The sequence below is a fragment of the Chelonia mydas genome, chromosome 1 (assembly GCF_015237465.2).
Source record: "Chelonia mydas isolate rCheMyd1 chromosome 1, rCheMyd1.pri.v2, whole genome shotgun sequence".
Taxonomy (NCBI): Eukaryota; Metazoa; Chordata; order Testudines; family Cheloniidae; genus Chelonia; species Chelonia mydas.
In genome coordinates, this window is record NC_057849.1 from 55,963,808 (window position 1) to 56,035,896 (window position 72,089).

General features: G+C 43.3%; 1 protein-coding gene and 1 long non-coding RNA gene across 2 annotated transcripts; one reads left to right on the forward strand and one right to left on the reverse strand.

Moving 5' to 3' along the window:
• Positions 1-24,919: 24,919 nt before the first annotated feature.
• Positions 24,920-33,706, forward strand: DLEU7 (deleted in lymphocytic leukemia 7). Its single transcript, XM_007072356.3, has 2 exons — positions 24,920-25,408; positions 32,771-33,706. The coding sequence occupies exons 1-2, from the start codon at positions 24,920-24,922 to the stop codon at positions 32,975-32,977; spliced, it is 696 nt and encodes a 231-aa protein (XP_007072418.1). The 3' UTR covers positions 32,978-33,706.
• Positions 25,015-47,473, reverse strand: LOC122463381. The gene is made up of 3 exons (XR_006286667.1): positions 47,087-47,473; positions 25,288-25,402; positions 25,015-25,178 (listed from the first exon to the last, which is right to left on the reverse strand). It is a non-coding gene; the product is annotated as an uncharacterized LOC122463381 (long non-coding RNA).
• Between the last annotated feature and the right edge of the window lie 24,616 nt (positions 47,474-72,089).

The following is a 72,089-nucleotide window of genomic DNA, read 5'->3' on the forward strand; positions in this document are numbered from 1 at the left end:
TGAGATAAGTCTACAAAGACATGTGCTCTATATAGGGCTCAGAACCTCTATATGGGAAATCCAGAGTAAAGCAGGACCCCAAACAGAACCCCAGTCTCTTGGACATCATCCCCAGGTCCCTTTGTTGTTTGGGGTCCTTACCTACTTAGGTTGCATACCCATCAGCTCAGGGTGACCAACTTCCTACAGCGCATATCTTACGCAATTGATATGCCCCTTCACAAATACTGCTACATTAAGAAGCTATTATCAGTCAGAAAATCAGAACGAACAAAATTGCCAAATAATGCAACACTACACACTATATGGCTACAGGCAAGCAAAATTATAATGATAAATTATGTAAATGAATTCTACCAGCTGCCAAGCTTTCCCCTTTCTCTTACAGAGAGAAGCAGAGAGTTCTGTTCTTCTAAACTTTCTATCCCCTCTAACTTTTACTGCAATCAAGCGTCATTCATTGCCTCAGAGGAGTGAGGGAAATAGCTCCTTCAAGAAGGGACTGTTAATTTCATTGTAATAGATCCAGAGAGCCCATCAGAACTGTAAAGGTGTGAATGAAAGCCTTACCATCCAGGAAATGGATCACGTTAGGGGACTGTGTTAAAAAACCCCAATATTCCCCTAATTATGTTCTAATATGTTTAAGACTTGGCTGTGTGGAAAGGACCAACCATTCCTATAGGTTATTTAACCATGTTACCACATAGTGTAGATTGGTCCTTTTCAGGTACGTTACTTCGATAATGATAAGTTACGTTTTGACAATCTTTTTCTTTTAAAAAAAAAAAGTCAGCATCCTTTGGTCATGGGCATTGCTAAATGAAGTTGTTACTATTAATGTTTTATTATGGTTAACTGTTTCACTGAACGTTTCTACACATCCAAAATTTAAGATGAGTTAGGTCAAATAGCAGAGACCCAGCAAAAGGACATTTAAATTTGGACTAGCTCTCTTATAAATTAGTGTCCCATTACTATATTAGCATTAAAAGCCATATTGATGGAACAAGTGCCATGAAATGGTCTTAAAAAACATTTGAGAGGCAGTTTTGTAAGGGATTCTGTCCTTCAAGAAATCCAACAGCTTTTTTTTTTTAATTCAGGCACATAAACCCAGCCTTTTCACATCAATCTTAAATAGTCTGACCACTAGTCTTAAGTAGTTTGAGCACCAGTCTTCCATACACCACCCGCTTGAGAAGTACTGTATAAGAGGAGCCGATATCATGTCTGTGGAAGGTTTGTGTTCCATGTATTCTTGGTGGACTACAAATTTAGGCCTTATTCCTGCAACCTGAAAATTTACACATGCACAAAATCCTGCTGACAATAATGGCACTCCACACAGGCTCAGGGGTCTACAGGATCAGTGCCATAGATTGCACAGGGATCTATTCTAAAACCCAGCTAGGCCTTTTCATTGATAGGCTTGTACAAAAGAACTCTACTCTAGGGACTTCATTCTGTCCTTCTGAAGAGCAAGAGTACAAACTTCAATAATTCCAGCAAATCTGAGGAAGGCCCTGTCTCAAACGCAAACCATACAGTTTATCAGTGGATGTTAATCTCAGTTGCTGCCTAGTAATGTTCTTCCGTGATTCAGCCTGAGGGCTGCACCATGTTTATAACTGGGTTAAAAGATGCATAGTACCACCAGGCAGAGAATTCAATGCTCTCTCAGGGACTGATGAGATAGGGATTTGGATGAAAGTGAACTGGCTGAATGACATTGTCCTAAAATGAGAAACTGAAAAGCCTGAGCATTTCTTCTTGGCTGATCCTATTCCCCCTTCATGTCCCTAATGTGGATTCTTTCTGCCATTTAAAAAATAATATTCCTTCCTTTGATTTAATTTGGTGGGCCATGGTGGGCCAAAGAATTCAAGGACTGTCTTTTTGGAGCCTCGCTAGAGAGGGCCACTCTTACTACACTTCCTGTAGTCTTTTCAGCATCATACTCACAACTGCAGGGTCTGTGGTCTACCAACAACCATGGCACCAATAAAAATCCGGAGATTATGGAGGCAGGCCTGAGGTTAGGCAGGTTTGTCTGCAATGGAACCTAGAAAAAATGAAAACCAGGCCTGTCAGTCTGGAGAAGAATTTAAAAGATCAGGAGCTATCTATCCAATTTGTCTGGCCAACTTTCACCAACATGGCACACAACTGCAAGGTCCAACTGCATTCATCAACTTCCCACCAGAAGTGGTTGCCTATGTTGCTTTTTGCTATCTATAGCTGCCCAGAAAATTATGGTTATTTTTCTCAAAATAAAGCCTCACAATAGTCATCTGCATCTTTGGTAGCTCTAGACATGACTATTGAAGTGCTTAGGGATGCATCCGAAGTTCACTTGGGAGTTCCAGCCAGGGCAGAATCCAGCTACACATTTCTAGAGTGATGTGGGTTGGCCTGAACCCATAACCTTTGTGCTTAACTTTCTGCACTGGCTTTGTGTTTGCTTCCAGATACAATTCCAGGGGTTGGTGCTGATCATTAAAGTCCTGAGTGGTCTTGGGACACAGTTTTCCAGAGAGACCATCTCTCACTGCATACCTCATCATGGCAGTTAAGAGAAAGAGCCTCCCCGTAGATATCAAAGTGTCAGTTTAAACACTTTAAGCCAGATCCTTGGTTTGCAGCCACTTCACTTTGTGCTGCTTACATGGTGCAAAGCAAACTTGCCTGAGACTGCCACAGTAGAATGCCCTCTGAGTAGGGGAAATCCCCACTGGGGTAGCCGCCTCCTATACCAGCTGCCCCTGTCCCAGCTTGAGGAAGCAAAGGGGGGAGGCTGAGGGCATATTGAAGAGAAGGAGGGGGCACAAGGGAGGAGAACCTTCCCTACACCTGATCTGCACTTGCCAGAGGCAGAAGTTATCAATAAGCCCCCTGCTACTCTAACTTCCTCCAGGGCCAGGCAGTTGAGGATCAGGGAGCTGCAACTGGCTCCCTATGGCCACCACTTGTCCCTACATCTGATAGCATTCAGGTAGGCCGGAGGGCTTTCTTAGCGCAGGAATTCACCGTAGAGACAATGCAAAACACATTGATTTAGTTTAGCACTTGATTAACCTGTTGGTTTTTCAGTTCTTATTCTGTGTTTTAATCTCTGATTAAAGCACCACTCAGTAACAATGAGAGGCGTGATAGAAATTAGTAAAATTATATACATGTGTGTGGACACATTGCTATAATTTTCTACATCCTGTTTGAATGTTACAAACAAATATATACACTGTCCAGAATGGCAATTTTGTATTCTATTCTTTCCTTCACAAATGTGTTCTGAAAGCACTGAAGAATAGTTTTAATGTATTTTAGTAAATTTCAGGTTAAACTTGAATTACTTACTAAATATCCCATTGCTTGGGACATTTAGTAAGCCAGGACAAGACCCCACAAAATGCTCCCTGGGGAAGAATGCTTCATTGGCAGGGAGATAAACTAAGTGTCTTAATAGGTCATTTCTACCAGTAACCTCTGTGATTCTGTAAATGAGCAATGTTATTCACATTGTATCTCACACAGAGAAACAAAACACACAGTTGAGTGTAATCATGTACTGGTTTACAGAACCACCAGGGAGTGTCACAAATCCCAGTGGAGGTCCCTGAGTGCTGGGTTGTGTGTGGGGATTTCTGATTTAGCTGAAAGATGTGTAAAACCTTTAGCCAGACAGCTCCCTATTGGCTACATATCTGTGGAGGCTCAAGAGTATTGTATATTTCGGCAAGGGTCTGGAATAAATTATGCTTGATAAATTGGCTCCTGATATGCTTGTTTCAAAGAGCAGAATATGAAGAACTCATGTACTGTGGGAGCATGTGGCCAAACTACGCTGTGGATGCAGGAATATGCAATTACTGGAGGATGGTGACATATTGGCAGATCAGGACTGTAGCATGGAGATGTCTGTCATTTTTCTTTGAGATCTTTAGTGGTTTTGAGGATAGAGTTAGCCATGAAATATGTACCCAGTGACCCACTCCCACAACTCACATGCATAAACAAGATACTAGGGTGGAACATTGGGAGATCATACTGAAGTCAGTGTGTCATGCATGCTGCATATTTAAATATTTGTAAGGTTATCTGTTTGTTTGTACCTTTACCCTCATTCTCATCCAAAAACCTGACTCACCCTCATTTGCTAAAGGAACACTATTCCCTGTTCACGTTATACCATACTTCTGACCTTATTCTTTAAAAGTAAAAAAAAAAGAACATAGGAAGTTAAATGTTATGTAGGTTACCTTTAATGTGAGGTAAATGGCTCTCTTGGTCAAGTTGTCCTCTGTAGCTCTTTAATAGATATCCAGTCCCACATTTGGATGTGCAAGTCAGCAGTTAGTCATAGGCATACAGGTGCTCATTTTCTAAGTGCTGATTTGAGCTCCAAATGCTTAAGAGCTCAATGTTCTTGTAACAAGGTTCTCTTCTTACCAGTGGAGCACCTTCTTGTGTCTGCATCTGGAATAGCTCTGCCTAGTCCGATGCCCCTGTCAGTTTCTCATTCATGCTGCGACCCTTCTCACGTGCCAGGAGTTACAGGGCTTCCTCTTTGTGGCTTGGCCCTCCAGTCAGGTCTCTATACACACTTTTTCACTTCTGGGTTATTAAAGTCTTACTGGACTAGTTGGCCAGGTATCATTCCTGGCACTCCTCCACCTCAAAACTATGCCATTTCCCCAGTGGCTGGAAGGAAAACCTGGCCCTGCCCACTACTCCAGTGTCCAGCCCAGGAACCCTCAAATTGGCAGCCAAGGTTTGCACCATTCCAAGCCTTGCTGTCATTTCACTGAGCCTTTTCCTACTCCACCTCTATCAGGCTTCTGCTCTACCACCTTTCTAAGTAAACCCTTCCTTCTGGGCCAGGATCCCAGGGCTTCCACTTTCCTCCTGGATTTCTTCATTTCTTTTTCTAAGCCCAAAGAAAAAAGAATGAGTACTTGTGGCACCTTAGAGACTAAAATTTATTTTGGCATAAGCTTTCATGGGCTAAAACCCACTTCATCGGATGCATGCAGGGGAAATACACAGAACATGAAAAAAAATGGGTGTTGCCATGTTCTCTGTGTATATCTACCAACTGTATTTTCCACTGCATGCAGCCGATGAAGTGGGTTTTAGCTCACGAAAGCTTATGCCCAAATAAGCTTGTTAGTCTCTAAGTTGCTACAAGTACTCCTTGTTTTTTTGCTGATACAGACTAACATGGCTACCACTCTGAAACCTAAGCCCAGAGAATGACTGCAAGCTTCCACACTGCAGTCTCCTTGTACTCTTGCTCCCTTGGCCATATACCAGCCCCACCTGCTCCTGCCCAGCTGGGCTCCATCCTTAATCATTGCCTGCTCATCAAGCCTAACTTTCCCTCAGACATGACCTATCAGGTTACTTAATCTCTTCTGAGCCACATTAACCCTTTATGGGCTAGTGTGGGGTGAACTCCGATCAGTCCTGTCAAGGCAACCCTATTTGAAGACTGTTTTGTTCAATATCTTCATTAATGATCTGTAGGATGGCATGGACCGCATCCTCAGCAAGTTTTCAGATGACACTAAACTGGGAGGAGTGGTAGAAACGCTGGATGGTAGGGATAGGATACAGAGGGACCTAGACAAATTAGAGGATTGGGCCAAAAGAAATCTGATGAAGTGCAGAGTCCTGCACTTAGGACGAAAGAATCCCATGCACTGCTACAGACTAGGGCCCGAATAGCTAGGCAGCAGTTCTGAGGAAAAGGACCTGGGGATTACAGTGGACGAGAAGCTGGATATGAGTCAGGGTGCCCTTTTACCAAGGAGGCAAACGGCATTTTGAGCTGTATAAGTAGGGGCATTGCCAGCAGATCGAGGGACATGATCGTTCCCCTCTATTCGACATTGGTGAGGCCTCATCTGGAGTAGTGTGTCCAGTTTTGGGCCCCACACTACAAGAAGGATGTGGAAAAATTGGAAAACGTCCAGCAGAGGGCAACAAAAATGATTAGGGGACTGGAACACATGACTTATGGGGAGAGGCTGAGGGAACTGGGATTGTTTAGTCTACGGAAGAGAAGAATGAGGGGGGATTTGATAGCTGCTTTCAACTACCTGAAAGAGGGTTCCAAAGAGGATGGATCTAGACTGTTCAGTGGAAGCAGATGACAGAACAAGGAGTAATGGTCTCAAGTGTCAGTGGGGCAGGGGGAAGGTTTAGGTTGGATATTAGGAAAAACTTTCATTAAGAGGGTGGTGAAGTACTGGAATGCAATACCTAGGGAGGTGGTGGAATCTCCTTCCTTTGAGGTTTTTAAGGTCAGGCTTGACAAAGCCCTGGCAGGGATGATTTAGTTGGGGATTGGTCCTGCTTTGAGCAGGGGGTTGGACTAGATGACCTCCTGAGGTCCCTTCCAACCCTGATATTCTATGACTGAATTCTATAGGAAGGACAGAGTGTGAATCCAGAATTATGAACCCTTGTCACATGGTTTCCCCAAGTCTGTCTTTGAGGCCTGCCTCTGCCTCAGTTTTCCTTTCTTTGCCAACTAAGATGACATCACACTGCAGGTGTTCTCAGTAACTCTTCCCTTTTGGGACTCTGGTTTATTAACAAATTGCAAAACAACCCAAAAATTTCCATCCCACCTTCTTAATTGGCTTGCAACCGCCGTGGCAGGGTCCTGTGCCTATCCCTGCTAATGCTTCATCCAGCAGGCTTGTTTCTCCACTCCATCTACATAGCTGGCGCCGGGCTCTTGCAATCCCCAGGCCCTTGGCCTAGTAGCACAAAAGAGTCTTTATAGCACAAGGTTATACACCCCTCCTACTCCTTTGAGCTTCTCTCAGAATTCAGGTTGCCTCTAATCTCTCCCAGCAGGCTGGTTCGAAGGCACATACTCCCATCATTTGACCCCACCCCCCTGACTCATCTCACCTGGTGAGATGCGCTACACCTGCCACAGGTGACCCTGAGCCCCAATCCTCTGAAAGAGCCAGTTTACTTTATGACAAATCCATTCTACCTTTGAGTGTTTGAAAATTCTATAAAGAACTTAAGACTAGGGGTGCTGGAACAGTTTTTATGGGGGGTGCTGAAAGCCATTGAACAAAGCTGTAAACCCTGTATATAATGGAAACCATTTCAAGCCAGGGGGGTGCTGCTATACCCCCAGCACTCCTAGTTCCAGCACCCCACCTAAGATAAAGTTGTTTCTCTTATTCCCATTCTAATCTGATATCTGTCACCCCACATGGACACTTCAGTTTGTGCTGTTTCCTAGTTTACACAAATTAGGCGCAATGATCCAGATTCTCAAATCGATGAGGGTCTAGGTGCCTAAATACATTTGAAGATCTGGGCTAATGTACTGCAGAAGGAAGATGAGCTGAATTCTCTTTCTGGTGTAACTCCATTAACTTAATGAAGTTATACCAGGGATAAACTTGGTCCAATGTCTTCAAAAGATCCAGCAGGTTTTACAAAAGTTGCCCTACCTCAGCTGTACTAGGTGTCACGCTGTCTGGAGTGGTTCATGACAGTGAGTGCCTACTTCAGAACAGACTGTCAAAAATAGGGCAGACACCCCAAACTGGTGGTATGTTTGATAATTAGAATTCACCAACCCAGGAACAAATGTGAACTCCTGGATCACTATAACAGTCTCACCATGGAGAGACAGACAGTCCCCTTAGACTCTGCCTATCTTACCTCCCAGGCAAGCTGGACTTAGTGATATAGTCACTTACACCAAACAATCACAATTCAGGTTGCTTCCAGTCCCAAGAGACCAGTCACTTACCCCAGATTCTACATCAAAGACAACACCTGTAGCCAATGCTATAATAAACCATCTAAAGGTTTATTAACTAGGAGAAAGAAATGAGTTATTTACAGGTTAAAACAAGCACACATATACCCCCAAATGAGTTACCATTGCTGTCATCTTTCGGAATATTAATGTGCTAATTTGTCAATTCAGGATGCCTTTCATGGCAGACCAGAGAGTAACCCCTGGGGATTTCTGCCTCAGTTTAGAGTCTCTGGCCTTGTGAGTTCAAACAGCAGAGAGATGGGAAATTTTCCTGTGTCTTTGTTTTATTTCCTTCCGTAGGATAAGCTTCCTCACATATAGGATTTCCAAGGTGTCATAGGGCCAGTCACCAATCCTTGATATAGTGATGTTCCTTGATGGCCCATCTGATTTTGATAGTCCTGCTGGATGGGTGGGGAGAAGCTCTCTTCCCATCTAATGTCACAAGTTTAGCACAAACATTTTCAAAGTTATAAAGCAAAACTTACATATTTCCAGATAGCATGGACTACAGATATTACAAATGAGATTAATGAATGCAGCAACTTACAAACATTCTATAGAGTCTGAACACCAAATATATTCTTATAAGACGAATACCTATTTTGAGCAACACTAATACAGAAGTGAACTGGTCTGTTCTCCAGCCATGAGTTTGTCAGGTCCTGGCTAATGTCTGCAGCATTACATTAGATTTTATGATTTTTGAAAGGAAAGAAGGCTTCTTCATGAACTAGAAACATGCTGATGACATATGTTTATGATGCTACTCAATAGTTTAAAAATACAGTGAGAGAGAGTTAATCCAGGACACTAAAACAGTACTTCACCCTTCCAGGAAAAATACCAGCCCTTAGCTAACTCCAACAACAACATATTTATGGAGGGAAGACAACACCCTATGTATACTCTAAAGAATAAAAAGATATGTTGACCCAAAAGAATTCTTAATTGCCTTTACTATCATCAGTACAACACAGATGTGGATATTAGAAGAAGCCATTTTATAAGTCAAAACCACTGCATCTTATTTTGTCATCTGTTTCTAGCAGCGAACCTACATTTGATTACTTTTCCTCAGGTCATAAAAATACATTAGTCACCTGCATTCAACATCAACACATCACAGACTAATCTGTGTGCTAGTCCTGTGATGCTTTTAAATTAGCTGAGATGTTAAAACGCAGCACCTGTTAGTCTCAGTGGCATGTGCAGTGCATAGTGGGTGTTCTGATATCTTTATAAATATGACCTCCATGCTTCAAAATAGTTGTAAACAAAACAACTCAAGGAAAAAATTTAGTTGCTATTAGATAAAAATGGTGGTTTGTTCTAAGTGTGGCATGCCACCTCTGAATGACATGCATTAAAGTAAGATTCCATTGCCATATCCTTATAATAAGAACATAGCAATTTCCATACTGGATCAAACTATCTAGTCTGACCGTAACAAGTTCCAGATGCTTCAGAGGAAAGCGTTAGAAGCCCGATAAAGGGCAATTATGGAATAACCTGCTCCTAGGGTAAATGTCTTCCTAATCCCAGGCAGTTAGTGGTTGGTTTATGCCTTGATTCCTGAGGGTTTATATCCCTTATAAATTTTTATCCTATCCCTTGCAACTGTATATACTGCTCCTTAATAGCATCAACTGTTAAAAAAAATAATGTGATTTAAGAGAGAGCATTATAAATTTCCCCGATTCCATTTATAGTTTCATGTACAAATTGGATCATGATATTCCGGAAACACATGCTTGACACTGACTCTTCCAAAGCAGCTGGTTCCCTACAATTATGGTCTCCCACTGGTGTCATCCCAGAACTACTGTAATTGCAAAAATGTTTAACATCAACAGTGTCTTTGCACATAATATTTCAAAGTAGGTAGGTGTGTTCAACATTTCATATAACTGTCTGGAGGAGGTTTAAATGTTGGCAAGCAGATAGAGGCTAGCAGCCAAATTAATTCCTGGTGTAATACCATTAATTTCAGCCTAGCTACACTAGGGATGAACTTGGCAATGGGTTCCATTATTGTCCTTTTGTCAATGCAGAAGGAGGGCTTCAAACAACACATAATACTATTTGCAGCCTTCCTGGTTCTTTAAATTGTAATCAGATGTTTATCATGTTGTAATGGTTTTGTTCTTTATTGCTGGGGAATAAAAAAAAAATGTAACTCCATTCTACTAACTACTAAAGAGGATTTGGTTTTGGAGCCAAAAGCTATAAGTTCTATTCCTCATGTCACATGGCTGCAGTTCCAGTTAGCTGACATCTGTGGTGGTTGAGCATTTATGCAGCCATATATCACTACATACAGCCTCCCAAGTTCACATGGGATCAGTTCATCCAGTCTACCCATTGGTCTCCAACCATTCTAGTACTGTATTTGGAAATACCCACACTGCCTACCTACTACCTTTAGGTAGAAGTTCAAATGACAAAGAAAATGAGACCTGAATTTAAAGAATCATATCTATAGATTCTGAAAAGAAAAAAACAAAAAGTAGAGCAGTGCCTTCAGAGCGGCTATTTATGTGTGAACACAATAGGAGTTGGAATAGAAGTCTGCAGGTGCAGAAAATCTATGGATTTAGGGTGTTCCTGCAGCTTCCCCCCCTTTTTAAAGTCAATGTTTTAATTGATTTCTTATGAGAATCCATGGGATTTACGTTACACTTGTATTTTGCTGAATTCTACAGAATCTCAACTTTAAAGAAAAAAGAAGAAGTTTCTATTGCTTTGTAGGTTGGAAAGATGGTCTAAGCACTGTGATATGAAAAATACTGCATTTTTTTCAAAATGCTGGCAGATGAAAAGAAAAGTCTCTTCCTCTCATTAATGTGCTGGTAAATCAGTGGGGCAAATTCATTGCTTGTATAACTCTAATTGAATTAGAATAGAATTATACAAGAGATGAACTTGACCCCACTAACCCTTAGACCCTTATAGCGAGGCAGGACTCATCAGTGCAGCATCTCCTGCTGGTCATCCTGGGAAGTAGCTCTCCAGCCTCCAGAGCACCCTCTGGAGGCCAGCATCTCACCTGCCTCAGGCCCCCCGTGTCCCTCCCAGACCCCAGTACCCTTTTATCTTGGGTGCTGCCCCCCAGCAGTACATCCTCTCTCTGGGTCTCCCCACCCCTCTATCCCCACCTCACCTCAGTCTATGGCTACCATCTAGCCCCCCCCTCACTGGGGCAGACTGCAGTGTACAAGCCATTCATCATTGGCAAAGGGGGGTTTGGACCTGCTGCCTTTGCCTACCCTGGGCTGCACCTCTGCAACCCCAGTACCCTTCCCAGCTTTAACAAGGCCTGCAGGGTTTCCAGGCTAGAGCTCAGCTCAGCTCGCCTCGCCTCGCCTCGCCCAGCCCAGCGTACCTTACTCAGCTCCCACACAGCCAGGCCTGTCTCTCTCTACCGCTAGAGACAGACTACCTGAGCACCTGGCTCACAGCCTTTTATAGGGCCAGCTGTGGCCTGACTGGGGTGTGGCCCCATCTGAAGCTACCTTCCCCATCAGCCTACCCTTTGGCTCACTGCCCCAGCCCTCTCCCAGGGCTGGCTGTAACCCTTTCAGGCCCGGAGCAGGTGACCACCCTGCTACAACCCCTTATGACTAATTGTGGCTACTAACAAGCCAACACCATTAACCATTTCACTGCTGATTGATTTTTTTCAGACCAGAAACACTCAGGGCCTGATTCACCAGTCTGTTCCAGCTGCATTGCACACCTGCAGTGACACAAAGCAGCCATAAACCCAGGTTAACCATGCGAAACCAGCTTTTTGGCTGCTTTACATGACAGGAGGGGTGCAAAGCAGACAGTGAACCAAGAAATCTGGCCCACAATATTTTTTAAAAGGGTACAATGACAGTGAAGGAATCCCTCATCTGTACCCTTCCACCACCACTAATTTTATCACTTGTAGGGAAAGAGCTAGAAATTGTTTCTTAGATCAAACAGAAAGGGCATTTGGAGACCCATATGTTATATTCAAATACAGCAAATGGTATTTATTTTTCAATAATGGAACAAGGAAACCCTTGCAGATAATGACATATATATTCCCCCCTTTCTCCTCGCTGGGTAGGGTGGGAGGGAGCAAACCTGTGCTTTAAAGCCTCAGTAGCATCATACAGAAGGGAGGTTCCCTACTGGACACAGCCACCATTCCTTCCTCTTCAAGACACCCATGCAACCCATGGGCTGTTTGGAAAAGGTAGCAAGGCAAGGGGCATGAGAGAAGCTTGAAGTGGCACGTTCCTCCCTGCCCCTGTAACAGTCAGCAGAAAAAGTTATGGAGAGTTACTGTTATCTGAAAAAAGAAAAGGAGGACACATCCGATGAAGTGAGCTGTAGCTCACAAAAGCTTATGCTCAAATAAATTTGTTAGTCTCTAAGGTGCCACAAGTCCTCCTTTTCTTTTTGCGGATACAGACTAACATGGCTGCTGCTCTGACACCTGTTATCTGAGACAGTGCTAACGCCCTCTGCAGACCAGCTCCTTCTCTTCTGCAAAGTTACAGGATACAACAAGAGAGGAGGGAGAATGGCAGAATGGCTATGGGTCCTGCTGTGGGGCTGGAGAGGGAGTCCCTGGGCCTGATCTAAAGCCTAATGAAGTCAATGGAAAAACTCACTGACTTCAATGGGGTTTGGATTAGGCCTCCTGGGTAGAGCTGGGTGAAAATTTTTTGGATGAATAGTTTATTCCCTGAAAAATGCAGCTTCAGATCAACCATAATTATTTGTGAATTTGGCAAACAGTTCCAGTCAAAAAAAGTCTGACAAAGTCTAAATATTTTATTTTGACAGTTTCATTTAGAAACATTTTCGATTTGGTTTTGAAACGTTGTGTTCTGAAATTTAGCTAGCTTTATTTAAAATAAGTTAAACACCCAAAAAATTCAACTACTCCCCCCACCACCATCCCACAATCATTCTGGGTTAAACCAAGTGCTTTGTTCTACCCACAACAATTTTTTTTTTTGAATTGTATTTAGGCCACAGAACCAAAAAATCAGTTATTTGCTCTAATCTTTGCTGCTGTGTGGAGATGACCAGTATTTGTGGTGTTGGAGTCCAGCATTCCTTCATATTTCTACTATTGCCTTTTTTGGCCTTTCTCCTTACCCATTTCACACCCTCACTTCTCTCCTGGATAAGGGATGACTGCTGTGACGGGGCAAGGCCAGAGGGCTATAGAAAAGTAGTCTTATTGGGATCCAGGAAGTGGGCAGGCAAAGCCCGCCCACTGCTAAAGGATCCCACCCCAGCCTAAGGGGGGGTCCACAAGACCTGGAAAACCAAATAATTACAGGGGACAACTAATGAACAACAGGGACAGGAGTGCGGTCAAGGGGTCAAACAAAGGGAACCTGACGGGGACACCGAGCAGAGAACCCCGGACAGCGCTCACTGCTCCTCGAAGGCATCAAGGGAGTCAGTGGACGCCATCCAGAGGAACTCTGCCTGGAGGCGTGAACGGACAGAGGATCGGAAATAGGCCCCACAGTCACAGGAGACTCCATCGGCCAACCTCCTCACCCAGATTTGATAGACGGCCACTTTAGCCAGGGCCAGGAGGAGGTTGACCAGGAGGTCCCGCGACTTAGTGGGGCCACGGACAGGGAGTATAGAAAAGTAGTGAGAGATAGATATATTAGCTCCAGGCTAAACAAATCCCTGGTACCAGGATAAGTGAAACGGCAACTGCTCCAGGTCAATTAAGACACCTGGGGCCAATTAAGAACTTTCCAGAAGGCAGGGAGAATGCTAGGTTGATTGGGACACATGAAGCCAATCAGGGGCTGGCTGAAACTAGTTAAAAACCTCCCAGTCAGTCAGGTGGGTGTGGATGTCAGGAGCTGTGGGAGGAAGTTGTGCTGTTGGAGAGACTGAGTAGAACACACCATATCAGGCACAAGAAAGGAGGCCCTGAGGTAAGGGTGAAGTGGAGCTTGAGGAAGTGAGGGCTGCTGTGGGGGACGTAGCCCAGGGAATTGTACATGTCATGTTTCTAAAAGGTCAGCTACCATAGCTGATACTATTAGGGTCCCTGGGCTGGAGCCTGGAGCAGAGGGTGGGCCTGGGCTCCTCTGCCCCTCATCCCTTTGCCCCCTGATTAATCACTGAGACTGGGAGACAACAGAGACTGTGCAAGGAAGGATTATGTCTCCTCACCTCCCTTGCTGGCTTATGATGAAAATGGCTCAGTAGACTGTGACCCTTGTCTCTAGAGAGAGAAGGGTTACGTGGAGGGTCACAGTGAGCCTCTGAGGCTAGTGAAATCCACCAGGAAACGTGGGACCCACGGAGGCAAGGACAGAGCTTTGTCACAACTGGTGTCAGGAGTGGGACTTTGTTCACAGAGTGGTGGAAGAAAGAGGTTTAAAAAAAAAAGTGCACTGGGGTTTTGGATTTTTTGTTTGTTTGTTTGTGTTTGTTTGCTTTGTACCACAATGGAGGAGGTGGTAAGAGCTCTGGTACAAGCCAGGGCAGCCCAGCAGGAGGCCACCCATGTTCAGGCAATGGCACAACAGGAGTTTATGCAGCTACAGCAGGAAACCAATCAATTATTGATGAGCCAGGCAACCCAAGATCGTGCCCTCTTGAGAGAGGTGGTGGACCAGCTGAAGATCCTCACCACCCAGGCCTGGGGGTCCGATGGGACGCGAACCCTGAAGGCCACTGGTTGCCTGACAAAGATGACGTCAGGAGATGACGTAGAGGCATATCTCCTCTCATTCAGAAGGACTGCTCAGTGTGAGGCATGGCTCCAGGAGCAGTGGGCCTGCATTCTCGCCCATTTTTTGTGTGAGGAGGCCCAGAAGGCCTACTTTGACTTGCCTGCCACGGATACCACTGACTATACCCATCTGAAGGCAGAGATCCTAGCACAATCAGGGGTAACGGCAGCGGTAAGGGCCAGAGGTTCCATGAGTGGAAATACCAGGAGAACAAACCCCCGAGGTCCCAGCTATTCGACCTCATACACCTTGCGCAGAAGTGGTTACAGCCCGAGGTGTGCAGGCAGGAGGACATTTTGGAGACCCTGGTCATAGACCATTACATGCGGGGACTGCCTCCAGATCTCCGCAAATGGGTAGGCCAGAACGATCTGTCCACGTATGATGAGATGATCACGCTGGTAGAAAGACAGACAGCCAAGGAACTGACCCGACTACCCAAGGAAAGCCCCTTTTGAAGCAAGCACCCGACCCCAACCCTGGAAGGTTGGGCAGCCAAACCCCCAGGGAGTCCTAGGTAGAAGAAGGGGGGGAGCTGAAAACCAGTTGGGACCCCAGAAGGAAGGGATTGGCCTGAGTGGGGTAACCCCGGGACTAAACCTCCGGGATAGGGGAGTGATTAAAAGCAATTATAGATGTTATGCATATGGGGAGTGGGGACACATAGCAGCACAGTGTCCCAGCACCGAGGAGACTATGCAATGTAACTTGGGGGATTGGGAGGTCCCATGCTCCCTTATCCACCTCGCGGGGGTCGCATTAGCCCCACATAATTACACCAGGCCAGTGAGGATAAATGGAGCAGAGACTACAGCGCTTGTGGACTCTGGGAGTGCTATCACCCTCATATCGGGTAAGCTGGTAAAAGTAGTCAGCTGTTACAAGCCAAACACATAGCAGTGACGTGTGTGCATGGGGCCGTGAGCCATTACCCCATCATCCCAGTGGAGATGGAGGCTCAGGGAAACCCCATTGAGGTGACCGTGGGCATAGTTCCTAAACTCCCATATCCTGTAGTCACTGGGAGGGACTATCCAGGGTTTGATAATTTACTCCCCCTGGAGAGGCTGGAGAGAGGTGGGGACCCTGAGGACAGCAACTCATCACCAGGGGAATGTCAATCCCTGATGTTTGCTGAGATTTCTCAGGATCTGTTCTCAGCTCCCTGAAAGACCTGGAAGACAAAAAAAGAGAGGAAGGCCGCGAAGGCCTTGAGAACACTGATCCTGACCCAGGGCCAGAAGACCTCCCTAGTAGGCAGATGGAGGTGAGCAGCCAACAGAGAAACTTCCACCACAGAAGGTGAGCCAGAGGCCGCCCGCAGCCATGACGGCGGCGAGCCGTTGGAAGAAGCAGAAGCTGGCACCTGGGAGCTTGGGCAGGTTAGTCCTGGGAGAGAGAGTTTTGGGTGGGACCAGGCAGAGGACCCCAGATATGATAACGCCAGGAAAGAGGTGGCCGAGATCGATGGGATACCCGTGAATGGGAAAGTCCGGGTTCCCGGACTTTACTTTATAGTGAAGAAAGATCTCCTGTACCGCATGGTGCAAATGCAGCAGCAAGAGATACAACAACTTCTGGTGCCACGAAAACATCAAAAAGCCATACTGAGTCTCGCCCACAGTCACCTGTTTGGAGGACACCTAGGGGTAGAGAAAACCCAGGCACGGATCCTGCGGAGGTTCTTCTAGCCAGGAGTACATGAAGATGTCCGGCGATACTGCACCTCTTGTCTGGAGTGTCAGTTACATAGCCCTCCCCCACACTTGCGGGCTCCTTTGATACCTCTTCCAATAATATAGGTTCCTTTTGAACGGATAGCCATGGATCTGGTAGGGCCCCTAGAGAAGACAGCTCAGGGCCACCAACATGTGCTTGTTGTACTGGACTATGCAACCCGGTACCTGGAAGCTGTTCCCCTATGCAACACAGCTTCCAAGACAATAGCTAAAGAGCTAGTACAGATCTTTGCCTGGGTTGGGCTACCCAAGGAAATATTGACTGATCAAGGGACACCTTTCGTGTCCAAGTTGATGAAAGATCTCTGTTCACTGCTCCATGTACAAGCCCTACGGACCTCTGTATAGCACACGCAAACAGATGGCCTTGTGGAAACGTTCAATAGGACCCTCAAGGCCATGACCAGGAAAGTGGTGAGCCAGGATGGGAAAGATTGGGATACCCTATTGCCTTACCTCATGTTTGCCATCCGAGAGGTTCCACAAGCCTCCACAGGTTTCTCTCCATTCGAACTACTATATGAGCGCCACCCTCAGGGTATATTGGATATAGCCGGAGAAGCCTGGGAAGAGGAGCCAAATCCCAGAAGGAACATAGTTGAGCATGTACTGCAGATGAGAGATCTGATAGCCCAAGTTACGCCCGTTGTACGGGAACACTTGGAGAGAGCACAGGAGACCCAACGAACCCATTATAACCACCAAGCGAAGCTTCGACGGTTCCAACCAGGGGATCGGATGATGGTACTGGTGCTCACAGCAGAAAGTAAACTGTTGGCCCAGTGGCAGGGACCCTATGAAGTAATCGAAGCCGTGGGAGTGGTGAACTATAAGGTGCGGCAGCCAGGCTGCCAGAAATAGGAGCAAATTTACCACATCAATCTTCTAAAATCTTGGCACGATCGAGAGGCATGCTTGGTCATGCAGGAGACCCTTCCCCAGGAGGATAACTTACACGAGCAAGTGAGGATATTATCCGACTTGACGCCGATCCAAAAGATTGAGGCAGCCGACATGATTAATTGCAACTGAGATGTGTTCTCTACAAAACCAGGGCGGACGACTGAGATCTATCACCATATCCACATGATTCCCGGAGCCAAGGTAACATTGAGACCCTACTGAATCCCAGCAGCCAAAAGAGAAGAAATCAAGGTCGAAGTAAAGAAAATGTTAGAATTAGGGGTTATTGAAGAATCTTAGTCAGTGGTCCAGTCCAATTGTTCTAGTGCCTAAACCTGATGGTTGTGTAATGACTTTCGCCAACTGAATGAAATATCCCAGTTTGATACATACCCCATACCACACATCGACGAACTGGTTGACCGACTGGGTCGTGCCCGATTCTTGACTACACTGGATCTGACAAAAGGGTACTGGCAGATTCCTCTGATCAAAGAAGCTAAAGAAAAGACAGCATTCTCCACCCCGGATGGGCTATTCCAGTACACCGTCCTCCCTTTTGGGCTACATGGGGCCCCAGCCACATTCCAGTGCCTCATGGATAAACTGCTGTGCCCCCATACTAGTTATGCAGCTGCATACCTAGATGTCATCCATATGCCAGACTGGGGAACCCACTTGGAGAAAGTTGAGGCAGTACTGCACACCTTAAGGCAGGCTGGCCTCACTGCTAATCCCGCTAAATGCGCCATAGGGCTAGCAGAGGCTAGGTACCTGGGATACATTGTGGGAAGGGGCATAGTGAAGCCCCAAACGAATAAGCTAGAGACAATTCAAAACTGGCCCCGGCCGACCCAAAAGAAGCAGGTCCGTGCATTCCTAGGCGTGGTAGGCTACTACTGACGTCTTATTCCCCACTTCGCCACTAGGGCAAGTCCCCTAACAGACCTGGTGAAGGCCCAAGGTCCAGACATGGTAAAGTGGACCGACGCAGCAGAGGGGGCATTCACAGACATTCGGACAGCCCTCTGTAATGACCCCATACTCATAGCCCCGGACTTTAACAGGGAATTTATTTTACAAACAGACGCTTCCGAGGTGGGGCTGGGGGCAGTTCTGTTGCAAATGGTGGGAGAGGAGGAACACCTGATCCTCTACCTAAGCAGAAAAGCTTCTCCCAAGAGAATAGAAATATGCAATAGTCGAGAGAGAACGCCTTGCTGTCAAATGGGCTATGGAGACACTGCGTTATTACCTCTTAGGCGGGCGATTTACTCTTGTGACAGACCATGCACCCCTCCAGTGGATGCAGCGGAATGAGGAAAAGAATGCAGGGGTCACCAGGTGGTTCTTATCCCTCCAACCATTTCAGTTCCGCATATGGCACAGGGCTGGATGCCACCATGGCAACACTGATGGTCTGTCATGAGCATACTGCCTTGCGTCCCAAGTTGCCCAACTCTATGGTGTTGAGCAGAGGGTGGGGGGGATATGTGACAGGGCAAGGCCAGCTGGCTATAGAAAAGTAGTGGGAGATATATTAGCTCCAGGCTAAACAAATCCCTGGTACCAGGATAAGTGAAATGGCAGCTGCTCCAGGTCAGTTAAGACACCTGGGACCAATTAAGAACTTTCCAGAAAGCAGAGAGACTGCTAGGTTGATTGGGACACATGAAGCCAATCAGGGGCTGGCTGAAACTAGTTAAAAGCCTCCCAGTTAGTCAAGTGGGTGTGGATGTCAGGAGCTGTGGGAGGAAGTTGTCTTTAGAGCAGGGTTTGAATAGTATGCAATAAATAAGGCCTAACACCACACATTGAACAAAGAAGAGAAAACATAATAAGTAGTTGCTCACTAAATGAGCACCATCAATTGGAAACACTGACTGAGGCACAGGGGCCCTGTAGACATGTGATCTTCTAATTAAAGACTGTATCCTAATGCATACACCCAAGGGGGCTGAACTAAGGTACCACAGGCCTCCTTCATTCTGGTCTTTCCTAACTTCAAAGTGCTTGACATTGCAGCCTTAATACTGTTCTCTTAGGTGTGGGTGGGTGGTTTGTTTTTGTGGTGGCACTTAGAAGTTCCAAACAACAGTGAGGCCCCATTATGCTAGGTTCTGTGTAAACACATTAAGAGACTCAAAGGGATTAAACTGTAGCCCCTCCCCTGAGGTGTGGCTCTCATGGGAAGGGCTACAGCTTGTAAACCCTTTGAGTCTGAGACTGTCTCTTCCTATGTGTTTACAGTTTGCTACTGGGAGCAGCTTCCCTCCTCTCCTCACATGGGCTGGGCCCTCTTTCTCCATCACCACCCAAGGTGATGCCTCATTGTGCCCAGGTCAGAAGGGCTGATGTTCCTTGGGGAAATGAATAATGCTAGAGTGCTGGCAATGAGTCTAAAACCCACTACACAAGAAACAAAGTACATCCACACAAACCGCAGCAAAGAAATGGCCCACCTAAAACAACACTAGAACGGCAAGGGGCTTTATTGGGATCTGGTAAATATAATCTGGCAAAGGACAGGGTTAGGGTCAACTAATAAGTACTAACACATCAACCAGTTCCCTATCTCCCAGCACTAACAGCTTTTCCCAACCCACAGCTCTCTCCCTGCTACCTTCCCAGGCCAATGGTATGCTGAGGATGAGTCTGGAGACAAGTGCTGTGAATGGAGGCCAGCTTAAACAAAACAAGTCCTCCAACAGTGTCTTCACCCCTGGGTGGGGCAGGTCCTTTCCTAGCTCTCTGTCTGGTATCCTGTGGAGGCCTTGGCTGGCTCATGGATCTCTGCAGCTCTGAATGCTGCTCTCTGCAGGGCTGGAACTGTCTGGCCCATGCACTAGCTCCCACAGCAGTTCAAAGACTGTTTGCAGGGAGAGGGAGTTAATCAGAGACCACCTAGGCAGTTTTGCTTCTCTCTCGGCTCCAAACAGCAGTCTCACTTGGTACTGCTGCCAAATTGGGTTAAGCCAAAACAAAAAGTTGGCAAATATATAAAACTTAAGTTGATAGAAAAATCAGATTCTTTTTTAAACAGTTAAATCTAAAATTTTAAAACATTTAACAGTATCTTGAGTATCTTTTGTGACTTAAAGGGGCTAAGAAGGCAGAAAGAAAGAGACACATGTGGAGAGAAACCGGTCCATGCAGAGCAGTGAGTGGACACTACAGGCAGACATAGGGATAAGGGGTGAGAAGGAGGGATGGACAAACACACAGTCACTCTGCAAAGTCAAAGTAAGTCTCAATACACGATCCATCTCACCCCACAAGGTAAGACAAGTGATGAAGAGCCACATGCAGTGTCTCCCCTCTTTCTGGAGGGACAGCGTGAGTGATTTGTAGCCATACCCCAGTAACACACTTGTGCTCTCACACTCAAGTAACAGGCTAGTTTGCACCAAATCATCCTCCACCGAATCTCTTGCAATTCAAATTCTGTGCAAGACTTTTTCAAAACCAGTGATCAGAAAGCAAGCAAAAGTAAGTGCGTGCGTGTGCCAGGGCCTCTACAAAGGGCTGGGTATGATCAATGCCTGAAGAGAACTCAGGCGGGCTGGGAGATGAAGGGAGGTAGGGGGCAGATGCCTGTGAAAGGTGGAGAAGCAAGGGGCTACATGTGCTACGTGTCTAGGAAGATGCAGGGGGCACAAGGGTAATGGGTGCCTGTTGGAGGTAGGGTGTGTATGCTGGATGCCTGAAAGAGGTGGGGAGGTAGAGGTACCCCCAGTTCACAGTTATCCCCTCCTCATTGTACATCCCTTTCGTGAGCAGGTACCAGATGCCTGACCGCAGGGGCACAATCAGAAGTTTCCTAAGGAGGGTGTGTGTGTATGGGATTCTCCCCCTTCACATTTTTAGGACTTCTCCCTCCCTCTCCTTCCCGCAGAGAAACCAGGACCAGCCAGAACCTTTCCTCCCTCCCCCTTACCCCATACAGACCCTGACTGGAAGAAACCACCCTCCTCCCTTTCCTGAAGAGACTGGACCAGCTGGGACTTTCTTTTCCAGCCTCTCCTTCCTCTATGGCCAAGGAAGCACTGGCCTTGCACCCCTGCCTTGCAGGTCTCAACATGCCTGGCCTACACCAGCCTGCCTGCAGCCCGAGTCTCCCTAGGAGCTGCAGCAGCCCCTACGTGGGGGCCAATCACAAATCTGTAGAATTGTGGGAGGTGATAGATAAGGGGCAGCTGGACTGACCTGTCCAACACTGGATCACTACTGAAAAGAAACAGAACACTAGCTCCAAAACTTAGCCTGTCCCCTCCCACGGAGGGGCTGAGCAGCCCTGGCTCATCATTGGCCCATCAAACTGCTTGTGCATATCACAGAAGCCTCCCTACAGCCTTACTGGAAGTTTAGTCCATTCTAATTTCATTCGTACTGGGAAATGGTGTGGTGGCAGAGGGCTCTGGTTGCCATTATTGTTGTAGTTGTATTATTGTACGGAGTACGACCCCCGAGAGACTCAGGCCAGAGTTCTAGGAGCTGGCAAATTTCAAGTGAGGCTTACAAATCTAACTAGACGAAGGGTGGAAGCAGTCACCAAGAGGTGAAGTGTCTTGTTCAAGGTCATGCAGCATGACTGACAGAGCTGGGAGTAAAACCAATCAGCTTCCAGATATTAGCATATTTCCTCTTCTAGATCCTCCCCTTTTATTAACATAATGTCACATGTGTTTGCCTGTAATTAGCATGCTGTCACTCTAGAAGTGATCCTCCCCTGATGCCATCTTGGATTCTAGGACTTTGCTGAGTCATTCCCCATTACTACATTATCCCTATATCCACCATCTTGGTCAGCCATGTTGGATTTTCTAAATTTAAACTAACAATAATTTCTACTTAATTAGAGCCTTAATCTTAAAACTAATGACTATTCATGCAAACTAAAGGGTGCTGATACTGTCACGACTCTTTTTATGACCAATTAAAAGAAATGTAATTTCATGATATTTAAACCCCTTCCGAGGTTTTCTGCAAGCTTCTTATCAGAGTGCTGCAAGGTTTTTCAAACAGCTGAAAGCAAAAATCTCTCATTACAACATATCTATTGATTAATCATAAACCTCTTAAAAGGTTGAGCAGAGTTCTCTGAAATAAATTCAGCAGTTTCAGAGAAGGCCAGTTTCAGTTCTAGCATAATTTCAGTCCATACACAAATTCTTTCTAGACTGGCCATTTCGTGTTATACATACGCTTGGATTTCCATTTTTGCAAAATCTGCCTCCTTGCCCTAAATAAATAAATAAATAACTAAAAGCAACTTCTCTCCTTCTCAAGTCCATTTCCTGGATTATGATTTTGGACCAGATTGTGATATTAAATTAGAGTCTGGAGTAGGGGGCAGTGAGGAGTAATAATTCCCCGGTGGAAGCACTGTGAGGCATTGAGCCATCTGACCTCAGTAGGGCATTAGAATTCAGAACTGAATCCCCAATCAAAGCAAACCACTTTACATTTATAAAGAATATGAAAAGAAGAGAACATGAGCTAAAGTTTAATTTGGGACCAAATGAAAAGTTTAGATATAAGATTTTCAAGGAAAAAACAGAATTCCAATAGAAACATTTGCTGAATGGATACGGAAAAAAAAAAAAGATTTGACAGAGGAAGCACAAGGATTGCGCTATGATAGCCTTTGAGGCCTTTCCCCTCGGATTTCTTGTTTTATAACATTTTTCTAAAACACAACACCCACAACTGTTTTTCCTCATCTATCAAAGCATAAAATTGCCAGTCCTTTGCCCTAACTTAAATCAAGGAAGTAGCAATGTTAGGTTTAATTAAAAACAGCAAATATTTGTACAGCTGTCCCTGGTTTCACAGCACAGAAATAGGTTTAGCATCAAATCTTACAGTTTTAAGTCTCCTGGGGACCATATACAAAAACATATAGGATCCTTCTGGCTCACTTTCCAAAGCCAGAAATGCCTTTTTTTGGAGTTATTTCAGGTGGGACTCTTTCACCCTTCCTATTTCCAACTACTTTCCTGCTTGAATAGGGATTTTTCCTCGCTCCAAAAAGAGCACTGTCAAGCTTACAGGTTTAGATTATTTGATGCTCCTGGCGTTCATAATAAAATAACAATAAAAGCAGAGAAATAAACATTTTAACTTTACCAACAACAATTTCAGCTTTAATATACAAAATAATTATGATCCATCTCACCACAAGTGTCCCTTTTCCGAGAAGCAGGCACTTCGTCTCTCTTGGAAAACCAGTGTCAATCCAGAAGCCTTGTTTACACCATTGTAGTGAGGCCGACTGTCCTCCCTCCAAGCAGGAGAGCGAGGGACCATTACACTCCCCTTGGGAGGGTGGAGCCTAGATCGCCCCACACCCCTCGCTGGAAGTGTAAAAGGCTGGCCCTGCAGTACAGTTAAGGGAAAGCCTGTGGAGGAGAAGGATGCTCTGCTGGTTTGGCTGTGTCCCTGAGAGGAACCCTTGCCGGGTGGTGCCCAAACCACAGACACCGACAAGGACTGGCCCAGAGTGCCTGCTGCCATCTACCCCACGGAGCCGGAAGAGGCCTGGAGGCTAAAGGTACCGAACCCTGTGGTGGCAGGAAGTGACCCAGGGGCAGCCCCGGAGCGGCTGGCTGCAGAGCCAGGTGTGGCTCAGTCGGCGTGTTGTGGCTGGATCCCTGCCGACACAGGGGCAGCCAATCTTGCCAGGGCCCTGGGCTGGGACGCAGTGGAGTAGGGTGGGCCTGTGTCCCCCTGCCACCCCACCCTGGGGTGGCTGACCCCCTACACTGGGCAAGGAGGCTCTAGCTCTGCAGAGGAGCTTCCCTTATCAGTCACCCTTAGAGATGGTTTTGTTTGCTGGCTGCCTGAGCTCTGCCCAGGCCAAAGCCAGCCCGGATAGACTCTATTTAAGGGCTGACTACTTGAGTACCCAACCTCAGGCTAAAACAGTGACTATTAATCGGCCAGCCCTGTTGTGGGCTCTTGGCTGTCTTGCAGACTCTGGTCCTGGCCAGACAGGACCAGCCTGAATGGCCTCCCTCCGAGCGGGAGAGCGAGGGACATTACAACTATGTTTATGTGTCTCCTAGTTGTCAAATGGGGGCAACATGAATGAAAGCAATTTTGAACTACTGTGAGCCTGTTGATACATAGAGTTGAGACTGAGCTGCAGAGTTCAGACCAGGCTCTTAACATCCCTGAAGTTTGGAGGTGTTTGGATGTAAGGTTTTGCTTCTACTCTCATTTTAAAATTACTCACTGAAACACATTGTAAAATCCTTCCTCACCAAAGGGAGAGAGACTTTAAAAGTTGCCTACACGAGTCCAAAATAAGACTCCCGTCCCTCCTTCATCCCCCAAATGAGAGAGAGTTGATAGATCTCATCCCAGGAGAGACCACATAAGGATTTATACCAACTAGTGCAAACGCATTAAAAGAAATGTGTTACAGATTTAGGCACCCACACAAAATACAGTGCATATGCAGGTAGTTATCCAGAAAGGAGAAGAAACCAGCTGTCTGTCTGAAATGTACACATAAGAAGCTCCCTGGAGCTTGGGTCCAAGAAATACAGTGAAGGGCTGATCTTTAGCAAGTGCTGAAATGAACCAGGGCTATTGACCCCAGGGTGAAGGGGAGGGGCAGGCGGCCACCCACCGTGGGAAGAGGAGGAGGGAAAAGGCCAAACGAGGTTTAGAAACACTCCATCCAGTGGAGGGGAACAGAGGCAAGAGAGCCGATGGCCAGATCAGTACCTTTATGTGTCTCTCTCAACCACCAGCTGGTTGCTCTCCAAACCCTGCAGCTCTTGCACCACCAGCAGCAAGGTGAGGATGCCAGACCCTGCCACCCCCACTACAAATTGGATCAGGCCTCTTCACTGCTCAGCACAGGTATGTCTGGCCCGGCTCTGCATGACATGGGACAGGGTCTGGAAGCAGCCAGGTCTAGTCGGGTTCAGGAGCAGGAGGAAGGCAGAAGAGCAGCAAGCAAAACCTCTGAGGAGGAACAAGAAGAAGAATGTGGATCCCAGGCTCTTTCTAACCCAGGTGAGCCTGGGCCAAAGGATTCAAGACAGCTGGACCCAGCCAGGCCCCGAACACTTACCCAGATTGCTGTGCACAGCATGCTGTCCCGAATAGTAGATTCAGCATCCCAGCTTGTCAGGGTGGAACAGAACCTCCTGCTCCCTCTGTTTCAGGAACATCCTTTTCCTATTCACCTAAAAGTAAGTAGTGAGAGATTAAAGGACTCTTGTCCTGGGCTTCCTTCTGCAAATGGGCAGTTAATTGCACTGTTTGGGGCATCCTTGTATATGCTGGATTCTGCCAGACTGACTGGAGCAGTTTTATTTACATTAATTTACAATGAAGTAATTACTCCAAATCATTTTAGGATTGTACAGAGTTTACAAAATAATTATAAAGTCAATGACAATTCTTTGTGCTAGCACCGCAGGGGTACTGGATACAAATGCTCTTTTGTTGTAGTTGGGGTTAGTGATGCTTTAAACCATCAATTAGGAAGCGTAGAAATTTTTTTAGGAGACATTTACATTTTCCACATAAAGCCTCAAACTTCCATGTGCTGTTACGGTACCTGAAGAGCCCAAGTCAACAAATATGAAGAGACAAAGAGTGACTTGTAAGTGAAATGTCGATTTTCATCGAATAAGAGAACCAGCACATATGATGCCAGAATGACAAGTTATATCTATAGCTGAGATTCAGTGAACATATATAAGAAGAGGTCCTCATTTTGCTGGTAAAAGGGCGGTGCATATTATCACAAGAAAAATTCTTGTGGCTCTTTGACAGTCAAGAAAAAGCCATGCATAGGGGACTGGGTAATTCATGCGTGTGATACATCACCTGTTGGTCTCTGGGTTCAAATTTGGTCCGGCTTGATTGTGGCCAAAAGTCATTACCTCAGGATGACTTATTATGTAAAATGAATTGCAGTCTCTGTCCAATTTTTCATGACAGATATACACATCACAAAAAGCACATTTCACTCCAGTTCACATTCTTGTTGATCTTTCTAACAGAGAGGCCACAAATTGAACCAATACATGGATGTCTCTACCCTTTCACCTTAGCAGGCAGACCCTCCAGGTGCAGATTGGCATTGGTAAGGCACTATGGGGAAAAGCTTGCACTGCTGCCAGCAGCTGGAGCCATATCTATTCAGTGAAAAACCAAGGTCAGCATTTTCAGAAGTTGCTTCTGATTTTAAGTGCCTCAGTATTTGGGTGTCCAGTCTGAGACATGTCAGGGACCTGATTTTTTCCCAGAGGTGCTGAGCACCCATGCTCCCCTGACTTCAACTGAATTTGTAGCTGGTCAACACTTCTGAAAAATCAAAACCAAGGTATCTCAAAAGTTGTGCACTCAACAACTGAGGCACCAAAAAAAAAAAAAAAATTAAAAAAAAAATTACAGGCTAATTGAAAATTTTGGTCTAGATTATTTCAGTCTCCAGGGGTATTAATCCAAGACTTTTCACCAGAAATAAATTCACTTGTGGTGGGTGAGGGGTGAAAGCAGAAAAAGCCTTGTGTGAAGTGAAAAGGTCAAGATAAAAAAAAATCCGCTGAAATGGATAGATCTAGCATTCCTATGCTAGTGAAAAACAAATGTACAATTGTTTATTGGAATATTACTTTCCAATGTGACACCATCATTGCTAATATGTAAAAATAAATAATATTCTTCATTAGCACAAATACTAACCAGATAAAATACATCCACCTCAAAGGTAGCTTTATTTTCTTTCTATTCTTTCCCAGAAGAGCTTTAATATCTGCTTGGGTGAATGTATATTTTAGAAGCCACTGGGAATAACATTAACTTTGGATTCTCATATTACTATTCTACTTGAAGTCAGGTTAGACCTTTTCTTCAGGGAATGCCCATTATCAGGACCAACTGAACACTGGGATTTTCATGGGTCAGTTTCTATGGCTAGGTTAAATAAATTCTGCGGTGTGTTTCCATAAAATCTGAGTCATTTAATTAGGTCTTTTAGCTGTGAGTAATTTCATTGCTCCAGGTTTTAGTTTTAAAACAGTTGGATTCCAAAGATTCAGTTTACATGTTCACCCTGCCGGGAAATTTAGATGAAAAAACCTCTTACAACTGAACTTTTAGCTGCAGTTCTCAGATGACATGGCCATAACCTCACAAACAGAATAAAAATAGCAGCTGTCCATTCAGTCACACTTTCTACAGCCAAAACACAATCATCCTCACAGCACAGAAATGCTCTTAAGTGCTAAATGGCCAACTTGGTCTCAGTCATATTGCAAATACATTCATTACTTGCTTCAGTTGATGCTCTCCGGGGCCGCTCCAGACAGTCCAGAAATACATTTGATGGTCTTATTTATATTTTTATTGGTGGTGTCAGTTGAAAAAAAAAAAGTCACTGGTTGCTATAAAAGTGGCGCAAAACTATAGCTATACGTGGCTTGTGAAAAAAGATCCAAGCAACTGACATGTAACATAGTAAAGCATGCATACTTCAGAGACTACCATAGACCTGAAAGCAATGCTTTTTCCAGCTCCCAAGATGCATCAGACAATATTGGTGTAGGAAGCCTGAGAGAAGTGGCTCAGTGTTAATTTATGATGGAAGGTTAAGCTCCTGTGAGAATTCTGATGGACCTTCCTTTAAGTTTGACAGGTCACTTACCAGCATCATCATCCACAAACAATATACTAGTGACTTTGGATTTCAGACATCCACGCTAAAATAATATAAGTTTCTCTACCATAATTATGCACTTGCAGGGTGAACAGATCAGTCAGTACAGTACTAAAAGCGAGAGATTTTGGGCAGCACTTTGTGTGTATTTGAAAAGAAAACATAAAATGAAAAGATTCCTGTGTGCAGCTTCCCTGTGCTATGGGCAGGTGCAGACTTCACTACCACTGCTCTTTGATAACATCCTGCCTCCTTAGCTGGAGTAACTGAGGGCTCACTGAAGTATTAGTAACTCAGAAATGTATAACAACATTGGATTGGACTAAACTGGATCTTAGCCAGCTGGAAATGGAATATAAATTATATTAGGAAGTTTAAAATAACTATCACAGTTTCAAAACAGTTTTGGTATTCTAAAAAAAACTAGTGCTTGTGAAAGTGGCAGATGGACAGTTCTGGACAGTGAAAATTGCCTGACAATGCAAGTTCCCCACCTCTGGGGAACTAGCCTCTCCACTAGTGTTCTGTCACTAGGTATGAGAGGGTCTCCAGGATCATAAAGGAATAGATCCATCTGGATGGACCTTTATGCCTATTGGTTGCCTCACCGTGTTAGATCCCCAACTGGTGTAAACTGGCATAGCTGCATTGAAATCAATGGAACTATGTTAATATACACCAGGAAAGAAGTGGGACTCTGTGCAGGTGTAAGGGTATGCCCAGGGGGACCTCTTTGCAGAATCAGGGTCTGCATCCCTAGTCTCTCTGCTCAGACTGTCAGCAACAGTGCCACGATTTGTTGGTTTTTGTTTTTCTGCTATATGGAGAGCAATATATAGGGAATGGAACTGAAACCATAAGCTCACTCAGCAACCAACAGATGTGACATTAGAAACTATTGACCTAGACTAGATTCAAATTGGAGGACTAGAAGACTAACTGTATCCCAGCTAGTCCTCCTTAGCTATGATAATCTTTGAAAAAATACTGGAATGCCAACACATTATTCAGTCAGAAAACGGTCATGGTGTAGTGCTAGCAATACAAGCCCAGTGCTCTTTTCTCACATGGTTTTCACCATTTTTTCCAAAGCGCTATAGAACTGATAGTTGTTGCAATAAAGTATTTGTAATTACACTTAATCATTTTCTGAAAGCTGATTTCTGACCCAAAGGGAGGGTTCTCTTTTCCCATAAGACAACCAGCTCTAGAGTAGACCATATGCTGATTCATGAAGAGGGGCTTAGTGGTGATGGCAACCAGAAAATTACGTTCATCAGAATTCTTATAGAACAGCAGCAGAATCTTTACCTGCCACCACAGATTAAACTAATTAAGCGCGTGCGCATACACACACACTTTTTTTGGTAGCTAATGAGGATATAACATAATTCCTGTATCTTCTAGCAATGAATTTTCATTCTTACAGTAATTAATATGAAGACTGACCATGGAGAGGTTGCTCCAAAGTGCAAACTGTAAGTGTCAATTTTAGGTTGTTTGGATATATTTAAAATGTTGACAAACGAACAATTTTTGGTTTTATTTCTAACAGTATGGAGATCATTTTTGGAATTGTTCCCAGAATCACCATGAATTCAGTGAGAAAACAGGTACTCATGGCTACATGACATTAACAATCTCTTCACTCTGACAATTGCTCTGTACTCTGTATTTGTGCCTGCTTTGTTAGAAAGAGGCTATATAGTGGCAAACCATAGGATGACTGGTTTTAATTTTTTCACACAGTGACTTTACAAGAAATTATTAATAGCTGTATAATTTTTTGTGAGAGATGACTTCTAGGAAACAATACATTAAAGTCTTCCTAAATATAAATGTTTTGAAACACTATGGTTGGAGGGGCTTTAAGACAACCACCCCTACAGATGTTCCTTCAGAAGAAGTTGAGGCTTATTGGCAGGGAAGCTTGCATTATACCTCTTCTGAAGCGAGAGGACTCAAATCTTTAGTGTTGTCATTGTGGCATCTTTTACAAATGTGAAATAAACTCTTTTCAAAGGGAGGAGAGGGAAGAGAGGAAGGGGGAAAACCCCAAGAAAACTAACATGTTTTTAATTTTTTGAGAAATAATATTTAGCACTTCTATAATGCTTATGTTTTCAAAATGCTTTACAAACGTTTGGTAATTCTCTCAACATCCCTATGCAATATTGCTTACTTATGTGTATTTTATAGATGAGCAAATTAAGGAAAGGAGCTTAAAGCACTATCTTCCCTAAATATTTTACTGTGTTTAAAGCAAAATGGCTCCCCAGCCATCTACTAATATTGACTGGACTTGTCCATTTAAATGGGGCCAAACCATCTTATAGTTATGTTAAAAAACTTTACTTCAGTTGTGGTTCTTTTTCAAGACCAGGGCATTATGATGTATTATAATTTGTATTATGGTAGCACCGATAGGCCCCATCTCAGATCAGTACTGGTCCACACTAGAATTTGGCCAGAAATTTCCACCATTGCTTCAGTTCCACCAAAGGTACCAGCATTGATGGAAGCAGTATTGTAGACAAGGCACTGGGTGCTTGCAGGCCTTTCAGCCACCATGGTGTCTAACGCTGCTTACAGCGGATATACACAACATGGTGGTTAATATGCTAATGAATGCCAGCAACATTGTCTGCACTAGCTTTCCCATCATTGTTGCTACCAGTGGAGCTGAACTGGGGATAGTAATTGTGGAACATTCTTGGTAAAAATGCCTGATTTAGACAGCCACTGAGTTAGCAAAAGAGCAGGGCTGGAACTTACAATCTTCTATATTCCAACTTCATAACAAATCCACTAGACCATACACTTGTGAGCACGCTTAAGAAAAAAAAACCAAGTTTCCTGACTGCAAACCGTAAAGATTGACTTGACTTATCTATTTAACAGTTAAGAGTTAAAAAAAAAAAATAGAAGTAAACAGGTCTTATCCTCTTTGATGGTGTCTTGTTAAGGGTAGTATCTTCCTAAACTAAATGACACTTGCTAGTTAATATCATATTTACAATAGTGATCAAAAATAAAAGCTGTGCAAGTGGAAACGGCCTACTGATCCAGCTCAGTGTCAAGTGCCAAATCTAAAGCATTTAAAGACCAGCTGAATATTTTAAGTCCCAATTTTAAGAGATTTAGGACTAGTGAGTCATGCAGTTCTTATTCTGGTGTAGCTCTGTCAGTGCCATGTGGGATATTAACTCATCTGTCTAAACATATGGGTCTTGACAAACAAAAGCTGCAGGAAAGATATGCTCCTGCACTGAAATTGAAAACACTTCAAATGAAATCACTGCAAATATTTATTGTGTTAGTATTTTAATAGAAACTATGAACCACTTGAGCTATTGCCCTCTATCACTTCAGTTCACAGGAGTCCACTGTTCTAAACCTAATACAGAAGGGCTTTTTTTAAGTAAGCAAACTTTTCTGTTTACTTCAGTTAGTTAGTATCCAGTTTTTTTTGAAAGGAGAGAGAATAAAAAATTTCATTTTCTGTCCTGTATCCTAAAGTTCCCATGTGCTGGACACCTGGAAAAGCTGGCATTACTAGCTTGTTTACTTAGTCAAATATATTAAGAGGTCAAATAAATTGCACTAGGGATTTTATACCTCGAAAATTTCTCAATTCTACTAAAGGGAGCTTTATAGACCAGGATTCAAAAGGTGACCTTCAAAGGGACAATCAAAACATTTTTTTTAACAGGAAAAAAAATTGCTACTTACCGAGGGTCTTGCCTTAGTGCTCCCCAGTTTTCCAGTGTTGGGGACATTCCACAATGATGGAATCTCTGCACCTGCAGCAGACTCCCAACTAATGCAGGAGGGCTTCTAGGGGGTCTATAATCAAATTGGTTAGTTTTGCATTATTTTTGTGCCAATTGCTCACCCCTGCCCGCTTAGTGAGGCCATTCAGCGCATATTTCAGTGTTAACTCCTTTTTGATGTTTTGTTTGCAGATCACCTTTAACGTTACCATAGTGTAGTAGGTACTGTCTGGATTAAACCACATTTGTACACAGTTTTAACGGGGCTTTATTTGAAATAATGGAGCTTTGGCCCATGAGGGGCTTGAACATGCATTCCTTTAAGAACTATTTTGGGCTGACAGCAGAGTCTAAACTCAGGTCTCAGAGAGCTAAAAGCACGAGCCTTTACCATTTCAGAGAAAGAACCAAGTATATTAACTAGAAGTAGCAGCAGACTCATAAGCCTCTTATGTGGAGCAGCTTCTACAGGGGGACAAAGACCAACATTTTCCAAAGGGTCATCTGGAACATTCATTATGTAACAAAACAAATACATCTAACACACATGATAAACTACTTTGCACCAAGTGTAGACAAGAATAAATTGTGTTTAAAAAGCATTAGTGAGCATCCCCCTAGGGTTAACCATGTCCACCTAACTTCGAAAACATGGTTGGCATGGTCTACACTAGATGCAAAGTCCTTTAGTTAGAACTTGTTAATTAGCACGTTGTTCAACACAATGCATTTCCCTAGTGGACACAGGACCTAGCATGGATTATGCTTATAGAGAAAGTTCTCAGGGAAGCCAGGGGGCCTTTTGGGTGCACAGGGAATATAAAATCAGTCTGGAGACAGTTATCACAAATAAGTGTTGTCTGAGGTAAACTACTAAAATTATGATTAATTAAAAGATAATTTTTAATACAAAGCTGCTAAAGTTCAGTGGAGACTGCTGACATTTAAAAGCGGGTAGGTGAAACTGACACAAGGTTGCACATCACAACACTGTGCAGCAATATGTAAAGATCAGAGACAAAAGTTCATGCTGAAAGTTTCTGTCTAGAAAGATGTGCTGTGCATGGCTAAACCATTACTTGTCACTCATTTCTTTTTGGTTTGGCTTTTAGGACAGCATTGAGTTTAGAAACATCTGCAGGCATATGGCTTTACAGCTGGAGGGGCAGCGATTTGACAGAGACTTACATGCAGCCCACCAGTGTTTGAGGAACATCATCAAGAAACTGATGCATTCACTTGCAGTTTTCCCCTCAGACTTGTATGCCATAGCCCAAGCTTCACTGAGACAAATCCTACAAAACCTCCCAGAGATATGAAACAGCCACACAGACAAGAGTGATTAATTTCTGTAAAAGGTGATGGTACAACCCTACTTCTCAATTGCCTCCAAAATTATGTGTAATTTGAATGGTTGAATCTGAAGCCTCTGCTCACATGAGTGATCCCATTGACTTCACATGAGTAAGGACTTCATAATCAAGAGCCCAGTCCTGCAAAGTGTTGAGCACCCTTTGTCTTCCTGGTCAAACTGGTATGAATGGGATTTGAGGGCACCTCCAGGAGTTGATCTGCACCTTGCAGAATTGTGCCCCACATGAACAAGGACTGTAAAGTTGGATCCTAAAATTGGGACACAATGATAAAAAGAATGGTGGTGGAGAAGAAGATGACCTTTTGGAATTCCATTAACCTACATCACTGTTTGTGAAAACATGTTTTCAAATCATTCTTTGTGCTAGTTTGATACTGCAGAGACAGAAAGCGCTATACATAAGAATGTAACTTTATCACAAGGACAAGAGGTGAGAGGTATGTTGGGTGCACAGTATTTAAAGATATCTTTTAAAAAAAAGAGAAGCTCTTTACCGTAGTTTACGACACTGATCTTCAACAACTGGTCTGAAGGGTTGCCAATTCAGAAAAGGGAAAAAGGGGAACATTTTTAGACCCAATAGGATCACTGTTAAAAATAAATAAATAAATAAAAGCCCTCAGTAGTCAAGCACATGAATGCTAATGGAAAGCAAGCAGAAGGGGCACAAAGTGGGGACAAAGCAAATGTATTAAAAGATTTAAACATATATTTGTGGAAATTGCTTTGCAAAACTCACCCAGCTCTAGTGACTGTGCAGCACACAAGTATACAACTCTGCTCATCTACTGACAAACCAGGAGTTTCCATAGTCTGAGTTTTTTTTCTGCAGCTGCATGTGATGGAGAAATTTAGCTCAATTTTTATCTTACTTGTGTAGGGATGAAGGCATTCTGCATAGAATAAGAGATAGAAAAGTGTCTCTTTCCATTGGCTAAGGTAGTGAATTTCCACATGATTACTTTCTGCATGTGACTTTGTATACTGATTGATTTACCATATTTTATATTCACATGAGACCCCTTTTAACACTACACAGGTGCCGGTCTCACAGCTATAATTAAGGCTCTGTCAGTCCTTCCTATATAAAAATACCTGTTTGGTGGTGTTTCTTAGCTTAAATAGAGACTTTTGCTTTGGGCTGAAACTTTGTTTATGATGGGTTAGCCCAGTAGGCTCAGTATTAGTTTATAAATTGGAAGAAAACTCATGAAAATGTATTTCCAAAGAAGAATTAAAAAAAAAAAAAAAGCCTTGGAGTGTCTTGTTTGTGTTTGAGTCCCTTCCTCCCTTCCAGAAAAATGGAGGAGGGACACATTTGTGGCAGTGACCCCCCTCCTTTGCACCTTGCGGAATATAGGGACTTTCAAGTAGATGTAATGATCTTCCTAGTAATGCTAAGTTTTAAGGTGACCTGCAGAGCAAACAATGCATTATTATTCTGTGTATCTTGTGTTAATATCATGGTGTATTATATGTATTATAGTGAATATATCATGATTATGGTATCCTCCCACAGAAAGGGGACAGAGGACTCAGGAAATTCTGTGCGATGAAGCTCATGGAGTTTCTTCTAATGCTTGTCTCAGAGGGGAGGGATTTTGGGACAGCGGAGCTGGCATGGGAGACATCCCTGAAAAAGCCCAAGCTCTGCTCTCAGCCCTGCAGAGCAAGGAGCCCTGCCTTGTGCTTTATGTGGTTTTCCCCACCTCTCCTTGCCAGCCCAGTTATCCCAGAAGCCACATTGGAGGAGACAGATACTGCACCATATTGGTGTAGTATAAGCTGTGGGGACAAGGCTACTTGGATGAGCATTAACTCTTGCATGGATACTCATGTACTTCCCCCCAGTAATGAGATTCATTTACAACAGTAGTATGGTTGTTTCTAATCAGTTTAACTTTCTAGGTCTCATACACTAGCACAGTTCTACAGTGTTTGGTGACAAACACTAGAAAGGAGTGTTTAGAACTGAACAGAGGTGTTTCTATGCTTTTTCATAAAAAGTAATTTAAAAGCAAAACTTACATTTTGGGTGTACAGCGCACATCAGGTGAAATCCTCGCCTCTTTGAAGTCAACAGCAAGACCCCCATTGAGATCATAAGGTCAGGATAATCACAATTTTGTGCTGACATAACCAGTGATGACCGTACACACAAATGAGGAACTAAACAAGAACCACCATGTTGATTGCAGTTCCATTTGCATGTATGTGCATACACAAAATGTTGACCAAACGGAAAAGAACAAAGTTATTTGGGACAAAAAATTTCTTTTCAAGCTCCTAAGAAACAATCAAGAAATAGAGGTTAAGATATAGTGTATTTAAAGAGTACTTAACAGTGTGCTTTTGCAGGCATCACTGCATATGATGAAAATTTCCAGAACACTTCCTTCCCCAAACTCTCCCATTTAAAATGAATATTTGTGGTCAAGGTCATTAAATAGAAAACACTATTAATTTTTTTTTAAATTCTGTGGGGCACTATAAATTTAAAAGTCTTTGGGATCCTTTAATTTAAATTTGACTAAAATATTTAAATAAACGCTTAACCTCAGTGGGGCAGGGGATTAATTTTTCTTTCAAAATGCTTCCATAACTGAATCAGAGTGCAATGATTTTCTTAAGCCCCAGACCTGCAAACACTTTCCTCACAGGAGTACTGAGATCAGTGGGCTTGCATATGTGTAAAGTTATGCCTATGCCTGTTTGAAGATCAGGGAGTTATTTAATAATGCATTAATTAAGGTAAAGTGTAGTAAAAATGAATAGCAGTTGACATATCCTGTTCTGGGAACCACAACCTGCCTTCAATTGCAATGGACTCAAAGATCTATTCGGCCTTTTCCATGTCAAACATCCCACTGTATATTGCCATTAAAGTTTCTTTTAGTTGCAGATCATCCAATCTTCTCATATATTAGAAGCAACCAGCTCTGTGTGGTGTCATATTCTCTAAGCAGTTGACAAAATTCAGAGCTAAGAGTGAATGGGTCTAAATATCAGGTCCTGCTTCTGAAATAAGAACCATGAAACATTTGAAGTTCAAAAGAATTTGCTGCCCAAAAATAGCATGAGAAAGCTGCCTCTGCTGATCTATTGTTGTGCCTGCCGGCTTGCAGCATCACACGGTACGACATTGTGTCACAAAAGCGGCCCCCAAAGTGTTTGCTTTTTTATGACAAATACTATAAATTGGGTTCTTACAGTGAAACATTGTTTATGCAGCTGTGATTTCATAAATGAATCCTGACATTCTGCTCTAATGCATCTTTGTTTCAAAGACACTGGGTTTTTTTCTCTCTCCTTTTTTGTGGATTTTTCCAATAAAACCTCCTAATTAAGTACAATCATTGAGATCCACAAAATCAATTTGTTTTGCTGGGTTAAATGTTTCCATCTTTTCTTCCATGAATGCGAGTCTCTTAAAGAGATATTCTCTTCTCCTGGATAGGTCTTTTGGGACCCAATAATTCAAAGCCTTACTCACCCAAGTAATTCTGTTGATCTTAGGGATTACCTCGCATGAGTAAGGGTTTGAAGAAGCTGGTTTTTCCATAGGCATATTGAATGTAAAACTAAAGACATATTGGCCAAATATCATCAGCATGTTAGCATACTGGAAACTGATCAGGGCTGAACCCTGACCAGGCAAGAGTTAAAGGCTCTAGTAGATTAAAAGGTGCTATTTTCCCCTCTTCATTTGACAAGCCAGGTCATAGATTTACTATTTTATTTTACTATATTTGTCAAAGTATAGTAAAATAAGAAAAGTATCTGTAACAATCCAATAGTATACTCAATATATGTCTATGTGTATATAGTGCAACTGGTTGAATGTTTTCAAGTTGCAAATTTTGATGACATTTCAAAATTAACAAAAAAATAGAAAATGTCTTAACATTTTCATATATCCCCATGTTTTTGAACAATAGATCTTGTTGACATGTTTTGAATTTCAAAATTTAGATTTTTTTTAATAAGGGGAAGATTTTTTTTAAAAAAAATCTGGAATCTTCAGAAAATTTAGCTGCTAAAAATTGAAGACATCTTTATTGGGCAAGTGTGAACTGTGATTTTTTTTAAAAAAAAGCTTATAATTTGGCCAAATTTGAGTGAATTCCCATGGGAATGGCAAAAGCCATATCCCGGATACAAAGGTTAACCTTCTGCCACAGTTCAAGGCACTGCTCCAAAGCACGGGGGTGCTAGAGCTGTTCAAAGAAAAGGTCAGAATTTTAAAAAACACAAAGGGAAAAGCAATATATTTTTCCCTTGCCCCATCCTCAGAAAGAGTTTTCTGAATTTTGACTGAAAATTTCCAAAAAGATTCAGCCTGAGGCAGACTCTCAGCATGGCAAATTTCGGACCAAGTACTTATAGTTTAGCAAAGTTATAAGCAACTAAACACAAAGTTTCATAATGGCAAGTGTTGGGCTACCTTTAATAGGTGGTGCTACCAGCCCGGCCATTAATACCTATTCCCATGCAAAAGAGTTTATTGGCTGAAATCGTATATGTGAAGAGTTACAAAAAAGTCATTTAAAAAGTCATTATCACAGAATTTGTCAATACTCATTGAAGTGTATACAGTAGTTTCACTATGTTTGTATCTCTTTTGTAATTGCTTTCCACTAATAATCTATCTTATGAGTTTTTCTAGCAGGAGTGGTCACCAAATCAATGACTGTTCTGCAAATATTGCAGAATATTAGCAAAATGCAAATTTTGAATTACTATATGCAACTATGCACAGCAGAAATCTGATTCTAAAGTTATCCAATCAGGCAACAAAAGTGTACCATGTGACCTGTGCCCAGTCAGAACAGCTCAAGTTTCCAATTTTGCAGATCAAGTACTTTCAGGTTGATCCTTCCTTCCACATGTGTTTCAGGCAGACATCTTGTCTGGTGACAGTGGTAAAGAATCACAAAGAGCAGCTTTCTTCTAGCACTAGAATGGACGCATTATTAGAATAAGGCAAACAGTGCTATCCCTAAGGCTTCTCTCTCTCTCTCTCTCCCCTCCCCCCGGTTTACTCTAAAGCATGCTGCAGTTTTAAGGAAACACTAACTATATCCTCACATGTATGGTACAGTATTTTTAACATAGGGCCTGATCCTAAAGTCTTTACCCAGCATTCATTCTTGAATTTTGCCTAAAAACTTGAGGATTCAAACCATTTTCCCCATCAGATTTCCAAAGGGATTTTTTTTCAGTCCTTTAGTATGAATGTAATAAGTGTTCCATGTAAGTCTAATTTTTCATTTACAATATATCAAGTAAACTCACACTCAGTAACAGGACATCTTGCTAAAAGGCTAAAATGCTGCCAACCTGCCTCCTAGCAAAAGCAGGTTTCTGCCAACACTGTTTGCCTGCGATGAATGATTCTTTTGGCTGATATTTTGAGGTAGGCCAGTGGATGTCGTTGTTGAGTCATTGATCTCTTGATCTGAACTGGTACTGCTGAATGTAACACTGGAGGCTACTTCTCTCTCATAAAAAGAAGGATTAAAGATGAAAAATGTGGCAGGCTAAAGTGACACACTTTAAAGTGTAAACAGTGATTGCATATTGTTGAGAAAAGATCATCTGGGAGCTACTAACATTCTGAATGTCATCCTGAAGTGGTTGTTATAAAGCGAGAAAATTGATAAAGGAGGTGCAGTATAAAAGGAAGTTTAGGCTTAATTATAGCTAGGGTCTGCTTTTTTATATACACCATACCCTGACATCAATACCTTTTCAGTAAATGGCTGTGTGAAGTACACCTATCTATGAAAGGCAAATTATTATTTCAGGGGGCCTTTAAGTTGAAATGAATTAAAAGTGGAAAATGTGATGTCACCTCCAAGATTGCAAAGGACCTACCATCCCAATAATATTTTTAGTGATAGATAAAGTGGTGTCGATGAAAGAAAGGTAATTGCCCTGTACTTTTCTCAGACCTTTTCCGGAGTTCAAAAATTTGCCTTTTTTTGTTTAAATTTCCATGCACTTCCACACTTTTAGTGTAGGAGTGAAGAGGGAGAACCTCGATCACCACAAAGGGGCTATTTAAAAAAAATAATACTGTAGTATCAATCCAGCCAAATGCAGAAAGCATTGGAAATCTCAGGAGAGGGTCTTGTGAGAGTTTCTGAATTATGCCTGGTCTACAAACAGTTTTTGTATTGGCATAACTATATTGGTAGGGGGAGTGATTTTTTTTTTTTAAAACCAATGTCGTTATATTGTTGCAGCCCATAGCGTGGGCAGAGTTATATCTGTATAAAAGAGCCTTATACTGGTACAGCTTACTCCCTTTCCCCTAAAACTGCATTCATAACCAGGGGAAATTGAGCACTAATTTTTTTTTAATATATAAAAATTTTTCAGTTTTTCTTCTGCTTCATCACATTATATATGCTTAGCTGTGATTTGAACACCCACGCTCTGATTTTATTTTGATTCCCACCTGCTTTACACCAGTGTCACTCTGATTTTAAATGACTTACTCCTGATTTATACACGTGTAAGCAAGATCCGAATTAGCCCAACAGGGTACAATAAAACACAAAGCAATACTGACATGGCAGGTTAGTGCACCAAAGAGTAGAAAAACTTCACTTTCCAAACCAAATTATCTGCTCATCATTTTGTTCCTTTTAAAATAGCTTCTCATGAGTCAAGTATGACACAGCTCCCTTCCTATTCACAGGTAATCAAACAAGTCATTTCTTGCTTCTGTGGGTAGACACTGCTGTTGAAACTGAGACCCACTCAAACTGGGTGAAGCATTTCTATTTAGAGACGTTTCTGCACTTGCTGCCTCTGCTTTTCCTTTAAATAACCTTTTTGGCTGTGAGCAAATCAGAGATATCTTCCCTTCCCCCCCTGTTACCCGGGGTTCTTTCAGCCCAAAGCTCTTGGTAACTTTTTACTCTGTGCGAGGTGGTGTCAGGAAATAAATCAGGGGAGACACGGCCTGGCACAAACAGGACAACACAAGAGTGCTTTCACTTAAAGCTAAACTTTATTTAGTCTCAAGCACTTATACACACGTCCGCAAGAGGTTAGTAAAACACCCCCAACCCTTGATAATTACCAAAGCTGAGTGTGGCTCTCGAGTGGCACAGCGGCAGGCTTCCGGTGGCCAAATCTTCCGTCGTCTGCCGGTGGGGACTGCAAGATGTATCCAGAGGGAGAGTCCAAAAACAAGTCCAACTACCTCAAACTTTCCCCCCTTATTTATACATTAGTAATAGAATGGCATGTCCCTTAAAGAAAACTTGTTAAGTAAGCAGTTTCGATAGTCAAGCAAGAGATTCCTTCTGATTATCGATTAACCAGGTGTGGGTGTTTCCAGAGTTTGCAGCCTTGAGGCCCCAATAGACATTCCTGGGGCACATCCTGCTCTTCAAAAATGCATGTATCAGCCACTTCAACACAATTCTTATCAGGAAGGACGCGGGGTCAAGCTGCCCTTTCTGTAGCACCCACAACTCCCGCCCCCCCACTCCTGCCTTGGTCAAACTCAGAGGGCTGAATGGCCAATTTACAGCCTGCTGACTTCGCTGCTTTTAGCAATAAGCCATAGCGGTTTCAGGCACTTTACTGGTTTGCCAAAGTCTCCCCGTACACCCCATCCCCAGAAAAAGAACTCCTGTTGTATTGCTCATTGCTTTTAAAGATGTTAGGACATCATGTGACCCATCTCTCTCTTTATTTCGCAAATTCAGTTGGAGAAATAGTATAAAATTACCTGGAGTGTAGGGGGGGAAAAAATCCACTTTCTAGTTTTCGTTAGTGTAACTCTGAACATTTTATGAACCACAACACTATGAAGTCCAATGAATCTTTACAATATGGTAGATTATAACAAGAATATTAATCCAATTGATATTTTTGAAAATTATTATTTATTAAGCAGGACAATGCATTCAGTGTGGAACAAGACACAGCCTAATTGTATCCAGGTAGGCAAAAGCCTTGCATCCCTGCTCTGAAGTCCATGGGGTTCTGTGTGAGCACAGGGGCCAACTAAGAGATCCAGCTGAAGGATCAGTGCCAAAGGGAGAACAGCCCATGCTTAGACAGGCTTACCATCTAACTGAAGTGAGAGAGAAGACAGGATGCACTTTGAAACTATGGATTACTTCAGCCATCTCCAGAAACAAACAACGCTGTACAAAAAGCCACACCAAAAGAATTTTGGGATTTAAGATATAGGTCTGGCCTAAGTGAGAGCAAGTCAAACTTCTGAGGAGTTGCATCAAACTTACGCTGGGCGTGAAATCAATGCCCAGTATTTAAACAGCCATATACAAAAGCATGTAGTCAAATAAATGAGAAACAAAATTAGGGTTAGAATGGTGAATCATAAAAATTAGAGATGAAAGACCCGCTAGGACTTCACCATCTCTTGCCAGTGCAGAATGATTGCCTTCACTTCTGCATATCCAGTCTAGTTTTAAATGTTCTAAGTAATGGAGTTTCTAGTACTTTCCTTGGGGGACTCTTCCATAGCTTAACAGAGCTGTAGCATGAAAGAATGATTGTTTGGTCTCATGCACAAGGGTATAATTAGGAAAAACTGAATGCATTTAAGAAAGGGAAAATTTAAGCTAAATGTCAGGAGAATCTCTCCAACAGCTGGATGTATTAGACTATGGAAGAGTCTCTCAAGGAAGTGTTGGAAGTTTCATCACTTGGGACATGCAGAATTAAGCTGAAACAAAAACCCACCCCAAAACCAAAAACTCAGTAAATGTTAGAGCTGGTCAAGAAAGCCCCCAAAATTTGACAAATTTTTGCAATTTCAGGGGTTCCCCCCCATCTCCTGCAACTGAAAATCAAATTTTTTTTATTAAAAACGCAGTTCTGGTAGAAGCACCTTAGGGAGAAATTCTGCACTGGCAATGAGATGAGCTGAATGATCTAATGAGTCTTTTCCATCTCTACATTTTGTGATCTCATCAACATGAAATTTTTATTTCTGCCTAAACTCTACTCTGTGATGAGTGTCCCAGAGGAAGGGGGGATACTTAATGTTGCTCTTAGTAGCTCTGTTACTACTGCATCTTTACATTAAGAGTTACTAATACCTCTCAGCACTAAAGCTCTGCAGTCCTTCGGGAGAAGGAACATGCCACACAGAATGGCTGTTTCCCAGCTCCTCGCCCTGTGGTCGAACAATGCCACCTTTTCAGGTGCTGCAGATGAGATGCTAGAGGTACTGCAGGTGGTTATGAAGTTTGAGAACATGTTACACTTCAATCCCACCATTTGCCTCCCAACTTTCCTGGGTGATTTCTGTGGTTTCACTTGCCCCTGCTCCGGAGAGGGGATTGCACACATTTAAGAGGTGAAAAGGGGGAACGACCCATGAGATAACAAGAGAACAGCAAGGCATGAGGGACTTCTAATAGATACAAGCCTAAGAAGAAATGACTATATAGGGATTTTACAGTAAAAGTGTGCCCCCAGTTCACACCTACGCCTCGTCTATACTACCAGGGTAAGTCGACCTAAGTCACATTACTGGTGGAGTCGAGTCGACTTACTGTGGTGTCTACACCTCGCTGCATTGACAGGAGAGGCTCTGCCCGTCAACTTAGTTACTCCTCTTGTTCCGGTGGAGTACCGGGGTCGACCAGAGAGTGCTCTGCCATCAATTTAGTGTGTCTTCACTGGACCCGCTAAATTGACCCCTGCTGCACCAATTGCAGCAGTGTTGATCCCCAGTAAGTGTAGACATGGCCTAAGATCTGCCAACTTTTACTTTGGGTTAAACTGCACCAGTTGAGCTAGCTGGCTGCGGCAAGGAATACAAGGCAGTGGGTGTGCTTCCTTTGCTTGCCTGGAAATTCTGGGAGCTTCTGCGGGAGTGGTGCAGCTGCACTCAACTCCTAGTACACGCTCTCTGCCTATCAGAGAGTCACCGTAATGCAGCGTAACTGTATAGGAAAAGCTCCAAGTCATTTTAATTAACATATCCCTGGAGATGTTCACATGGGTCGTAACATATTGCTTTCCACGGGGAGCCAACATCATACGATGAGAGCCTTTGAAGCAAAAATGCTATAGAGAGGGTGATTGGCATGTGTAGCTCTAAGCCTGCAATACGACTCATTCAGAGGAAAGGGAATGAAGGGCAAGAATACTTCGGCGGAGTCACAGTTGAGGAACACACGCTCAGTGTAATACTGTGAATCAATGGCATTGCAGGTGGCTCAGCTAGGCTCCCAGTTGTGAAGTGACTTTTGTTTTCCTGGGTTCAATGCCAGTGCGAACTATTTGCTTCACAACATACTACAGTGTTTACTGGGTAGCAGTTTCCACTGGCTGTTTACTTTCTCTAAAAGTTTTCATTTACAGTAAAAAACCCAGAATCCTTTCTAGACGAGCCCTTATTCTACCCTCAGAAAAGGCAGGAAGGACATAATGGAGGAATCAATCCAAGAAAAACAAAGAATAAATAAAGAGAGGGAGAGGGAAGATAAAGGGTGGTTTTTCCTTTTCAACTAGAAATTTTTTTTCCCATTGTGCATTGCCAAGTATCAAGGTGAAAGTTGCCTTTTGGCAGCAGGTCTCAAAGTCAAGAGATCTGGGGAGGGGGTCTACTGGCTCTGCCACAGATTTTGTGGGTGGCGTTGGCTAATTCACTCCTTCTCCAGGCCTCAGTTTTGCCATCTGCAGAATGATTTGACTGTACTTCACAGGGATACCATAAAGCGTAATTTATTCATGCTCACAAGGCACTCCATGGCCTTTGGATGGATGGTGTTAACAAGCTGTTTGCTTTATTTATAAGTATTATTGTAACAAATATTTTCTTGCATTCTATACAGTATATTTTTCCACTTATATTGTATATAATACTGTGTGAATGAGTGCAGTCCCAACGGAAGGGAGAGACTAAGGGTACTTTGTTTTCCCACGTAACTCAGCCAATCAGGCCTGATCTAACACCTCTGCTATTGCAGTCCTGGGCCTTTTGAGTAGAAACTGCTGATCATGCCAAATTCTCTGGTGTTTCATAATGTGGACTAACATCCACAGGGGATTGGAGGAGATCACTAGGTTCATTTTCACTTAAGGCCTGTGGCAGATCAGAGACTACATGTCTAGATGTGAAAGGTCAACATTATTTACCCACTGTGACGCATGGCTCCTGTTTTTAACTATACAAATATGACTTATGATATTGTTAAAATGTAAATGCTTTCATTGTATTTTTTTCAAGGAAGTGAACTCTGCATAGAGAAGGGTTATATTTTAAAGTGCAGTTACTTTTACATATTTGTACTGTTATAAATTGGGAGATTTAATGGGAACACATAAAAGAAATGCTCTTATTCTAACGTTGCATGCCTCAATCTATAATTGTATCTATATTTAGATAACTTTCTAAGATAAACTTCATGTAATATGACCATGCTCTTTGAAGACTGAGGTACTTGATGGTGTCTTTTTTGCACCTTGAATGTTAGTGTCAGTCTGGTATCTGGGGCCTGATCCAAAGCCCACTGAAGTCAATGAAATACGCTCCTGGTGTGTATTAAAGGACATATTATCCTGTATATTCACCTAACTGTTCCTTAACATGGTATAGATGGTAATCTTAGCCCATGGCTATATGTCCTGGCCAAATTCCAACATGGATAATTAGTAGTGATGGGCAAGCCTCAATATGTTTGAGCAAAAAAAAAAAAAAAAAAAAAAAAATTACTAAGCGGGTTGGCTGCTTGGGATGAATTTATCCAAACTACCCAATCCCCTTGACTACAAAAATAGGCCCTCATGAGATTTCCTCATACATTTTTGTCTCCAGGTCAAGCAGAAGTCTTTTGAGAAAAGGTTTTCATGTGGGATTTTGGCATTTTTGCTTCAGGTCTCTGTTGGAGCCCAGAAATGCAGACAATAATGAAAACATGTTATCCACTTTTTTGAACTTTTTTTTGGTTCACATTTGGGATCAACGTCTGTCCTTTATTATCTGAATCTATTCATCATGCCTACAATTATATCCAGCACTACATCTTCCACTGGTTTCATTGGGAAATGTGTCCTTCAGTTGTTGGAATTACTTTTAGAGTAGCCACAACATCATACCCTACAGGTAGTTGTTGTGGTGGATGAATTAAGTGATCTGATAGTCTCTGTAATCAGCCAAATTCTTGGGGCCAGACTGCCTCCTCCCATAGAGAAAGCTGCATGAGGGAGCCAGAGGAGAAGGAAAACTCCATAAGGGTCACCAACCAGAGGAATATCTACGACAGAGCAATTCCCTCACTCTCCAGCTCTGAAAGTGGAGAAAAATTAGGCCCCTGTTTCAGCAAAGCACATACTTAACTTTAAACAGGTGGGGGTAATTCCTTCCCTATTCAATCATAGGGGTTAAGTATTTCATCGAATCAGAACCTGGAAAAAAAGCTGACTTTTCTCCACTGAGTTGGAGTCAGTATTAAAATCAATGGAATTACATTGGCAGAAAACTGGTATTAACAGTGTAGAGAATCAAACCAGGAGTCTATTGTCCTTCTTCCATCAGCTCTCCTTTACATAACTCGCAATAGTGAAAAGGAAGAGTAAAAAAATATCACTAAGAGAAAAGAAAAATATCACCTCTGCTTTGAAACAAAAAAATAAAGCAACAGAGAGGAGACCCATTCTCCCTTCTTTTTCCTCCTGCCAGAAATTGTCTTCATAAAACCCCAGCAGAAGAAATAAGGGAGAGAAAAAAGAGGGGAAAGCAGGAGGCAAAAAGAAACAAGAACATAAGAATGGCCGTACTGGGTCAGACCAATGATCCATCTAGGCCAGTATCCTGCTTCCAACAGTGGCTGGTGCCAGATGCGTCAGAGGGAGTGAACAGAACAGGGCAATTATCGAGAGATCTCTCTCCTGTTGTCCAGTCCCAGCTTCTTGGCATCAGAGATTTAGGGACACCCAGAGCATGGGGTTGCATCCCTGACCATCTTGGCTAATAGTCATTGATTAATCCATTCTCCATGGAGTTTTTTTTTCTGAACTCAGCTATACTTTTGGCCTTCACAGCATCTCATGCTGACTGTCAGACTGGGGGTGGGACCACCTGCCCACAAGGCTGCCTTCAGTGCAATCAACTGGATACCCCACTCTACTGCTGGACTTTTGCCTGCCATTTTTTTTTAAAGGAACAAAGAGAAGAGGAGAGGGGGAAATGAGAGAGTACTGATTAAATATTGGAGAAGAGATAAACTACTTTCAAAAACTCCTCTCCCCTGCATCCCCAACAAGAGGGATGAGTCTGACTTTGGCTCAGAGCAAGCATCTCTCAAACAAAGGGAGATGGCAAAAGATATGCACAGAGCTTCTCCAAAAGCTGCCATCAAAGAAATTGATCAGAAGTATATGAAGGTTGAAATTCAAGTGTCAATTAAAGACCTCAGAAATGAGGTGGAAAAGTTAGCAGTCTGGCATGCTGAATTGGAAGCAGGTGTGAAAGATCAGGCTGACAGTCTTCCTTTGGATGAAAGTCCAAAGCAAATAGAAAAGAAAGGAGGAGCTCAACTCTGATGACCTTGAAAACTAGGGAAGACTTAAAATTAAAACATGTCTTAAAGGAGAATCCCATACTGTTTGTGGAAGCTTTATTCAAAGACATGTCAAGTAGAAAAGAAGCAGTCTTGAGAGTCCACAATGCTCTCTTTCCCAAGTCTGAAATAGGAGTCTGCCCTCAGGACTAGTCATCTTTCTCTGCTACTCTATTGATAAGGCAAAAAGAGACCAAAGCCAAAACCAAACAATAATCCCCCCACACACCACAACCAAAATTTAAGAACTAGAGGAATCCCTAACAATTCAAGAGATTTGCTATATTCATTCCTACACTTGTCAGCTTTAACTTCAAATTAAGAGAGACATTTTAAAAGGATTATGCACGAGTTATGCCAAGCTAACATTAGAAACTGATAGAGATTTCCATTTCAATTGTGCTTTATGTATAAAACCTGAGTGCCATAGTGCATGCCTACCTATAGCACCCTTGCTGGCTAAGTATAGAACTGCAGTTACTCCTTACCTCAGTTTCCATCACCAGGATTTTCTGTCTCTCCCAGGAATTTGCACAGCTCATCCCTCCAGCTGGGTCACCCTTAGAATTTAATCCCCTTCCAGGATAACAAAGGTCCCAACAAGAATCAAAAACAACCACAAAAGTACTTTCACCCCACTTGGGTTCCTTTCCAGCCCATTCTCCAGACTCAGTTCTGTCCCTCATGGGTTACCTTTAAGTCTCTCCAGCTCTAGGGGAGACCCCTGATTCCTAGGCTCCTTCCCTAGAGTCTCCTCACAGGAGCCCTTCTAGGCTATCTTGCCATCTTCCCTGTTCTGGGATAGGGGACAAACTCCCAGGCTGTTTTCCTGGAATCCTTCCAGAGCATACTTCAGGGCTTTTCACAGAAACCCAACTTACTCACACTGAGTCCTCCACCAAACTGAATTTGCTCAGCCCTTTTATGAGGCCCTGGTGTTTCAGGACATCCCCTGACCCCAGTTAGTCTAGCCCCCTTACAATCAGAGGCAGCTAATTATGCTGCAGGTGGGGCTGATTGAACAGGATTGGCTAGCCCCAGGCCTTCTGGCCCCTAAAGTCTTAGGCCATCCTGTTACACTGAGACTCTACTCCTTCGCATCAAAGAAGGTGAAGGGTGCTGGGGTTAGAATTTGATTCAAAGAACAACAAAGGAAATGAGCAGGACAACAGCTATGTGGAAGGCAAACAAATATCCTAGCAGGTCATGAAACAAGTTGACCAAGCAGGTAAGTAAATTTCAGCAGAAAAAGATAACAGGAACTGAATTGTGTCTTTGCTTTCTCTGTGGTTAGGTTGGAACAATTCAGAACTTCTGGTTAATAATTCAAACCACTGATTATTGTATTTTGGTTCAATATGGGGGCTATACCTAGAAGGCCAGATCCACCACTGGTGTAAATTGACATAGCTCTGCTGAAGTTTCTTCTTTGTCTAAATTGATTCAGTAGAACTACAGCAATTTACGCAAGCTGAGGATCTGTCCAGAATATTTAACTATTCCTTGCAGCACTCTCTGTTAATAAGGGTCATCTTTAAAAGGGAAGAAAGGATAGAGAAGGAGATGACCAGAAGAGGACAGAATTTCTTTTTCCTTACTAGCTTGAGTAGGAGTTCACAGCAGACAACTCTGTCTCTCCTGCTGGTCGAACCCACTGCTCTACTACACCAACAAGCTGCCAAACATCAGTGCTTCATGGAAGGAGGAGAGAAACGGGCTGGAGAGGTACACAGATCATTTCATGTACTAATATATGCCAATGACCCAGATGCAACAACAATGACATTTAGTGGCTATGGAAGAAGCAGTCACACTTGTACAATGTTCACATCACGATGGCCATACGGTTAGGAAGGATTTTTAGTTATCTTACAGCTTTCCCTGCATTTAAGAATTAACATCTCCAAGAGAGAAAAAGCGTTCTCCGAACTGGGGAGATTTCATCCAGAAAGAACTTTCAGATGAAGGTTTCATTACAAACCACACAATGAAAGTACAGTAGAACCTCAGAGTTACGAACACCTTGGGAATGGAGGTTGTTGGTAACTCTGAAATGTTTGTAACTCTGAACAAAATGTTATGGTTGTTCTTTCAAAAATCTACAACTGAACATTGACTTTACAGCTTTGAAACTTTATGCCGCAGAAGAAAATTCTGCTTTTGCTTTATATTTTTAGTAGTTTATGTTTAACAGAGTACTGTCCTGGCTTTTTTTTTTTTTTTTTTTTTAAGTCTCTGCATACATCTGCTGTCAAATGGGGTGTGTGGTTGACTGGTCAGTTCGTAACTCTGGTGTTCATAACTCTAAGGTTCTACTGTAAACTGGCTTTTGGTTGGGTTGGCCAGGAATTTTTTGCCTCAACTAGAATTAAACAAGAGGGATAGCTATTTTGTTGTCTAAGGCCATAATTTTCAAACCTGGATACCTAAAGCTAGGTTGCGAATCCAGGTGTAAGTCTGACCTGATTTCAGAGATGCTTAGTGTCCATAAATTCTATTGAAGGCTATGGGGAGCTGCAGGTGCTTATCAGCTTTGAAAACTAGGCTACCTTTATTTATGAGCCAAATATGGATTCAAGCACTCCAGCTTTGAAAATTTTGGCCTAAATCTTTGCAGTTCGAAGTGTCTGCAGTCACAGAAGATATAAGAAGATATCGGCTGGTAACAGGGACTTTAATAGGGAAAAGTTACCTTAGGTTCTGTTTATGTTTCATGCAGGTGAAAGATCCTTCTTTGAGAACTTTTTCACTATGCTAACAAGCTTTGCTTCCGACTTCATTAAAATGGGAAGTATTTAAATGAAACATTTAATCCAATCTTAGATAGGCCTGATAAAAACTGGTGTCAGAGAGAGCTTCAGATCTATGCATAAAGACTAAAGTGTGAGATGTAGGTATTCTTGATACCTAGAGGGAAATAAATCTATTATCCAGGGACAACATTTATTTTTCTCATCCACACCAAGTATACACACAGACTCAACATGGTATGTTCTAATCCAGGGGTCTCAAACTCAAATGACCATGGGGGCCACATGAGGATTAGTACATTGGCCCGAGGGCTGCATCACTGGCACCCCGCCCCCTGCTGCCTCGGTCCCCACTCCACCCCTTCCATGAGGCCCTGCCTCTTCTCACCCCTTCCCTGCCCCCATTCCCAGGAGGGGTTCGGGGTGTGGCAGGGGGTTGGGGTGCAGGAGGGGCAGGGGGCTCAGGGCAGGGGGTTGGGGTGCAGGAGAAGTTTGGGGTGCAGCAGGGGGTTCAGCCACAGGAGGGGTTCGGGGGGCGGGTCAGGCTCAGCACGCACCGGGGGGCAGGGCAGGTTCCCCGCCTGCCTGCCATGTCCCCATGCTGCTCCGGGAAGCAGCTGGAACCTGGGGAAGGGGGCACAGGGGTCTGTGTGTTGACCTGGCCGCACCTCCAGGTACCTCCCCTGAAATTCCCATTGGCTGGGAACGGGGAACCATGGCCAATGGGAGCTTCAGGGGAGGTACCTGGAGGAGTGGCCAGGGCAACACACAGACCCCTGGGCCCTCCCCCTTCCCTAGGTCCCGGCCGCTTCCTGCAGCGGCGTGGGGGTGGGGAGGGAGCCTGCCCTGCCTCCCGTGTGCGCCAGGCTGGAGCTGCTCTAGGTAAATGCGGGGGGACCACAGGGAGCTGGTGGGCCGCAGGAAATAGCCCGCGGGCCACGTGTTTGAGACCCCTGTTCTAATCTAATCTAACCTAGTTTTCTCTTATATTGGCTATATTAGAATCGGATATTGACCAGTTGAATTGAAGTGGCTATGCTCCATTTTCAACTATTAGCAAAAAGAATAATGTGGCTTAAATGGATTTGGGACACAATCCTTATGGAAAAGCTTACAGGCAATACAAAAACAAGTCCCAACAAATTTAGTACAATTTGACTCTCTTGTAAAGAGAACCATTTAAAAAGAATGAAGAGTCAAGTTGCATTTAGTTGCTTTTTCTTTATGTTGATATAAAGAATTTCCTCTGGCACAAATGGAGACCTTGTTGTCTCTAGTGTCCCTTCATTTTGTTTGACATATATTTGCATATTTATTGCATTCTTATGATTACACTATACTACCTCTGTCCCATGTTTTCTTTGTTCTACTTTTTTTGTTTTACTTTATTTCTGAAAAGGAGTAAATCAAAGCTTTCTAAAAACAATTACAACTTTTGTGGAGATCTTCACTTCAGGCCAAATTCTGGTCCCACAAAAACTAGTAACAATATTCACAAGGCCTACCTCTTACTAAAGACAAATGTCTAAAACAAATGTGAAGTTTTTAGAACAAGGAGTTTTCAACTTCTGAGCAAACATGGAAAGGTCAGACTGTTTTCAAAAAGTGAAATACCCTTATGTTTTCAAACCACTGACTTAAAAATAGGCTTCTCCGATCAACCTCAAACTTTCAAAAGATAATCTCCTCAGCCAAAAGACCACACATGAAATTTCAGTTGGAAAGAAGGGGTGTAACCCCCCCCCCCAAAAAAAAAATTAGGGTCTTAGAATGGAAACTGACACAGAGTTGCTTCTATGGTTCCATAATAAGGATTCATGAAAATCATTTCCAGTATGTCTCCAAAAGTGAAGCCCTATTTTATTTCTTCCACAGTTCTTTATGGGCCTTTAAAGAGCTATGTAAGGAGCTATGAAAAGTCTCAAGCTAACAGGGATTTCCTTACAGAAATAAAGCAGATTGGGAAACCTATTTTATAGGGCTGGAAATATATTAATGATTAAGGGCTTCATCCTTAAAAGGGCTGAGTACTTGTAGCTCCCATTGACTTCAGTGGAAGTTGCAGATACCCAGCACCCCTCACTATTAGACCCTTGGCATTAGCATACTTTCATTCTGTATTTGTTGAAGATACAGCGGATGTGGCGCCTGCCCTCAGCAACTTACAATGTAAAGGCCAGATTCCAGTATTGTCAAACCCAAGTGTTTGACAATACTGGAATCTTATGAGTCTGGCCCCCAAATTCATGAGATTGTTTAAAAACAATAATTTTGGGATCTCTTTCATAGAATCATAGAATATCAGGGTTGGAAGGGACCTCAGGAGGTCATCTAGTCCAACCCCCTGCTCAAAGCAGGACCAATCCCCAATTAAATCATCCCAACCAGGGCTTTGTCAAGCCTGACCTTAAAAACTTCTAAGGAAGGAGATTCTACCACCTCCCTAGGTAACACATTCTAGTGTTTCACCACCCTCTTGGTGAAAAAGTTTTTCCTAATATCCAACCTAAACCTCCCCCACTGCAACTTGAGACCATTACTCCTTGTCCTGTCCTCTTCTACCACTGAGAATAGTCTAGAACCATCCTCTCTGGAACTACCTCTGAGGTAGCTGAAAGTAGCTATCAAATCCCCCCTCATTCTTCTCTTCTGCAGACTAAACAATCCCAGTTCCCTCAGCCTCTCCTCATAAGTCATGTGTTCCAGACCCCTAATCATTTTTGTTGCCCTTCGCTGGACTCTCTCCAATTTATCCACATCCCTCTTGTAGTGAGGGGCCCAAAACTGGACACAGTACTCCAGATGAGGCCTCACCAATGTCGAATAGAGGGGAACGATCACGTCCCTCGATCTGCTCGCTATGCTTTCTGTATTATCTTCTGGGTTTTGAGCCTTTAGGGTTCATGCTTCCCAACTTTCCTCTGAAACTATGAGGACCAGAAACTTACTTTTTAAAAAGGAAAGCTAAGGTTGTCTTATAATTACGTCTCTCCTGCAGCTGGGGTTTAAGAAAAACACTGAGTATTACAAGGCTTGTGATAAAACCACAAGAGTGGGCAACACTGAGATTTTGATACCCTTCCTCAAGCTGAATAGCCCCTTACTCCACTATAAGTCCATTGACAAAGTGCCTGCTCCCAAATACAATTTCAACCTCCCTTCTCCAAAACAGACCACCCTTCTCCTAAATTCTGTCTTAGCCCCCCCTTATCTCCCACACTCACTCATACAGATCCTGTTCTTCTGAATGTTTTGCTGTGACTGCTTCGGGGGCGGGGGAGAACGGCAGGTGAACCTGTGGAACACAGCTGCTGATGGAGAATATTTTATCTCCACATGAACCTTTCCTTCTCTGTTGTGGGACTAAATCTGACAGAAAAGGTTTTATGTACACCCAGCTTGCATCAGTCAAGCTTGTGTGTGCCCAATCCCTGTCCATGAATCAAGCTTGCGTGTACAAGACAAAGATATTCATTTATCATGTGAATAATGACTAAATAGGATTCTAAATCAAACACTTTGAAAAAAGCAACTACCTGATGCGCTCAGGATCCATCTCTTTACTGAGTTTTGTGTTAGAGAGAGACTTTTTTTAAACACGTATCAATCAACTAGGCTAAAGATTACATGGCAGGACCTTCCTGCCCCAGCTGTTTTGTGTGAACTCACCTGAGGGGCCTTGTGATAATCTGCTGGGGTTCCCAGAACTGTGAGTCACTGTATTACTACTCTCCCCTCCGCAAGTGAGAGCTTTGCTACCACCAAGCTGTGCGTGTCAGCTCCCTCACACACTAGCTTGTCTGCCTTGACAGCAAATTCTATAGCACTCTGCCAGTCCAAACCTTGCCTAGCAAGTAACAATCAGTAAACCCCAATTCCCGAGCTCTTCAGAGACATCTGTCCGCAGTGCTCAGCCTCTCTGACTATAGCACTCAAAACTTTATCAAGTTCACTGCTGCTTTAAAGAGACAGTACACAGCAGCTTATTAACTTATCTGGGGTTGACCACCTTCCACCTCAGTCAAAGCAGGGAGTTAGTTTATAGTAAAAGTAAAGCAAGTGTGTTAATAAAAAGGCATAGGTTTAAGTGATATCAAGTATAAGGAATAAAGATAGAAATGGTTACAAACAAAAGTAAGAATATGCTCCTGACTTCAGTCTAACTTAACAAACTAGAGTCCTTTATTCAAAGAAGTTTTTTTCTCACTAGTCATTCTTCCAGCATGGCTGACCAGTTTTTTAGCTCAAAGTATTTGGTTTCTCAGCTGAAGGACAACTTAGGGGTTTGCTCCCCCATCTTTATAGAGCAGTAAACCTTTGAAATGTACTTTAAATGTGCCTAAAAGGTTGTCCCCAGATAAAATACCTTTCCTCTGCTGGAGATGGATACAATGCTGTCTCGTGTAGACTCCATGCTTGGCTCCTCCCCTACTAATGGCTTTTACAATGCAAATGATCTCTTCCTGCAACCTCCAATACAAGTGAATAACTCACTGAATTTGTCCACCCCTTTTATGAAGTGTTAGCTTCTTTTCTTTGTCTGGAGAAATCGTGTTTATCAACTCCCCCTGACATGCCTGGTTTAAACACATTTTAGTCACACATTTCCAGCACATCTGTAAAGCTCTTTGCAGGTTAACCATACATATATCACATGTGAATATTAATGATCAGTGAGTTATTAGTTTTCCAGAGAGATATTACATGCCGCCTTTTGGGTAAATATCATGACAACAGTATGGCATTAGGGTGCGGGAGAGGGGCTTTTCGGGTCACAGGCCCAATCTGGTAGGTAGCCTCTGAGCACACCTACCAGATCAGGCTCCGCATGCAACTTAGGTTGGCAAACACCTATCCTCCACGGTTTGTGAATTGCGTAGGCAGGGATAGATGCCCGGGCACTTAGAATGAAGCTGCAGTACGCGTGCCCAGAAGCAAAAGCATAGGCACCTGCAGGATTAGCCAACAGCCAAGCAGGAATTTTGTGCATTGTAGTGGTGCCTAAAAATGGGATATAGTGCCTAAGTACCTTCGTGGATCCCCCCCAGGATACTGAATGGATATTCTTTGAGAGAACAGTAGCAGCCACCTGGAGGGGAGGACTCTCAAACACCGAATTACACCCACACTGTAGCTGTTCTCTGATAACAAGCAACATACAGGTTTTCCTTTAATGCCTATTAGGGAGTTGCTGGAAGTAAATTCCAGGCTTTCGTGTACGATGGTCATCATTACACAGTGTAAGACAACAATAATTAAATAAATCTTCTATTTGTACAGACCTTTTCATCCCAAGACAGCTCAATGCATTTTACAGAATGTGGGCAAAATATTCTGTCCTTGTTTACATCCATGTGTACTCCATTAAAGCCAATAAACGTACTGTCTGAAGAATTTAGCCAAATATATATTCACACCAAGTAGGGGCTGTGGATAGTCATCGGGGGGCTGCTGCTGCTGGTGGACTCAAAGTTTTGGATATACTTCAGGTAAATAGCCAAACCGCTGGATAATTATAGGAACCAAAGAGACCACCTGAATTTTGAGGTTTGCCCTCATAAATTTGGACCTGTTTTTGAAATTGGCAAATTCCCTGGTCAGTGGGCACAGAAGCCTTGTAACACAACAGTAATCCAGGCAACAGCAGAATCAGGTGTGTTTCACTGAGAGCATGGCTTTCTAATAGGAATCCTGAAGCAAATATGGATAAGGGGATATGCTGCGGCTACTACAATTCAGAGCTGGTTAGAGCTGGAAATTAAAAAAAAAAAGTTCTCGCAGCATATAAAACAAGGTTTTGGCTTAGCTCGTGAAAAGAATGAATGTTCTGTGGGAGGTGGGGAGAGAGAGAGATTATAATTAAATCTCTACACTCCTCTCCAGTCTCTAAGGAATTGGATAAGAAATGGTTTTGCTGGGCAGCTGAATTTCTGCTAAACAAGACAGCTGGGGGAGGAAGCCTTCTTGATAGCTTCATGTAGGTTTGCACATGTGGTAGGGCCAGGGAACATTTTTGATTAAAAGAAAACCTTCTGGGCTTGATCCAGCTGAAAATATCCACAGCCTGCTGGGCCATGCACGTTTCATACCGTCACAGATTCTGGCTCCTAGCAGGAAACTTGGCCTGGCTGCTGTGGAAGCCCCAGAAAGCAAAACAATAGGTTCATGGCTGAAAGTTGCACATCCTATCGGGGAAGCAGGAGATCTCACACCAATAAGCTCCCTTCCTCCAATTGCCCACAATGCAGGATTCTTTTTCCCTTTCATTCCCACATCCAAGGTTGTACAGGAAACAGGAGTTACTCAAGTGCTGTGCTGGAGTCATTCTTCCGTCCAGTCATAAAGTGGGATCAACAAGCTTGGTGATTGACAGAATTGGAGGTGATCAGTGCTGATTAACTCTTGTGAGATAAAAATAAATGTTTTAAAAAACATAACAGCCTTCTGTGAGTTTGGGTGGTGAGAGATGTCCTCAAAGAGCCAACGTTTTGTTGAAAAGATTTATTACCTGCATTAATTTATAAAGCACCATTAGCATACATCATATGCACTTTATAACAAGTAAGTTTGAATGAACATAAGCACCACATGCCAACAAAATACAATGAACTTTTAAAAAATAGAAAAACCTATGTTTTAAGGTTGATTTTAAACCTACCAAGGGAATTTGATATGTGAAAATTGTGGGATAATAAATTCTACCATCCTAGAAGCAGAGAATAAATGGAAGATGGAGTCCGAGGTATATGATGCAACATAAACCTGAATCAAAATGTTTTAGGGAAACTGGGTCAGAATACTTTAAACTCAATCTTTGTTTGTCGGGGCAACTCATGCAGTCATACAAATGACGGATTTAGTTCTGCATTCCTTGATCTCCCATAATTTGCTTCCCTAGAATCATGTGATGGCCGGAGCTTTTCATTTCATCACAAGACTGTCTGCAGCAGGAGCCAAAACTGCAATAAAATCATGGGAGCTGGCAACACTGCTCACCCTCCCTATGCTCCACCAAATGAGGCTCTGACAACAAAATTCAGAATTTACCTCTAAGCCATTTTTGGTAAGAAAATGTTATCACCAACCTTCTCTCCATCCTCAAAGAGTGTTTAGTTGATTTCAAACCATTCCACGGGGGAAAAAATGCTCACAACCAACTTGCCAACAGCTATGGTGAATTTTAGTCCATACACAAATTCAAAAAGACTGGGCACAACCCAGGGAAAATAGGGAATATAATGGTAATGACAACGGACGCTTAAATAAAGCAGTGCTGTTACTGTTACAGACCACTCTCACCACCTTTACAATTACTAATCAGACCCTTCCAGTTCTGGACATCACAAGTCTACTCTGTTAGCTGTAAATGGTCCCGATCCAGAAAGACAAAGTGAGTGGGGTAATAGCTTTGTCCCTCTCACCAACAGAAGTTTGTCCAATAACAGATATTACCTCACCCACCTTATCTCTCTAATATCCGGGGACCAACACGGCTACAACTATACTGATTCAGAAAGGACACTTAAGCACATATGTAACTTTAAGCACACGAGTAGTCCCATGGAAGTCACTGGGCCTGCTTACATGCTTTATGTTACCCACATACTTAAGTGCATTGCTGGCTCAGAGCTTCTTTTGCTCCCAGTTTTGAATAGGAATGTTGCATTTTCATACAACAGAGGAAATAATTTTAAAACATTCACCACCCTTTTTTTTAAATGAAGTGTTTTGATCAATTTTTTTTTTTTTTTTTTTTTTTTGCCTAATGGGCTGAGTGTTTTGTCCTGGATTTCAATACATTCAGAATCAGGCCCAAAGTGAGGAATCTAAATCCAGAGTTGGGCACCTAAATAAATGGCCTGGTTTTACAGAGGTCTATGAGATCTGCAGGTTCTAAGCAGCTCTGAAAATCAGGCCACTTTTAGTTAGGTACCTCACTTTAGGCATCCAAGTTTGAAAGGCCATAACACATAACTTATATTTGAAGTTATACCATTACACTAGTTTTATTTTTAAAGGAGGGATGTGCAGGCTTGTTCTCTGATCAGAGCCTGATCTGCTTTTAGCTCTGCACCGGAACCTCTTTGCTTTGCTCTGCCATTCTCATGATTAAACTATCCACAAGGCAAGACTCATGGCAGAAATATATACACGAATGTGTAATCCACATTATATGGAGCCCTGCTGAAAAGTAGGGCCAAATGTTACTCTCAGTTACACAAGTGCAGTATAATGGACCTGTTAAATATAATGGACCCAGTTCTGATGTCATCTGTTCCAGTGTAAATCAGAAGGAATTTCTCTGAACTTATGCAGTTACACCAGTGTAAAAGTTATGTCCACAAGATCAGCCTCAGATCCATTGCCTTCAATGGGATTTACACCTGTGTAAGCAGGGTCTGAATGAGCTCTCCCCTGACAGCTGGGGGAACAGACTTCAGGAGTAGACTGTCTGCATAGACATACCTGCTTTGTCTGGGTGTCCAGCAGACGGTTACTTTGCCAAAATGATCAATTTTGGCTGGTTTGGGCTTGCAATTCACTTGAGTGTTGAGTGCAGGGGTAATGAAATGTTGTTATCCTTAGTGTATGAGTAAAGGACAGCAGAACAGTGCTTAGAATGTCCTGGTTGAGGGGGCCACCCTAACTTGAACCTCATGTGCTAAGCAGGGGGTAGGGATGCTAAATCCCAGTGCAAATGAGAGAGGGTGCTCCTACCTGAGGCTGTGGGCTCTGCCTAAAGACTCAGACACCGTTTGACTTGTTGTCCTGCCCCAGTAGCAGACCAAGAACCAAACTGTGACTCAGAGGTTCGTTCCTTGCTCTGGGGAGGAAATAATCTACGCCACCTCTACAGGTGGTGCTGATTACTTCCCCTAGAGCGCCAGCTCAGCTGTACTGGATGGGCATTAGGGGAATCCAAAGCTTTGCCCACGCCCCACCCCCACCAACCAGCAAAGGAAGGGGAGCAGCAACCCCATGGAGGCTGCTCACCCTCTTACTCTGCTGCTTGCTCTGCTTCAATACAGGGAGATAACACAGGGGAGTAAGGAAGCGTCCTTACATGGGTCACAATCTCCATCTGCACTTCCCTGAATGCTGAGGAGTTCAGATCCAAAGGCCTGTTCCTAGATCTGTGTACTTTTATGGCTTTTACCACCATGGTATCTGAGCATGAAACCTGGTTCATTTGTTCTGGATCCAAGTTTGAGCCACAACTGCAGGAAGGAGAAGAGGAATTCTTCAACTCAGAACTGGCAAATATGGCCCAAGAAGAGATGTTCAAAAAAATTCATCTACTGTGGACCAAATTCTCATCGGAGCAGCCCATAGTATTCCAGACTAATTAAAAGCTGCTATATGGCGCAACTGGTGCCAGGTGCAGAGCAGTGCTGGGCTGAGCAGGAAGAAGCAGAGCGCAGGAAAGCTTGGTGCAATGTGGCCCAATCCAACAGCTGTGCAGGGACAGACCAGCAGATTTCAGGGTGGCCTGGGGAGAGAAAACAAAAGAGGGCAAAGAGAGCTATAAAGTGCAGCCCTGAATGGTTCATCCATATACAGGGTACACACACTCACACAGAGGAGTATTTCTATGGTACCCTGGCGCTTTAGAAACTCAGAAAGAGTGGGATCCTTATAGCACCGGGAGATTTATGGAGAGTGTTTCTTAAGCCAGCAATTTAGATATTCAAAGAGGGTGAGATTATAAAGCACCCAGAGCTGTTAGTATACAAAAAAGTGAGAACTGTGCAGTGCCCTGCTCTTACAAAATACAGAGAGGGTTACTCTCAGAGCACCTGGCTATTCAGAAAATAGGAAGAAGCTATCAGTGTCATCTTTTAAGTAGAAAAATACATGCATTTGACAGATCACTGGACTCTCAGAGCTGGTACAGTAATCCACATTGTACATACTCACAGATACATGTTGTGGCATTATATACAGCAATTAATAGAGGAGCCCTGGGGGCAGCTGATTCGATCACCAAAATAAATAATTTCTTTATTGTTACAGGGGACTTACAGTGACACTGTTCTCCCACCATTTAGGTACTGAATTCCTCTTTTTTTTTAGGGGACTTAAACTGGAGTGACCTGTGCTCCCACCATGTATATACTGAGTCCTCTTTGTTGTAGCAGGCTTTCACCAAGATTGAGCTCTCATGATTTATATACTGAGTCCCTCTTTCTTAGAGGGGATTTCTTGTGACCCTGTGATCCCACCATTTACATATTGAGATCCTTCTTGTTAGAGGTGACTTTATTCCAACATTTACATACTAAACTCCTCATTGTATGTCCTTGTCCATCAACGTCAATAGAGTCAAATTTTGTTCTGTCATTCGTCTCTGGCTGCAATTGATACACTGCAATTGTCTACACTGGCAATTAACAGCACTGCACCTGTCTCACTCGGGGTGTGAAAAAACACCCCCCCGAGCGCAGTAAAGCGCCAGTGTAAACAGTGCCCCAGCATTGGGAGCCACGCCCCTCGCTGAGGTGGTTTTTTGAGCGCTGGGAGAGCTCTCTCCCAGCCCTGCACCGCAAACACACAAGGCACGTTAATGTGCTGCCATGGCAGCACTTTAGCGTTGCCGGTGTAGACTAGCCCAAAGGTGCTACACTCTTCTTTTAATCCCACTCCTAGGTCTACTGCAGTCTATAAATCCAATACCCTTCACTAGTATCTATCCAAGAAGACTTGGGGTCTTCCACTATTTCCTATGGGTCATCAATCCAAAACCAAAATGCAGGGTGGTTTTGGCTTTGTCCTTACAAAACCAAAACACAATGATGGAGATTGCACCAAAACCAAAACGAGGCATCCAAGTCCATCGCTAGTTTCATTTAAAAATCTTCAATGCTGTGTAAGCCAAATCAGCCAGGACTCTGGACTCTATTCAAATCTTGTCTATAGCCTCTTCATTTAAGACGCCTCATTGTAAAATGCAAAGTCATTAGCTCCTGTGGACAGCCTTACACAGTGGAGCTCACCTAAATGAAGTGCCTTTTAAATAACCAATAAAGGAATAGTCCTGTTAAAAGAATAACTGTTCCATGCACATACCCAACCACGTACAGAACTACACTGGCATGGTTTTAAATGACTACAGTAGAACCTCAGAGTTATGAACACCAGAGTTATGAACTGACCAGTCAACCAGACACCTCATTTGGCACCAGAAGGACACAATCACACAGCAGCAGAGGCAAAAAAAAAAAAAAAAGAGCAAATACAGCAATTCCATCATCCTGAGTTACACACATATGCCCTGTCTGTACTCTGGTTGAAGCCAAGTTAGCTTCACATATATTGTAAGAATAAAAAGTGTCTGTTCACATTGCTCAAGGAAACTATGCTAGAACCTTACAGACTAACCAATTTATTTGAGCATAAGCTTTCGTGAGCTACAGCTCACTTCATCAGATGCATATCGAAAGCTTATGCTCAAATAAATTGGTTAGTCTCTAAGGTGCCACAAGTACTCCTTTTCTTTTTGCGAATACAGACTAACACAGCTGTTACTCTGAAACCTATGCTAGAACCCTGTTAGGAACATCTGCCCTTTAAATATGGGACTTGCTGGCATGGTTTCAAAGGTGTGTGTGGACAGCTTCTTACAGAATGAATTAATTGGGAGGAAACACCTAGCCAGAAGAAGGGGAATGAAAACTGAGAGTTCTTTAAGAAGAGTATATTAAATGACTAAAAAGTCACAATTCCACAACTGAAAAAGAGGACAACTTTGGGTAAAAGCCCATCCTGGTTAAGAGGGAAAATGAAAACTGCAGTTAGGAAAAAAAAGTAATATATAAAAAAGGTGAAGTAGACAGCAATCAATACAATTAGATCTTAGGAAGCACAGAAAGTTGGTAAGGGGAGTTAAAGACCAGGGGAAAAAATCAGAGCTGGCAGGGCAAGGACAACCAGAAGGAGTTTTTTTTTTAAAGTGTATCAGGACCAGAAGAATTTCTAAGAATGATACAGGCCTATTACTAGATCAAGATGATGAAATTGTTAATGATGCAGAAAGGGCAGAAGTTTATAATAAATATTTCCATTTGGTATTGGGAAAGAAGCAGGATGAGATATTCCTGTCATGGCACCTACTTGTGATAAACATTCTAAAATCAGCAGATCTGGATAACTTGCACCCAAACCTAAAATGTTTGGCTGAGACCACCTCTGGCCCACTGATGATCATTTTGAATAGATCTTGGAATACTGAGGCGTTAGTGTCACATCAACATCCGCAGAGGGCAAGTGGGATGCCCTGGGTAGAGGTCTGCAGGAGCTTAATTTTAAAGCCTGGCCTGAGCAGACCTGACCTGACCGGGGGCCTGAGGAGGGTCGAGTCATTTTCTGATCTGATCTGACCTGGACCTGAGTCAAGGCCGCTGCCTCCTGCTCATGAGATTGGCATGGCAGCATCTCCGTGCCTCACCCCCGCTGACGGCCGCCACTGCCTTGCCATGACTGCATGCTGCAGAGTGAGAGGCACATAGGCAACTCCTCGGGTCGGCACACTCACCTCACTGCAAACACACACAGCATTGTGCGCTGGCGGTAGCTGGCAGCAGCGGGGCACACAGCCACCACTGTGCCAGACCCACACGCAGAAGGAGGAGAATCAACTTCCCCTGACCCCAACCCTTGTAGTCAGGCCCCATTGAGTTCAGGTCAAGTTGCAGGACTCTAGGCCTCAGTAATTATAAACCAGTTGGCTTGACATTAATTCTAGGAACAATAATGGAAAAGCTGATGGATTAAATCAATAAAGAATTAAAAGGATGAGAGTATAGTTATTGCCAGTCAACGCAGCTTCATGGAAGGAAAGATCTTTTCAAACCAATGATTTCATTTTTTGATGATTTTATAAGGTTGGTTGATAAAGTTAACTGGGTAGATGAAATCTACTTAACTTTTTGTATGGCGCATATCATTCTGATTAAAAAATTAGCAAAATACAATATCAACAACACACACGTTAAATGAATTAAGAACTGGTAATGACAGATCTCAAAAAGTAGTTGTGAATAGGAAATCATCATCAAATGTGGGTGTTCCCAGTAGGTTTCTACAGGGATTTGTAGTAGGCCTAACACTATTCAATGTTTGTTTTAGCCGTGATCTGGTAGTAAATATACAATCACTCCTGATAAAGTTTGTGGCTGACACTAAGACCGGCAGAGCAGTAAATAATGATGAGGACAGGGTAGTCACACAGAGTGATCTGAACTTTGCCTAGTTGAACTAAATGTTTTAATACAGACAAATGCAAGGTCATACATCTAGAATAGGGGCCTGTATCCTGGAAAGATATCCTGTGAAAAAGTGTGAGAGGGTATACTGCACAAACAATTCAATATGAGCTCCCAGTGCAATGATGTGACAAAAAGCTATATGCAATCATTGGAGCCAAAGAGGAGAGTAGCAAGTAGGACAGGGAGGTAATTTTGCCTCTATACAGTATGGGTGAGACTCATACTAGAATACTGTGCCCAGTTCTGGTATCCATGTTTTCAAAAGGATGTTGAAAAACTGGAGGAGTGAAAAAGAGCCATAAAAATGATTCATGTCCTGAAGAAAATGCCCTACAGTGAGAGACTCAAAGAGCTCCATCTGTTTATTTTATCAAAAAGATGAGAGGTAGGCAACTTGATTGCAGGATATAAATACCTTCACAGGGAGAAACAAACAGGTACTAACTGGCTGTTTAATCCAGCAGAGAAAGGCATCCCAACAACCAATGGCTAGAAATTAAAGCCAGAAAAATTCAGATTAGAAATAAGGCACAAATGTTAAATGGAAAATTTAACCATTGGAACAAGCTACCATGGGAAGTGATGGATTCTTCATCTCTTGATGTCTTCAGACCAGTACTGGATGTATTCTGGAAAATATACTTTACTCTCTCTATAAGTTATTAGGCTCACTACAAGTGTAACTGGGTGAAGATCTATGCCCTGTGCTATGCAGGAGCTTAGACTAATGATCTAATGGCCTCTTTTGGCCTTAAAATCTGTGAGTCTACTTTTATTGATACTACTCTGTGTAAGAGGCCCAACTCTTTCTGTACAGCCTGTGACACAGCATGGCCAGAGGGCAGCAGGAGAGTGTGAGAAGGGAGCCTTATTCTCTGTAGAGGGAAGAAAGGTTGCTATAGATTAATTAAAGCACCTGAAGCCAGTCACCTGATAAAAACCCCCTGCTTCAATCAGACAAGGGAAGGAGATGAAGCAAAGTGGTTTGGTGTTGGAGCAGAAAACAGTTTGGAGGAGTTGAAGCAGAGTGGATTGGTGTTGGAGCAGAGAGCAGTTTGGAGGGAAGCAGAGGAGAGTTTGGAGAAGTGCTGCGGTGGGCTAAGAAGACCAAGACCCGAGGTAAAGGGGACACCTGGTTTGTGCAGAGGGAGGGCAGGAAGCCCCACAAGCTGAAGGGCAGGAGAGGGAAGTAGCCCAGGGGAAGGAACCACTAGTTCAAATGGTTTACTGCTATCCCTTGGGCCCCTAGGCTGGGACCCGGAGTAGAGGGTGGGCCTGGGTCCCTCCCTCTCCACTCCCCTCCCCTCCTCTAGGACACTAGTGGGGCAGTTAATACCCCAGTTCAAGGGCAAGAAACAGTGCCCTGAAAACCCGCCCCAGAAGAGGAAAGCGCAAGACCCATCATAATAGTGCTGGCAATTTGCCACAAGCCAAACATACTTTTCTGGCAGGGAACATAGGGGAGAGGTGGTTGTGCACAGCTGCTGCCAACGCTAACAAGAACTGTACCTCATCCAAGATGAAAGCTCTTCATGCAAAAGACAGACGTGTTAGTCAAGGTGGTGTATAAACGTAAGCAGACAATGAAATCGTAAACACCCTGGACCAAATTGGGCCTTCAGTTCTTCACTGGGATTTCACAGGCACAGATGATGGCAGAATCTGGCCCAAGCTGTTCTCTGTTTCGGCTTGTGTGTCTGTGCCTTGGTATTTCTAGTGCACCTATTACTGAGGTATTTGGGCAACAAAGGTATTCGTTGTTCTTCTCAAGGAAGTTGTCCATTATCCTGAACTGCATACTTAAGGCTGGATCAAGTCAATGGGAGTCTTGATTTCTAACAGCTTTAGGCACCGTCCTCAGTACATTTGAAACAGACCCAGCAACAACTTTGTTAAAAAGAATGTTCTCTCATGAAAAGGTTTTACTTGTGTGAGTAAGATCTGCAGGATTGGTGCCATGCAGAGAGGTTCATTGTTTCAGAGATATTTTATACTCCACTAAATGAAAAATGTCCTAACTTTTCAAAGTGAAATTTTGCAGGCCACTGATTTAGAATGTGAGCTGTTCCTTTGGCTATTTTTGAAAATCAGAAACAACATATTTAATTTGGAAAAGTGACATCTATCCAAAGCTGTTTCGTAACAAAAAAAATCATTAGGCCATATAGCATGCAAACCTAATTCATCTACACAATAGACACAGCCTAAAGATCTATTGGTGAGTTTTTCATTTAAAATGTCCCTAAACACGTATTTTGATATTGAGCTGTAACAGATATAAAATATCCCAATCTACTGGAAAAGTAATCAGACTTTTAAAGAGTTAGTAAAAAAAAATACCGTCACACAGTAGTTAGCAATAGTTTCAAATAAGCTACAATGGTTCTTCCTGTCAACTTTCATAGGTTTCTATGAGAGATCATTTTATTTTTTAAAGGTCCCATTAAATAAGTGGAGTAAACATTCCAAAACACTGACTGAGGGCATTGTTCTCATGCCAAGAGCCAAAAGCAAGGAAATTAAAATTAAAGATGACACCTCCACCCGTGATACTGATCTCCACTAAATCACTTTCACCTCCTTTTGTCTTAGTCAATCCACCTGAAACAATGTTTGTTTTTTTTAAAGTGGAACCTTACTGAAAAGCATATGGTACACCTGAACTGAGTTCTCCTGGGTCAGTAAATTACCAAGTGAAAGACCAGATTTGTATGTTGTTCAAAAGTATTGGAACCAATCAGTCAGATCACTGTAAAATGTTACATTAGAGAAACAAGGTTTGTGAAGTAACATCAATGGCTATTAGCCAAGACTGTCACTGATGCAAACCCATGGCTGGGTGTCCCTAGCCTTTGATTGCCAGAAGCTGGGAATGGGCAACAGGGGACGGATCACTCTGATTGCCTTGTTCTATTCATTCCCTCTTAAGCCCCTGGCATTGGCCACTGTTGGAAGACAGGATACTGGGCTAGATGGACCTTTGGTCTGACCCAGTATGGACATTATCTTCTATGTTCTTATATATTATATATGTTAGAGATCAAATACTTACATATAATAATGTAAATTAAGGATGAATTATTTGGCTTAACTAAAAAAAACCTGTTTTATCTGCTCCTGTCATTTGGTGTCCCAGCCTGAGAGGGGCACTGCTGAATAATTTCTTTTATAATATATATAATCCCCCCCCCCACCCTCATATGATATGCACTCAGAAACCTGAAAAAAAGCCATTTGTTTTTCCCCCCCAACAAATTTTGTTTTTTTCTAATTTAACAAAAAATGAAGCACTCACAAGTCTGTATTTGTGGGGTGGGTAGAAACACAGTTTCCATATTAGAGCTGATCAGAAAAATAGCATTTCTATACCATGGGAAATTCCAAGATGAAACAAAATTTAAGTTTTGGAATTCTTTTGCAAAATGAAACACTTCAAAAATGTTTAACTTCGATCTTAAAGTTTTGTTTTGACTTTGTTTCAACTTTTATAATTTATGATGATGTAACAAAAGTCAAAATGATTGAACCATAATGAAATGTTTGGAGCTTATTGAAATGAAACATTTTGATAATTTCCCACTGAAAATTTTGATGAAATTGACACATTTAATTTGTTTCCTGACTGAAAATTTTGCAGAACAGTTTTCCATCAGCTCTATACAGTCTATTACATTTTGGGCTCAAGAACCTGGGTAGTATCTCTTTCCTGTTGTTTGAGACAGGGTGCCAAATTCCTGAATAGAAATTCCATTGCCATCAAGGATAAATTAGATCCCAGGCACTTGCTTTTATAAATATTGTTACTAATATTTTAGTTTGTTAGCAAAATTTTCACATGGTAGCCAAAATATAACAACACAGACCAACTAAATAAAATATAGAGTCCCAACAAATGAAATACTCAGGATTAGAATCTTCTTCTAACACACAGATGGCATCATAATTTAGATTCTGCTGTTCGACTCATATCAATACATTCACAAAACCTTGCCTAGAGGTATCTATGCACTAACCATATATTGATACTGTAGAACAAGTATATTTTGGCCTATTATATTTCATATGAATGAGGCCAGACACATATGTGCAATTGTATCATGTTGTGGGCCAGCCTTTGCTGCTTCTTCTCATATCACAAGAACAAGGACAGGGGTAGTGACAGCTGGAGAAAGAAGTGGTAGGAAATGTTTGCTATACCTGTATTTTTGCTCTTTTGTAAAACCCATGAATATAAACATACACTGAAATTTTCCAGCTTCAGAACAGTTGTGTCACCTTAAAAACCCCCTTCTGAGTATAAAGAATACTTCAGGATGACATCAACAACGTATAGTAGACTTCATGTCCCATATGTCAGGCACCCAATTTCTATTTAGGTATCTAACTCAAAGTGGCCTGATTTACACAAGCACATAACACCCACAAATACTACTGTGGGTAGAGAGAGCTGAATATGCTCTGCATTTTTGAAAAAAAACAGGTCACACACGTGTGCTGGGTTCTAATCTAGTCAATATAGGTTCTTTTACTATGCTTATCACTATATTATCTGAGTGCCTTCCAGTAGGGCATTAACTGATGTGCAGAGCCCTGCATAGATATACATCTATACTCACTGATGTGGATATCCGCACATATAAATCGGTATCCACAGATCCACGGGGCTGTCCCGGGAACCGCAGCAGTGAAAGCAGCAGAATGTGGGGCCGCCACTCCCAGGAGCTAGCACCCTGCACCAGCAGCTCCTCCGGCACAGCTCTACCCCCACTAGTCCCTCCCACTGTGGCGGGCACCAGGCTCACTGGCCGCTGTCCCTGGTCGCGCTATTGCGTGCAAGCGGTGCATATGCTCCCAGACAGGAGACGCAGACAGCTGCATGGAAGGAACAGGGGCAGGGCTGGGGCAGGACTGTGGGTGGTACAGCCATGCTGGAGGAGCTGCCGGCACAGGGCGCTGGCTCCTGGGAGTGGCGGCCCCATGTTCTGCTCCTTTCACCACTGCGGTTCCTGGGAGAGCCCAGTGGTTCCGTGGCTAACCATTTATACGCGCAGATCTCCTTATCTGTGGATATACAAATTTGTATCCGCGCAGGGCTCTACTGGTGTGACCAACATCTGTCACATGTTTGCTCTCTCATCCTCTCCCCGAGAGGAGAAGTGTGTGTAGTGGATGGTGGAGTGTCTTGTGTTGGCAGGGTTTGTTCATTTATTTAAATATACGTGTTGCTATGTGTTTATGTTAATGAGCGCAAGGTCAAAGAAATGTTCCTTGCCCTTGGAGCGAAAGGTGGTGATGGTTTGTGATGGTCTTTAGTTCCTGTGGGGGTTCATTCCACAATCTCAGACTGGCCCTGAGAAGGTTCTGTCTCCTGCACAGATCAGCTTTGCCCTTATTGTAGAAAGCTCCATGGTGCCAGAGGAGCAAAGTGGTCAGCCACAATCTTCATCTTCGAGCTTTAGGTGGCCCTTTAGATATCCTGGGCCCAGGTCATGGAGTGCCCTGAAGTTAAAAGACTGAGACCGTGAACTTGATTTGAAATTCTATGGGAAGTTGGTGTAAATTGCAGAGGACAGGTTTGATGTGCTCACGGTAACTTGTGCTGCTGAGGAGAGATCCTGTCGTGCTCTGTACTAGCTTGAGTTTCCCGAGCTGTGAAGGGGTGCGACTCACCACTGCGGTGCCTCCTGCTGGCTGTCCCCGGGATTAGATCTGTTTGCCAGTGCACCCTCTTCTGGTGGTGCCTCACTGCCATCACTTCTGCTCCTGGACTTGTGTTGCTCCAAGGCTGCGTCATACTCGGTTCTCGACCATTCCAGGGGAACTGCAGTCCACTGTCCAGCCAATCCCTTCAGTGGCAAGCACAGAGGTGGGCAAACTACTGCCTGCGGGCCACATCCGGCCCACGGGACCGTCCTGCCTGGCCCCTGAGCTCCCCGATGGGGAGGCTACCGCTGGCCCCTCCCCCGTTGTTTCCCCTCCCCTGCAGCCACGCCACCACGCAGGCAGCGCTCTGCATGGCGGGGCTGCACTCTTCTGCAGGGCAGTGCGGCAACATGTCTGGCTCCGGCCGGGGGCCGCGGCGGCCAGACATGCTGCTCTGAGCACCATGGTAAGGGCGCCGGTCCCAGGGAACAGTCAGGGGATGGAGCAGGGGGCGGTTGGATAGTGCAGAGGTTCTGAGGGGAGACAGGGGAGGGGGGGTTAGATGGGGGTGGGGTCTCAGGGGGTGGCTAGGGGCGGGGGTCCCAGGAGAGGGCAGTCAGGGGACGAGGAGCAGGGGGGGTTGCATGGGTCAAAGGTTCTGAAGGGGGCAGTCAGGGGGCGGGAAGTGGGAGGGGGCAGATAGGGGGCAGGGGCCAGGCTGTTTGGGGAGGCACAGCCTTCCCTACCCAGCGCTCCATACAGTTTCGCACTTCGATGTGGCCCTCAGGCCAAAAAGTTTGCCCACCCCTGGTTTAGCCACTTCCCCAGTGGTGAGGAGTGTGTGTGTGGGGAGGGCGGGGGTGAAGATGACCACTTGCTAGCACCTTCTTCATCCTTACCTCAGGGCTTCAGCATGCCAGTCTTAACAGCTAGCCAGGAACTCGCGCTCACTCCCCTGATCCTGCCCAGCACTGCTTTGTCCCGGGTGCTATCTTTCTTCCACCTACAAGGCAGCCAGACCTCCCTCCTTAAACTCCAGGGAGCAACTCAAGTTGCTGTGCTCTGCAGCCCTTGTTATATGGGCCAGCCCAGGCTTAATTGGCTGCTCCTTGCAGCCCCTCTCTAATTGCATACCTCCTGCATAGCCTCCCTAGGGCTCTATTAACCCCTTATGGGCCAGTGTTGGGCACATATCCCATCCACACAAGCACTGAAGGCTTCATGCCCAGATATACTGCATTGCGGTAGTCCAGCCAATAGATGATGAAGGCATGAAATAACAGGTCAGGTCATTGTCTTCCAGGATGTGATGGAGTCTCCTAGCCAACTGGAGCTAACAGAAAGCATTACTCATGGATGCTGCTATGAGAGAGTTTAGTGTCAGCAAGGAATCCAGGAGCATTTCTAGACTGTGGACTAAATTGGCTAATTATGAGTTTGTATCTTCAACCAATGGAGACAGTACCAGCATTGCAAGTTCTTCAGGTTACTTCCCTCTGTCCACCAGCATCACCTCTGTCTTGCTTGGGTTCAGATTCAGCTAGCTGTTCTTTATTCATGAGCTGATTTCATCCAGGTACTGGGCCAACTCGGTGGGGGTGGTGTGCTGATGGATAGGTAAAGCTGTGTGTCGTGCATATTTCTGGCACTTCAGTCGATGCCATCTGACCAGTTCAACTAGTGACTGCAAGTATATGTTGAAAAGGACTAAGTGATAGCTCTAGTAGTGGAAATGCAATTTTCCATCGCTGATCCCTGGGTTCGTCCCTCCAGGCAGGACGCATACCATTTTAGTGCATTCTCCTGGATCCCTGCCACCTCTCTCAGGCAAGACAGCAGTATCTCATGGTTAACAGTGCTGAATGCTATAGAGAGGCATGGGAGTATGAGAATGGATTTCTGTCCTCTTTCCATGGACAGGAGGAAATCATCCATCAGTGCAACTAAGGCAGTTTCATTTCCATGTATTAGCCTGCATCCTGACTGTGCCAGGTCTAAGATTAGCTTTAATTAAGATGGGCTTGTAATTGGACATAGGACAAGCTTGTAGAGAAGCTAGCCAGTCATTCCTATGCACTCCCCTCCCATCCACTGTACAACACTGAGAGGGGAAAAACTGTAGAACTTTATACGCAGAAGAATTAGAAACAGAGATGGGCTCAAGCCACAAGATTTAGATGTGGTTCATATCTGATTTTTGAACTCCCCAAAACTCAGGGTTGTTTGGACCTGGAATTTTGGTTTGAGGAAGTGAGGTCATCACTAGTTTCCTTCTACCCTCAATTGTTGCTGTTTCCTGGAACTAAGAAAGAAATGGACAGGACCTTAGACAACAGAGTAACACACTTGGTTATCTATCCACATTACTAGATCAGAGTCTGCTTTTCTACGGAATTCCAGGTCTGGACATGTGCATGCTAATGGCATTGCAAATTCCCATTTTACAATCACATTGAGAAAGAGAAATGTTTCCCATTTTCTAGCCCCCACCCCCTTGCCCAGCCTGTGATGAAGGGTCTTATTCAGTTTAGCCTGAAAGATGGAGATTTAGTGGGACAATGGAATTTCACAGACTAAAAGAAAGATCGAATGGAGTGCAGGGAGAACAGAACAGGGAGGGGCAAAGAGTGCTGGCACAAATATTGAGGTTTTTAAACTGTTGCAAAACTAGGTCTTGTGGGAATAAAAGCCGTGTGTGATAAAAATATGGTGGTTGGGAGAATTATTTCTCATGCCTATAAAATTAGGACATCATAATGGGAAAATGATAAGTGAAGAATAATTATGACCAGTTAAGATAGAGGGTATCCAGGCATTGGTACATGCACATGCACTGGACAGTTGGCCTGGACTAACTGCTGAGCAAGATTCCTGGCCAATTTTTTTTTTTTTTAAATTCTTGGAAGAAAAGAAGCAAGGTTAAGCTGCCCAGAGAAAGCAAAGCAACTGGGGCCTATAAGGCTAGTACACACTGTCACTGTCAAACTGTGTGACAGAGTCTACTTTTGTTGTTTATTTGTAGCAACGAGTAGAAGGAACTGCTCTGAATTATGTTTTCTAACACTGAGCCAGAAAAGAGGGTGTCATATGAGGGGAATCTGCTTGCTTCCTGGACTTTCACTTTTGATTTTCATCTAAACTAAAAAACAGATTTCACATTATTTTTTAATATATAGACTCTGGGCCAAATCCTCAGCTAGTGTAAATGAGCACAGCTCCATTAAAGCCAAGCTCCATTTACACCAGCTGAGGATCTGCCCCTCATTGTTGAGAGACAAGGAATATTTACTTTTTCTGGTAAAAATCAAACCACCGGCTTCATGTACTCAGTCATCAGGTATGTGAACATTTTTCAAAAGTACAACTTACCAGTGACCCAGAGCGCCTTTTAAATAAAGAAGTGCTATTGGACTGCCATAATGTGAAAGGAACAGTTGAAACCCCTGTCTCGGCCAGCTGTGAAACGTGCATTTGATTTCTGAAAAACCTATAGAGAAAAAGGGTTAAAGGAGACAGTATACGAAGTAAAGGAAATAAATTGAATACACATGTGCAATCATTATTCATACTAATGTTCCCTGTATTACTTCATAACACAGCTGTATACACAAAAAAACAGTCCAGTTTGGTTTCTTCCTATTCGAGTCTTATTAATTTCTGTCTAATGAAACACAAATGTTTGTGCTCTTCATTTTGACGAATGCAGCCTAGTAGTGTATTTGTTAAGCATTAGCTAGCATGGCTGTGACCATCTAATACAAATGTCTCTCGGCCTTTCATGGCTCCTGACAGGACATCTTTTGAATATGACAGTTGCCATGGTCACCAGTAAT

Coding starts and splice junctions, on each gene's coding strand:
- DLEU7 (XM_007072356.3), top strand. CDS start 24,920: ATGGCCAGATCAGTACCTTTATGTGTCTCTCTCAACCACCAGCTGGTT. Junction 25,409..32,770: donor CTTTTCCTATTCACCTAAAA/GTAAGTAGTGAG, acceptor TTTGGCTTTTAG/GACAGCATTGAGTTTAGAAA.